At 44.0% G+C, this 60,658-nt stretch overlaps 1 protein-coding gene across 1 annotated transcript; it reads right to left on the bottom strand.

Moving 5' to 3' along the window:
* Window positions 1-3,369: 3,369 nt before the first annotated feature.
* On the bottom strand, window positions 3,370-54,838 carry hcn1 (hyperpolarization activated cyclic nucleotide-gated potassium channel 1). The gene is made up of 8 exons (XM_076158444.1): window positions 54,483-54,838; window positions 46,984-47,407; window positions 29,993-30,154; window positions 22,660-22,878; window positions 17,310-17,456; window positions 14,335-14,575; window positions 9,938-10,102; window positions 3,370-4,466 (listed from the first exon to the last, which is right to left on the bottom strand). Exons 1-8 carry the CDS (start codon window positions 54,836-54,838, stop codon window positions 3,370-3,372), a joined length of 2,811 nt encoding a protein of 936 aa, XP_076014559.1.
* Between the last annotated feature and the right edge of the window lie 5,820 nt (window positions 54,839-60,658).

Raw genomic sequence — 60,658 nt, 5'->3', positions numbered from 1 at the left:
TCTCCTTCTGGACATTATTCTCCAGTTCTTTTTGCGTCTCCTCCTTTTTCTCAAATCAACAACACAACAAACAAACAAAAAAATATACAAATATATGTGCTGGTTTGTTGAGAGTCTCTTTTTCGGCTAATATGTGTCTTGTACGTCACCATAATGCCCATTCCAAAACGTTAGTTGTGATGGGAACAGTGGGGAAACGAAAAAAAGCACATAGTTGGGAAACTCTCCCTTCAAAGGCAAGTATCAGACAGCACAAACCAACAGTGCTGCTATCCATCTTGACTGTGTACTAGTTCCTATACACTATGGCATACTCACGATTAAGCGCTCGCTGTTGTAAATAGAACATCTTCCCCCTCATTTAGAATCTCATACAGGATCAGGGCGGCACACACTATCTCCATTTTTTTTCTCTTTTTTTCCTCATTCAACACTTTAAACTTGCTGTAAAGAATCACCTCTTTAGTTAATAAGAAAGTGCAATTCAAAACAAAAATAATAATAAAAACAAAATAGAAGAAAATGATTTAGAATGTTTTGCTTTGGCCAGTTTCATTCAACACAACATTGATATTCAACCCAAAACGTCAGTGGCTAGCTACAGAGAAAGGTAAAAAGGTGCTCCAAATCCATACAATGTCTCATTGAGCGTGATATTACTGCAAGTCTAAAGATTGCACTTTTTTAAACTGTACACAACCTCTTTAAATATTCTATATAGCTTGACTGAGAATGATAGAAAACAAAAAACAAAACGCTTCTCCGAGTTCACATTGAAAGCAAAGATACCGATCGGATCAATAAACGCAGACATTTGGCCGTCATCATTGCTTACTCCTTCCTCTCTAGAAACAACAGAGACGTCGAACACGTACAGAGTAAAGTAATGATGAATGCACGGTTTGTTCCGCACAGAGCTCGCAACAACTCGTGACAAAGAAAGGATGGAACATGGCTATAGTTTAGGCACAAATACTTAAGAACGTCCATGAGAAAAAGTCAATGCTTCTGTTCACACACAGATAACGTCGAGGCAGACGGACAATGAACAAAAAACATAATCGCACAGTACATTTAACATCAACATTTTTGAAATAGTATCTTTTTAAGTATTTGTGACAGTGCATGCTTTCATGACATTGGTGGGTTTCGACTGTATTGATACAACTATTGACACAATCTGTAGCTTTTTGAAAACGGTGTCTCTGCTGGGCTTAGTCGCTCTGACCTGATGGGATACATTGACTTTGAATACAAACCACCGACCGCGACTGCCAGTGTAGAATACTGTGTCGCACCTCCGTTCAACAAAGTGTACATGCCTCAATATGCATGGCTCAAAAGGCTCGAACCGGGCGATTCGGGGTTCTTTGTGCAGGACGTCCTATTAGTTTGACCCCCCTGACCTCTGACTGGCTGTCATTGGTCCAAATATCTCGTTGTGTCACAACTGAGATTTCAACTTTTGCTTCGATTGATTCGTCTCTCTCTCTCTCTCTGGTGTTGGTGCAACACTTCTGATCCAAATTTGTCACATAAATGGAGTAAACTCTTGATTTATCAGACAATTGTAACATCGCTCCTGTTGACTCCTCTTCTAGCCATATAAAATTACTTCTTCAGTAGGAAATAGTCCAAATAAATGTAGCCAGACTGTTTGGCTCATAGTTTTGAGTGTTGTTATTGTAAATCTTTCCTGACAGGGTTCTGGGTTGGACTGCGTTCGCCTGCCTCATCATCAGTTTAGAGCACCTAAGCCCACATTATGGATTTACATGAGACAGAAAACCTTAATGCAAAACAGCAAATTATCTCACCTACCAACACCCCTTGGTGAAGATGTTCCCTGCACGCTTGAACATTAAACATAAAGCTATTACAAAACCTCATGCCAGGCTCCTCAACTATACAGTATTTGTGTTTACACAGCGCACAGTACAGCAGTACTACAGAGGCGGATGGGCAAGCTGTGGATAAATAAACAATTAATCAGACAGACCAACACATTTACTTTGAAGCCGACTGTGAAATGCGTATTTCAGCCGATGTTAATACTTGACGTGAAATCCAAATCTACACTAGGACTACAAATGGTACACACAGAATTATACTTGAATGTTCTCCCACCAGGCATTTCTCAGTATGGAGTAGTGCTAAGCTGTTGCATTAAGGTTTGTCCATCTCTTATGAAACATAAGCAGTTTGTCACTTTAACGTTTTCACATATAGATGATACCCAGGTTCCTGATAGAAGTAAGACGTCGTTATGATAGAGAATGCACCACACAGTATCTGTAAATACTAGATCTACAAAACTATTTACAGCACACATATAGGTAATCTTTATGTCACAGTCTATTGCATAATGGTGATAATCTTTAGTTTATAAATATTATAAATATACACAGAAATTTTTAAGCGACATTACGTAATTTCTCAGCCATCTGAAATTAGTAATAGAAAACAATAGCATCCATCCGTATCTTTCTCCACAATCCATTTTCCTCTAAAAGAAACAAAACAAAGCAGCATTTCTATTATCAGTTCCCTTTGGACCCATAACACTGTAGTGGATTGTATCTGAGCCTTGGTGGGGATATATCGGCTCTGGAGGATTTATGTCTGCCGTCGAGAGGAACATTAACACTTAGTTACTGTATTTGTGTTGATTTCGGAAATGAGGGTTCAGGAAATTGCTGTGAGATTGGTTGGAGGATTGTGTGCTTTTGTGTGTGTTCAGAGTTCCTTGCATCTCTTACAGTTATTGACTCCACAGTGCTGCCTAAAGCTGCTTACAGGAGGAGAAGATTGTTTTCCTCTTCATCAATGGTTTGAAAAGAAAATAGTCAGAATCCACAATGCATTCCAGTTACAAAAAAACAGAAAAGGACAAGGAAAAAAACAACAAAAAACAAATAAAAAAAAACACTTCATACATAGTATATAATTATTTATATTTCTCATAAAGGAAGACTCATGTTTATACTACAGCTGTTAAATTGCCATTGCCAAATATTCTAATGTGATTCACACTCGCACACACACTCTCACATCCATATGCACAGACAAACATGCACACACATTATATAAATATACCTATATGTATATACATATAGATATATATATATATATGAAATGTGTCTGTATAATCTGTATAATATACATTCTTAAGTTTAGGGAGACAGTGTGTCTAAAATATAATACAAGGGCTTGTATTTACAGGATTTCTATGAGGTTACTTTTTTGAAGAAAAGTGGAGAGAAACAAAAATACTGAAGTTCCTCATTTTTATATCTTTTGTTGTATCTCCATTTTTGAAAATGAGTTGAAACATATTGAAGTTTTAAAAATGAAAGCGAAAATATGGGATCATAAATTTGATGCAAAGCGCATTTTGTCTTGCTCAGTCTCTGTACTGCTCAGGACAGAATCTCTCCTAGATCCAGGGGATTCCCTGTGCTGGGTTGAAGATGATGATGATGCTGCCACTGCAGCTGCCGCCGCCGCCGCTGCGGCTGAACGCACTGGGGGCAAGGCTCCTGATGACATCTGGCGGAATAAATTGACCCGCTGGGGCACTGTGCTGCGGATGCCAATTTGCAGATTCATTCCCTGGATTGCTGCCGCTGGTGCAACTGGTGGCACGATGGAGGCCAGAGAGTCTCCTGAGGCTGGGTGCACTCGGGGCCCCAGGGATGTGTCGTGTGGCAGGGACGGCTGGGACGCAGACAAGTGTCGCAAATCTCTACTCAAGATGCCTGACTGGAGAGCCTGTGAGCTCTTGTGGAGATCTCCTCTCTGGGGTGAGGGGACCTGCTGCTGAGGTGACTGCTGCTGCTGCTGCTGCTGCTGTTGTTGCTGCTGCTGCTGCTGCTGCTGCGTTGCAGCGGCTGTGACAGCAGACACAGAAGGTTGAGCAATAGGCTGTTGAATGAGCGAGAGCTGCGAGGCCGTGCGTGATCCGTACTGGAAGCTCCGGCTGGCCAGAGGGGTCTGCACGGGCGGGCTGCACATAGCAGCAGTGAAGGAGCAGGGCGACATCAGTGCCCCTTGCTGCTGGAGGGGGGTCTGAGGGTTGGAACTTAAGTTGCTATGGGAAAGACTTGGGGCAGGGTAGATCCCCTGTGCAGCGGCAGCGGCGGCGGCGGCAGCAGCAGCTGGCAGGATGCGGGCAGCAGAGGCATTGGCAATAGCTGAAGCACTGTAGGTCAAAGGTACAGAGGACTGCTGGAGCTGGTTGTTGCCAAAGGCGCTGGAGAAAGGCGGCTGAGCTGGTGAGTTAATGATGGAGTTTCCAGACATCGGAGTTGAGTTCATCCCGGTGACTGACTGCTTGCGGTCCACCATCATCACCATCTCTCTGTCCTGGCGAATAATTTGCTTCAATATCTCGTTCTCCTGAGTGTTGAAAACGCCGGCGTTCAGATCCTTCTGGAACTTCTGCAGCAGCAGCGAGTTCTTCTTCCCTGTTGGGGTGCAGTCAGGAGAGGTGAACACATACAGCAGTGGCAAAGGTTGGTTGCACTAAACAACATTAAAAGAGCAGGAAACAGGACAGTAATACAACATAAAGATGCAGGTTGTGTACATTTTTGCTTCTGCATAAGTTAAGTTTGATCCCTGGACCCATCTGACTTTCAAAGGTCGGGACAAATGAGTTCTGAGATGACGTTGACAGTCGTACTTCGTTTCTCCATGCTACAAAAAATTAATCCAATTTTGCAAATCTTACAAGCTGCATCTTCAATGTCCACTAAAGTCTGTGATACTGAAAATGCTGTGAAGGACGTTAAAATGGCAGTGACTATGGGAAGGCTTGAGAGGACTGAAGGACACATAAGGAGAGACAAATTACTGAAAGTGTAATGTGATAGCGTAGACTGTGAGGGTGCTGATGTCGACAAAGAAAACCAGTAGAATACTGATGAGTTGTACCCAGTAAAAAAAACAAACAAAAACAAAACAAAAACACTAGACATCTCTTTTGGAACAGAGGACAAAGACGTTGTGCTAAGAGCCTAATTGAAAGTCACATTCTATTTCAATCACAATGACAACTGGACTAAAACACAGGACAAAAACATGGTTCATTTCTTAAAGTAAAAACAAATACACGTCAACGAAACAGACAATCTAATAGAACACTCTACCTTTAGTGATGCATGGCTGGTGGTGAACAATATTAGATATTGAATCAATTTCGGGAACAGCTGTAGCTGATTTGGAGATATATGTTGATTTGCCCAAACAGTGAGTAGCAACCTCCATTTGTTAATAAGAGCAGTAAATGCTTGACGTGAAGGGTATTTGGAGGTCAGGGGCGTATGATAATCAGGCAGATGGTTTCTTTAGACATTAGACGCTTTTACAGCTTTGGGAGCCAAACTGTGGTAATATATTAAGTGGTACGAAGGCCATGAGAGCTACCCGAAATGATGCTAGACTCATTGTCACACTGAATTACATGTTAAACATCTACTGTATGCGGCCTCTTTACTTTGAATGACCATTGTAGTTACTATTGACCTCTCCTTGTGGACTGACAGCTGTAAAGTGGGGCGTTTTTGCGGCTAAAGATGACAGAGTGCGGTTTCAGTTTGTCGAAGGCTCCAGACGGGGTCAATCAATCACTTCAGGATCGCCCTTGAAGAGCGAAATCTCGCCTAGTTTACCGTTAACACACGCTGGACTGCTTTCTCCTCTCAAGGCTGCCAAGGAGTCACGCGGTCGGCCATAAAAACAGAACTTTGCCGTGGCTGAAAATGGATTGGACGTGATGTTATTGTAGCATAAAAAGGGGGAACTAGAGTAAATGTCTGTGGCGAAAATTAATGTTGTGCAGTAGATCAAATTGAAGGCCGAACGCTTAAATTACAAAATGTAGAACACACACTGCCAATAAGAACAAAAATACAACAAACGCTCGCTGTTTGGTGATGCAACGCTCAGCATCTGTTGCTACAGGGCGGGGTAGAGCTAAAACTAGGGCTAGACTCCCACTGTGGGACTACCGTTAACTTACAAAGCTGCAGCCATGGCATTTTTAAAGATGACAGGGTTAAGTTCTGTAGATGGGAAGACAACAGATCGTTATTAGTTGACTAAAGCGAAACTAGGAAAGTGCGTATATTTGCTGCGTTTGAACACACCGCAAAGCTTGGAAAACTAATTTCTAAAACTGTAACAAACAATGATTGACAATGACAGGCAAGCGCCTGTGCTTATGTATCACACACTACTGTCTCCTCATTCCTTTCCTCTTTAATTTGACTGTTTGTGACAGCTTGTCCACTTTAATGTTCAATTCAGGTCGGGCTAAAGATGAACACACAAAGAATACATCCCACTATAAGGGTTATATATATGATCGTATGTTATTTAAAGGCTATTTCATCTACTATTATATATTTCATCCGTCGTTTTCTTTTACAAAGCCACTTCATCTTAACTGTAACAAGGGGGGATTATGTCAAAAGAAAAATGTAACCGTTCAGAACTGCTGTGCCAAATATGCTGCGTGTTGTGCAGCTATAAATATAAAATCATACTTTTACTTACAATAACTTACATTTATGACTACAAAATCAAACTTGGCCACACATACATTAAGAGACAATAAGAATATCTGCTAAATTTTCATCCCTTCATCTGTAAACATTACACGTGAGTATAAAAGTACTGATACTGATACTTGGACATAAAAACATGTGAACATCAGTAATGTCTTCTTAAGATATGGGTTCAATTTTGCAACAACGTGTAAATATTTGTAACAGATTGTTGTGGGGCAGTAAAAGAAGTGATCTGATATTTCCAAATTAAACAAAAAAGAATAAAAATTCTGAAAACAAACCAATAAAACAGTCAAACAAACAACGCAGACACATATACAAACATATTAATGTTAAAGGGTACATAAATGAAGAAGGTAAAGGTAAGACAGCAAAAGAAATACAACAAGTACAACACAAAGACCGGATACAATTGTGGCTCCTGTAACACAGGCCCACGCTTTGCAGAGAAGAAATTTATATTCCATCTTTGATTAGAGATGAATTATTCATTAATAATCTGTAAGAGACAACTGACAGACTGCTAAAGTTTAGTCAACAGGTCGAATAAGTCCATCCAGCTTGGAGATTATTTGATACAACACAACTAAAGAGCCCATCTCAGAGGAAAGAGCAGGTGTACTGAGGTGTGAAAATTAATTAAATTCATTGAAACAATTATTAAAGCAACTTCAAGATTGCCTCTGTTCTGGTTCTTGCAGAATTACAAAATACTATATCATATATCAAAATACAATTCATATTACAGTCATAAAACAAGTCGGTACCAAATTTGTCTATTGGTGAAAATATGAAAAAAATAAATAAATGAAATGGGATTTCTGCATGTAACAGAATTGTAAGTGGCATTGCATTAGTAAAGTCTTGGGGACTTACTAATCAGCAGATATGATTTCATTTGTGAATGCACGTTGAACAAAGATTACAAATTAAATGAGAAGATTTCAAACAAAATCACACCAATAGAGTGGAGTATGTTTTTAATAATTCACTTCTGTTTCTATGAGAATACAAATAAAAATGGCATGTAACACTCAACAGGATAACTCTCCTTTGTTTGTCTTAACTGACTTTTTATTTATCCATAAAAAGATCTGCAATGCTAGAGTGGCGAACTTGAGTTATATGTAACTGATGCAGGAATTAAGTAGTTAATGTAACCTTGAACAAGAGCTCAATCTCTTGGAGGATGAATTTGAGACCGGATCCATTTAGCAAAGCCTCTAGGTCAGTTTGTCCCTGTTCGAATATTGGAATTGGAATAAAGTGTTTACCTGATGCCTACTCGTCGGCCAGGGCACTCTTGAAAACGAGATGTGCTCGTCTCAAGACGGACTCCTGGTCAAATAATTTTTAGATAGATAAAAGATCATGTCAAATGTGCAACATGTTATTGATGTCAAAGCATGGTTACTCTTTTTTTTTCCTTTTAGAGCAAGACAAGCATGTAACCAAATGCAGATCATATATATATATAGAAACATTACAACCAGCACGGATCATGACAAAGTATTTTCCCTTGTATGAGACAAAACCCCCTTTATGAAAAATCGGAAAGAATGGATCAAATCCACATCACGCTGAGAGTGGGCAGCTTTCATGTTGGCACTAATTGACACTGCTGGTAAAAAGCCAATATAGCCACATGCTCTCTCAAAAAGGTCAAATATAGATTATGACAGTTTAGGTCAAACTACACATGATCTAAGGGCACTGAGTGAAACTGATATATACACTTAACTATGGGGCCAATGACGCTTATGGCTTTTAATATTCTGCTTTTCTATTTGCTCAACAGTGAGACGCACAGATGTTTTGATGGATTCTGATTGACTTAAAGTGGTCTTGTCCCAAAGATGTTGTTTATTGATTGTTGCTGTTGCTAACTTGCCAATGCTATTTCAATGTCAATTCGGTACTAGGGCTGCAAAGAAACTCAACACTAACACGCCTGTGTAAGGCCAAACAATACACACAAACACACCACAAAGAAAAACAGCAACAAATAGGCAAATAGATGCAGACTGAAGGACTAGCAAGTGATCGGACACAACTTTAGACAGACTATAATTATGCAAATTTAAATCAGATTCCTTTTGAATGGTCATGGGGATCACTGTTCAGCATGTAAATACAATTGTTCTTTGGCTGTAGAGTTCAATGTGCAAAGTCAGGGACACTAACCCTGCAACTACAAAAAACACATGCAGGTGTGTGAGAAACACACTGCAGTGACGTTTGTTTTATGTGTGTGTTCATCGTATCGCTACTGACATGGCACAAACAATAATTGACACTTTTTTTATTAGCATAGTTTTGGATATCGAACTGGGATCACTGCAGATTGATAATTCATCCACTGCAGTTAGGGACCGTCATGAAAGTACAGCCCTTGATGCAGATGACCTTAATGTTTTTCCATAAAAAAAAAAATCTTTTTAGGTTTAAATACTTTGTTGGCATGGACACTTTTACTGTGACAAGGGCCAACTCACCAACATACCACAAGAAATGCAATATGTTGTCACAATTTGATTATTATTTCTACAAATCGTGCAGCCCTAGAGTTAAAGTAGTATGAGGTGGCGCAACATTAGGGAATCCATGAAACAAAGCATGACGTCTAATCTATCATGGATTGACAACACCCAATTATGGCCCTGAGTGCACATGCCTGAAATATGTGTGTCTTTAAACTAGTGTAGCTTATCATATGTGTTTGCTATGAAGAGTCATTGGAAGGTGAAATATTGCAGACATGACAGAGAAGGAAACAGGAAACAATGAGGAAGAAGCTGTAAGTATCTACACAGGCTCCTGGCTAGCGACAGACTGGGCTGGATGTGGTAGGAGTTGGGACATTAGTGCCTCTCTGGTGTTGCCCTGCTCAGTTTCTTTTAATGGGTTTGTCTCTGGTTGATTTTGATATGGGGTGCTGCTCATACCCAGGAGTGCAGATGAGTGGAAAGAAGGGCAGACACACATGCATGTGGGGTTAGCTTCCATCCACTCGCTTGGATCCAGTCGGGGGGTCAATACCAAGCCAACGAGTGGGCGACCCGACTCCCTCCCGGACAGCGACATGCACTGCCTTCCAGTTAATCCAACCGCAAAACACTACTTTGGTTCTTTAGAAGGATTAATGTATGTAACAAAGAGTTTTCTTTAAGATTACAAAGAAAGAGGAGGAAGTAAACAAAGGACAGCATACGGGTCATGCAGCACAAGATGGCAGACACAGTGCTCTTATGAGGACAGGAGGCAAACAGACACTGAGAGAGACAAGACAACAAGGCACAATGACAGGCAAGAGATTCGATCATTCAGACAGGACAGGTGAGTCACACGCGTAGACAGGGACTTACCGATGCGGTCCAATCGGTCAATGGCGACAGTTTCAAAAGCTCTGCGCATCATGGGGTACTCTTCCAGCACCTCATTGAAATGGTCGACAGAGAGGGAGAAGAGTCGACAGTAGGTGTCCGCGCGGACGCTGGCTGTTCGTCTGCCTTTGGTCAACAGACAGATCTCTGCGTGACAGGAAGGAGAAGAAGGAGACGAGAGAGTGAGAGGGGAAAATGTCTGAAAAATGAAGAAATGGAAACATGGTGTCCAGATGATGATCACACACGCAGAGAGGAGATTAACATAAAGATGAACCTTGAGCAGAAAGGTACAGCAGAGGAAGCTAATGTGAATGTAAATAAAATGACAGGCCCATCAGCCGTGATGTCACTCGCATTACCCCGAGACGATCCATCAACCCGCAGAGACCTAATGCTCTCACAATATGATACTGTGGTCAGATTTACAAGAAACCCCGCCGACCATCACCACATGATTTCCCAAATGCATTGCAAAGGGAAAGAGGGATATTCCTTCATAACAAACTGTATTAAGTTGCTAAGTGTCAAACATTGCGGTGGATTTATTAAACGTGCAATTCCCAAGAGTCGGATTAGAAAAGCGGTTGCTGATTTGTACAGACAGAATAAAGAAATGTTGCAATGGGGAATAGATAATAAAAATTTACATTAAACAGTAAAATCAAGAAGAATCATCTACAGATGCAGGCATTTATCCATTCCTCCTGTAATCATTCATCCTTAGGCCCTTTGCATTCCACCTCAGTGGTCAGCCAACCCCTTAAAACTCCACCCGACTCCAACACGCTCCACTTCCATCCACTTTGACAGCCTGTCACAGTCGACCGCGCAACTTATATGTTTGTCAAATGTGAACCTGTGGTGGTGTGATCTTCCTTAGCTCCTCCGTGATCTGTCATGAAAATAGAGCCTCGGGCCAGCAGGATGTGCGAGCTGCAGTCTCAAGCTGTGGGTGTGAACAAGGTGTTATTGCTGTTATAATGTGAGCTTTCCCTCTACACGGTGGGTGTGTGTTAACAAAGAGGAAGAGAGGGAGGAGTTGTGGCTTGTACATTCGCCTTGAGCACCGAAACTGTGTCTGATCTGTTATGTTGTTACATTAAAACCTTGAGTGCTCTTGTTCTGCTTTGAGCATCAAAGGCTTCTAATTACTATTTTGTCATTACGCTTCATTTTTGGATACAAATGAGTGCATTTTCTATGTTAGGATGACTCATAGTGGGTTATTGTATTTATACCATTGCCCAGGCAACCATGACAACTGTCCAGGCGATCAGGTGTGTATGTGTATGTGTGTGTGTGTGTGTGTGTGTGTTTGCACCTCACATGACGACGTCTGACACATGTCCATCGATTTGTCAAAAAGCATCCCTTCTGAACCCGGGGGGGGATCCTGGCTAATTTGTCATCACGTCATGTGTCACATACAGACACCCCCCCCGGCCCCCCTAAAGAAGGGTTGAGTCCCATATGACTAAAACGCACAATCCCAACAGGGATTTAAATTTGCTGCCTGTCATTGTCCTGTACAGCATTACACTCTCTGAGTCCCTCGTCCTCAGAGTGACTCCGGTGTCGAGCGGTGGTGTACCAATATGTAATCCCACTCACCCAGGTCCGCTGTGATTACCGTGCTGCTTATTTAGCATGCAGGTGTGGCACTGAACCATGGTTGGAGGTGCTTTTTGACCCACTGTCCTCACAGAAGTCCCACTCATTAGTATGCTAATCGTTTCCCGTGGCTGGATTGGGTTTTTGTTCCTCTCCCTTCTCTCTGCTTCCTTCCTTAGTTTGTCTCAGTCACACTCTCTGCGCTCTCTATCTCTTTTGGCCTGGTTGTAAAAGCGGTGTGAATCATCATCAAGAAAGAGAAGAGTAAGGTGTTTGGCACAGCCAGCTGCTCCCAACTCAGGGCTCATCTACTACTGCCACACAAACGGGCAAAAATACCAGCTGGGCAGAAGGGACAGAGCAGGTGGCTGTGAAGCAGCAGATCAAAGCAAAGGCAGCGCTGCACCACTCAGAAAGACACCTTTCCCTTAATTAGACTACTTCTATTAATTAACCAAAAGCCAATCACAGTTTCGATTCGACCACAACCTCTTTCAAAGTAATTGGGAAAATCGAAGTGTATTGTTGTTTTAGCGCCACCATCAGGAGCACTGGCAGTTCATTTGTTGTATAGGTAGTGAGTGCACACGTCCACCAACTTTGGCTACAGTAGGCTGATTCAATCACGAGATACAGCACTTTTTGAGAAGAATGAGCCACGCCCACTCAAGATTGGCAGCCAGTTATATCAAAGCTTTTAGAAACATCAAAAAACATTAAAGGTTAGTCTGGCTTGGTCCAGACGTCTCACATGTATAATTTTGTAATGATTGACCCAAAACAATAGGAGGTCAAACTGTTTTGGAACAATTTCAAAATAGCAAATAAACTGACTGCAGAAAGACCTGAGGATTCCAGGGAGCAGGTTAAATGGATTCTTCCCTGGATCAGGTCCAACCTGCCCACTGAGTTTCATTGAAATCCCTCCACAATGTTTTGTGATATCCTGCCATCAAACACAACAGAGCTCAGATGATTAGGTGAGAACATTTACTCCATGTTCTCCCTGAATATGTTCTCTCTCATTACAGAGCTAGTGGCTCTCAATCTGGGTCCTTGATTTCCGCAGTGCTGGATATCTTCTAGGATTTGGAGCCAGAGTCTGATTTAGTGACGATTCACCTTCACTGATAAACTGCCCCTGAGATTTCATCAGTATTCCCCCGAATCATTTGGGCCTAAAATGCAGGTCAGTCGCTTATGTGCAGAATAAGAGAACATCAGACAGGAAGAAGAAATAAAAAATGGACCATATTTTATGACATAAGCATGAAAATATTTCAGAGGGAGATTGGAAAGCATAATCCGAAAATCCCCAACTAGTGCATCCATGAACTGTTTGAGTGTCAAGTCTCTGCACGCTCATGTGTATTATGACTTTAGTCCCCAGAGGTCAATTTCTATGGTCGCAATCTGTCCAAACTGCTGTTATCCTTTCACTGTTGCCTTGATAGTCTATTTCCATTTCATCTCCTACTTTATCCACAAAAAAAGCCTGAATAAGCCAAAAAAGCTTGATTTGATTTGTTTGTGACATGCTGCATGTTGCCTGTCACTGATTGTCTCCTCTAGTCTGCATTGTGCAACAAATCAAGAGCTGGGTAAAGTGCCGAGGCTAATTTTCCTTTTGAAACGCTTTGATTTATACACTTGAAATAGTTGCCATGGAGATCCATTTTTTCCAACTCTTTCCTTTTAAGGTTTTAGGCTTTGGTGTGACATCTTCACTATGATTCTTTACTTATTATTCACAAAATCCCACAAATTCAGTGACACCCCAACACTCTGAACATGAATTATATCTGTGTGTGTGTGTGTGTGTGTGTGTGTGTGTGTGTGTGTGTGTGTGTGTGTGCGCGTGCGTGTGTGTTTTGTGAAGAAAATGGAACACGGACAGAACGAGCCGCAGAAAAATAACGAGAGAGCCGCTCATTAAATTACACAGAAAGGAACATCTAGCTGCTGTGGTTAGTGCCAAGCATATGCAGAAGGAACACGCACACACAGGGAGAGAGAAGAGATTGTGTGTGTAGTGTATGTATGTGTAGTGTGCGTGCGTGTGTGTGTGTGTTGGGGTGGGTGAGCAACTTCTGTGTGTCCTGAGGGATGCCTGATCCACACTTTGGCCTGCTCTGGCAACCAGATGAGCAGTTATGTAACTGTGGAAGCTGACTAATGTCCAAAGCTGGTTAATGAGAATCTACATCTACAATAACTTCAAATAGCATCAACGGCATAATCTGAAGGTAGACTGGGGTATACTGTATGTGTGCATCAATGTGTGAGTGTGTGTATGTGTGTGTGTGAGAGGCGTTCCTGTATGACAGACAGGGTTGCTAAGGGGTGAGCTTGTTAAATTATGTTTCACACCCTGCCATTTGAAAACACCTATATGAAGGTGTGGAAGGAAACTGTGTGATACATCAGTGTATGCGAACATTTAAATAAGGAAACAATGACAGAAATTTGGCTGATAAACGTGTCAAAAAGGAGTGGACCATTCGTATATAAATACCACAAGTGTGAATGATTTCAGCAGTGATTTTGCGAATATGTGAAGACAGCTTGAAGGAAGGAAACATGCACGTGCAAATCCAGCCTTGATGTTTACCAGCATAAATTTTGACCATCTGCTGAGTCACATAACTGCAGATATGATTATCCAGGTGGAAAAAGAGACTGAGACCAATTTCAGAAGATAAACAATGTGAAATAGTTTACAAATCAGATTAATAAAGATACTTTGTGCTTTTGTTTTGCCTCACCTCCAAAGTAAGATCCATCGGTAAGTTTCATCTCTTTGCTGAACTTGGTAATGACGCTGGCCACACCGTGCTGAATGAAGTACATCTTCTTCCCCACTGTGCCCTCTCGGATAATGTAGTCGTTTGGCTGAAAGACTTCAAACTTCAACTTGCTCAGCATGCCGGTCACGAAGTTGGGGTCGGCGTTGGCAAACAAAGGCATGGTGGCCACGAGTTTGCGGCAGTTGAAGTTGACGATTTCCTGGAGGGAAAGGAGAAAGGATAGGATCGGTTAAACAAATGGGAGAATGTGAGGAATCGTTGCCGTTAGTGAAGCCAAACGTTGCCAGCCAAATGTTTTGTTTCGATGACAATCACAAATTGTCTTGCTCTGAAGGTAAGCACAGTTTTTATCTGGGAAAATGAATGAATTGGAGGTCTTTCGCTGATTTATCCCTAATATCGACTGCATCACTCCTGACAGGAGGACATTTTTGGTTCCTGCTGGCTTTGCCTTTCTGAGCGATGGCGACAGGTCATCACTCTGCTCTCATCTTGTCCTGTCAGACCATGCAGGCGATTGGGAGTTTGTTTTTCTGTTTACCCACACGACTCTGTCAGTGCAGCCAGGGCGCTTGGCATCTGTACTGATGTGTTGACCCCCTCCCACCCCCTCCCAGCCCCCCGCCCACTCCTCCCGTCCTCCAGTGACAACAAGACATTAACAGAGATATAACCGATCTCTCCATGCTTGGATGATGCAAAGTTCAGAATAAGATGCTGGTGTCAGCTTACGCCACAGGGCTCTGACCTCGACCATGCACCAGAACTAATGAATGAGTTGGTAAACAGTTTCCATGTCGGGCCAGGATTTCTCGTGAGGAGACAATCTTTGGTTTTTACCTATTTAAAGATGTGTCACACGGTGCAGAAAACAGGATGGATGGAATGGAGTTATGGATTTCATTTTGAGGATGAGGATCTGTAATTCTATATATCATATCATCCTGTACCACAATTCATAAATAGATGTCACACCTTACATAGAGCATCCCCCTATATATGCAGCAGCATGTAGATCAACACATACATTAACAGTAAAATCCCTGATTATATAAATTCACACTCATATGCCACAGAAGAAGATGAATTTATCCACAGAGATTTTCTGTGTGAGCCATCTGACCTAACCCCCAGCCCAAAGGTGCTTCATCCCGTCAGGCTGTCTGTTGTGCTGAACAAAGGAATGACTCAGGTCTGCTCCAAAGCTGCATTAATTGCTTCGTGATGGCTGGAGGGCAGAGCACAGGGCAGTGGAGGCTTCACAGAATCGGACCAGAGAACTTGACCAGAGAGGCCAAAGTCAGCCAAGCCTGTGGCAAACTCTGTGGTACTATGAGTCAAATCAAATCTATCTACTCTACAAAGTGAAAAATTGCCAGGATGACAAATAATCACTTGGCTGAACTCATGTCTACAATAATTTGTGACTATAATATAAACCAGACATTTATTTTAGTTTAATTAAAAAGTGAGTTGGCGTAATTTAGAGAGGTGACATTGGCACTGGAAAGTTGTGCAACAAATAAATGTGTTAACGCATGCTACTATGCCACTAATTGTCGCCATAATTCTCCGGCACACTGCGCATATTCTCCACGCTTATGCGACTTAAGTCTGTTATGAATAATGGATATAACGTTATGTCCCCCCCCCCCCGTGTGTGTGAGGTCTATTTACGCACTGTCTCTGTGGATTAACTGTTAAAAAAAGACCCAAAGGTTGTGAGGTGGATTATACTAAAACTCAAAACCCATCTCATTTAAAATGACCGAGCCAGAGTCTGTGTGTGTGAGGTGAACCGGAAACTCTAAATTGCTTGTAGGAGTGAATGCGAGTGTGAATGAGGTGGTCTGAGTGTGTGCGTGTGTGTGTGTTAACCCTAGACTATAAACCTGTGCACTCAAGCCTCCCACATGGATGGCTGGCAGGATGGTGGACTTCCAGCAGTTGGAGGCTACAAACACACAGCACCTGTGGCCCTTTGCCTACACTGACATAAGCTTTGGACAAAATTCTGAGACAAATCTGGGTGAAGCTGGGATGCGAGCGCGTTTAAGCAGCTTGTTTTGCTTTGGCACGACTCGCTTTGCTGTCCTCGTCCATCTCACGGGGCCTTGGCGGTCTCACTGTCTCTGAGCAGACTTTCACTTTTCATCTGTGCAGCACTCTGAGCCTATACGATATATGGCGCCTTTAAATCCCACCACAAACTCCCCTGCACCTTTGATGGTGTGCAATAACTCTCCACGCCTCAGTGTGCAAAGCTGCAAGGTGATTTAATGAGGCTACACCAGCAAAAGTCATCATTCCTGCCTTATTCTTCGTCTCTCCCATTGACCTGCACATAATTACCCTCATATTCTATGCATTCAGGCAGGAATGGAAAGTACTTAAAACTAGTCATTGACTGGAAATCAACATCATTCTTCTTTGACAATCCTGGTGTTTTATGGCTGTGCAACACAAATGTCTTTGTGTTTTTAAAAATAGTAAACCAAGGCATCTGCTCAACAAATGAGTTTGTTCATCAAATCTGGAAGTGAGATGTGAGTGTAATTCTCTCTGAGTCAGGAGTATAATGAATATCCCCTAACCAAGAGAATCCATTTTTGCTTTAAATCTCCTTGACATTTTAAGATCCGCTCACAGGCATTGTTAAAATTTCACTGTCAAGCATCGTGCCTTTGAAGAAGCAAATTGGAAATTCTTCCAGGACAAAAATCCTTTATGTTCCAAAGGTAAAAGCACTGTGTGACACCGACCTGTCAAGAACTTTCAGGCTTGCAAGAGTGAATTTTTGTCTAAAATAGGATATCGACCAATTAAAGAATCTTAGCAAACGCTGGAAAGTGAGGCGAGCCCTGCAGGAGCGTCTGAAAGAAGAACTAAAGCATTAACTCAGCAGAGGTTCAAGGAGAAGTGAGTCAACTTACCTCTTTAAGCGGATCGTTGAGTTCACTCAGGATATTGTCCTCGTCAAAGATTTTGCCTTGGTACCGATGCTCATAGTAGTCATGGATTTTCTGACGCATGTCTGCTGGAAGCTTGTGGAAGGACATGTACTGCTCCACTTGTTTGTACTGGCAGGACAGAGAAGAAGGACGAATATCAGATGTGAACAGAGTCGATGCATTAATACAATTATGCAAAACATCAATTCATCTCATGCAAACATCAATGCCATGATGAGAGGAGAGGCCTTGAGCTAGAGGGGCTCGTTAAGAGAGCAAACCTCTGCCAAGACAGACAGTTACAACTCTGAATGATGAACTTTAAGAGGTTATTGATATTTGGTTCCAAAGTTATTGACAGAGCTTCATTATTGTTGTTATAGCGCCACCATCAGGTCCACTGATGTTCGATGACTGATGCACATGTTTGGGTACGGTAGACTGATTCATGTTTGCAGGAAGAGCCACGCCCATACAAATTCAAGCCAGTGAGAAATATGAAAACAAACAAAGATAAACATTTTGTCCAAACATTTTGATCCTCATGACAAATGCAGTAACAATTGGCCCCCAAATTGTAGGAGGAGATAAAAAAATAGTTTTGGTTAAAGTATCCAAATTGACAGAAATAGTGTAAGGTGTAAAGGGGGCGTGGCCTATGTGGATGGACGCAAACAGACCAAAGGAATCCAGGAATTTTGACCTCCTGGGTGGAGATAATAGACAACAAACCTCACAGACTTGGCCTTCATGGAGTTTTTATACAGTGTGTGTCTCCATATTGAGGACAAACTGTGCACTCATATAGTCACAGTGCCATGTCCTGGTTCTGTGTGTGTATGCATTGGGGGGAGGACGGAAGGAAGAAAGAGAGAGAGAGAGAGAGCGAGAGGCAGGTGGTGAGGGGAAAGTAGGAACAAGTACAGACCGGGGGCGATGTCAGACCAAGGTAGCAGTCGTGATGATCTCACCCTGCAGGAAGCTAACGGGCAACAGAGCCACGATGTGATGGGAGGAGGGAAGGTCTCAGTGAAACCCTACAGTGATGAGGACAAAACCGCCCGTGTTCCAGATGGCTCCGTTTGCATGAGTAATCAACTGGTAATTATTTTCCTGATTTCTCTTGAACATTCTGTGCAGATTTTTTCCCCTGCACTTGATCTGAACATATTGCTAATTAGAATGCATAACCTCACAAAATGAACAGCAAACTACAAATAAAATCAGCAAAAACTGTTGCGCTGACTGACTTGTTGTCAAACCGGTCTGGTTAACTCAACATATAGAACCAATCAGCAGGAAATTTAACAAAGGGAAGCAACAACGGTGAACTGCTGACGTGAAAACATTTGTAAGCTCATCAACACCTATTTACTGTTGTGTTTGCCGTGTGCTGTGTTCACATCCCTCTGTAATAATGGCCGCTCACAGCGTGGCACGTCATGGGTACGCCCGCTGCTTTCAGGTAAACATGATGTTCTACAGTGATATGATAATTTGTTTGTATTTTTGGAAGATTTTCAAAAAAGCATAATATGTTTCAATTGGATCAACTCCCAAATGGGTTGATGGGAACTAGAGGCAAATACTACCAGGGTAATATGAGGGCCATCACTGTAATCGCTTTTAGTCAGCATCATTGGGAAGAAGGGAGGGAAGAGAGAGAGAGAGAGAGAGAGAGAGAGAGAGAGAGAGAGAGACAGAGACAGAGACAGAGAGAGAGACAGAGAGAGAGAGAGAGAGAGAGAGAGAAAGAATCAGGAAGCCAGATTGTCTGTGATTCTGCATTATATTATTACTGCACAGACGTCACCGGACAGAGAACTCTTACTTTCCATTTGTGCAATATGCCAGCAACAAGGACATGAGTCGTGTCCCATTTGGAGTAATTAACTGAATTTTATATGTGTTGAAATTAGGTTCTAGTTCATCTCAGGGCTAATATTGACAAGGAGGGAGAGAGAGAGAGAGAGACAGAGAGAGAAAGAGAGAGAAGATGTGTTAGCTCATCCATTTTAATCAGTCACTGTTTACTCGCAAACCCAAACACAACCTGATAATGAACAGAATCTTCAGAGCTGAGGATAAACTCCCCCGTGTTGGCGTCGGTCATCAAGGTAGAGCAGGCTGAGTTCCAAAAGGTTATTAAAGCCCAGTGGCACGTTACAAGGCCACCAGACCAAATGTGTCAGTGGCAGAGAAGACATTTGTGTGGCGATATGTGTGCGTGTGTGTCATTGATTCCTCTTCCAGCTGTGGGGTGGTGATAAGGGGCAAGGGTTTTGTTTGCTGTGGTGGGAACTGATTTATTCTGTGCACACAGCAGGAATCTGCAGTGGGGTTTGTCTGTCTGGAGGCCATTTTAGCTGGGGGGGTGGGGGGGGGGGGGCAAGGTGGGACCTGGATTGAAGGCACAGGGTGGCACAGACTCCGGACACCTGGCAGCGCTCCACGTTACACCTTACATCGTCTCATATCTATTGGGTGTGCAGGGAGCAAGAGGGAGTACCCACATTTCTAGTTCCCATTTCACACTATAGTCACTTTCCCCCCCTAAAAAGTGGATCATGTCTGCAGCTCTGCACTCCTCGCTTCACCCCTGATTGCATTTTCTGCCAGGAAATTCTGACATCCAGGAGCACAGCGGTTCTCAATCCCTGCACCCGGGGTGACTGGCGGCACGGCACATTTCCAATCTGCTCTCCCCTCTGCTCTGCCCGCACCTGTTTACCTAAATTGGGTGAGCTCACTTGATTGAGCGTCGCCCCCCCCCAGCAGACGGTATGTTTGTGTTGGATTTCCTGTGTTTCCACATTTCCATTTAATGGAGAGCACGAAACACGATGCAGGTGATTTGCTGAGGAAATAGCTTAGTGGAAGGAGTGTGTGCTTTGCATTTACAAGCTCCTGAAATTCAGCCATTATGTTTTCTAAAAAATATATCCAATTCATCCTGGAAATCCTGGATAAGTCGTGGATTGGATGTGATGGAAGGTTTTCCGGATTTAACTGCGGGAAGTGTATAAACCCTGATATCGTCCCCGGCATCTACACTGACTTCTGCAACAACGAAGCAGAATTGTGATTAAGCCAAACTGGCTGTGTAAGTAGCTTTTAACCTGCTCACTCAAATTAAGGTATGTTCGGTAAAAAACTTCCGCAGTCGGAAAGGCGAGCTTGGAATTACTTTGTCAAGGTCTAAATTTCGCTCGCAGTGCACAAATGGATTTTTAATGGAGCACAAAAGGAAGTCGACATCTATCTGCGTCAGCCAAGACGGGGGGAACAAATGAAGGCTTTTTATCGTTTTTGTCTTTTTTAAATGCACCATCGTCTGGGAAAAACGCTGGGCTCTATGTTGGCTGAAAAGTTAATCACATTTAATCGCCGCCCCTGATTCGCATCACACTTACAAGCTGTCTCAGAACCGAAGCGACCCTGTGTTTTTCACTGACAGCCCTATGAGTAGAATTTATGTAACTGATTTGGGGAACAGTCACGGCACTATTTCATGGCTGACAAGGAGTTACATAAGGATTTATCTGGACTCTGTTCTTGTAATATACTGGCTGTATCTAGAGGGGAGAACCTTTTCTTGGCTGACACCTGAATGGCACACAGCTGTTTACATCCTGGCAGATCTTCATCACCACGGCATCGTCGCAGCAGGCATACAGTCACACGGGACAGTACATCCTTCACGCCCTCGTTAACTTCTATCCATACCCGCTGTTTGTCCTCCTTGCTCTTCCGTCCCTCTCCTCCCTTTCCTCCCACATTAGCCAGTAGCTCCGCCCTCATCCTCTCGCTTCTGTCTCCTCTCGAATCCATCTTCTGTCCTTTGCTAACTTTGTACCTCACGCCCACATCCGTCCCCTCGTCCCCCATCCATCCCCCCCCCCCGGCTCTCCGTGCATGTTCCCCTGTGGCAGTGATAGATGAAACATCTAGGAGGCTGAGCACCCTGAACTCGTCCCCGCCGCTCCCCCGCCCCGCTCCACTGATATGCACAGCCATGCAGCTAATGCAGTCGTGGCTGGATCCGGCTACACACTGGGGGGCTCCGATTGACGCGAACGTGGCATTCAAGTTGTCAGATCGACGCCCAGAGGGATTTTGAAAGGATAAACCGGGGATGTTGATGAAGCAGATTTTGCAGTGCAGCAGATGTACATCACATACTGTCACTGATTCAAGCAGAGTGTCACATCAGATCTGTTTACTATCTGTGTGTGTGTGTTTAGGATCAAACATCCTATTATCCGGCCATTATCATCACATCTGTCTTCTCAATCTTGTAAATCAATCTTTCTTCAAATTTTTACATAGATTCTTTATGAGTGGTTGTGCACTTATTATGCAAAGGGCCACAAGAATTAGTGATTGCATTTTTTACTGCGATGTGAAACGGCTCTGCAGCACTGCGCCAAATACACAAGGGCTGGTTTCTCTACTTTGCAGTGACCATGGGGGAGACGGACAAGGTCAGGCCATCGCATTAGATTGAGGCGATAACAGCTAATGCTCCTATATGCACTGTGTGAAGGAATACACTGGCATATCTGAGCGTAACCGAGAGTCGTCAAAGCAAAGGTGACTCCACTGATAATAATTCTGACTCATACCTCCCACGGGATAATTGCTGAGTACCCGTGTGTGTGTGTGTGTGTGTGTGTGCGTGTGTGTGTGTGTGTGAGAGAGAGGGACACATAGAGGCATAAAGAGGGACCGACAGGAAGAGAGAGGGAGAGAGAGAGAGAGAGAGAGGGACTACAACTACACACAAAGGGGGGCGAGCGAGAGGAAAGAAGACAGAGACAGCAGGAGAGACACGGAGAGGGAGACGCACACATACAGAGACAGAGAGAGAGAGAGAGAGAGAGAGAGAGAAAGAGAGAGAGAGAGAGAGAGAGAAAGAGAGAGAGAAGGAGAGAGAAAGAGAGAGTGAGGTTAATGGTTTAATTGTGACTCCATGATTTTAGTGCAGTGATATTCTGCGATATAAGGACTGGAAAACTTTGGGAGTTAAACTCAGCTTCTTGCGTGTGAATGCATCTGTCCTTGTGTTGTGGGGATTGCTTATAGGCCCCTCAGCGGGAGCACAGATGGTGGCTCGGGTGAAAGGATAATCACTCTCCACACTAAAAAAGATGGAATACCGACTCAAAATGAAGGAGGAGAATTGACCTGCTCATGCTGAGGGCCTTAAGCAATCTATGAGTGGGGGAAAATCCTGGATCAACCGACTCCACAGGTCTAATTTAGATCCAATAAGCAGGTATAATTAGAATTACTTACCTTAAAAGTGAAATAAAATGATTCAGATTCTTACCTTCTCTTGGTACTGTCTGCGGGACGAGTCCAGTGATTGGATCAGAGCGGTGGCGTGGCCCACGAACATGGCGTAGCACGTGGCACCCACGATCATGCTCAGCATGGTGATCCACAGGTCAGACATGCTGACGGGCGCCCGGGCGCCATAGCCGATGCACAGCATGTGGCTCATGGCTTTGAAGAGGGCGTACGAGTACTGCTTACCCCAGGAAACGTTCTGCGAGGAGGGATGAGGGAGGAGACGTAGAGTGGAGAGAGGGGAGGGGGGGATGGAGGAGTTACTGCGAAGCAAAGCAGGAGGAGGAGGAGGAGGAGGAGGAGGAGAAGAAGCTTCTCCGGCAGGCAAAATGGAAATGCAGGCTTTCCTTTGATGGATCACTGAACCTTTGCCCAACATTCTGCCTCAGAGCCTCCCGACTCACTGAACCCTCCACTCTCTCTCTCTCTCTCTCTCTCTCTCCTTTGTTTCCTCCTGAACGTCTTCAGCATTTTGTTCCCACCTCTCTGCTCTCCCCCTGCCTGGTCCTGCCCGTTCTATTCATTTACCCTTCAATCAAGCATGGGAGGAAACGATAGGATTCCGGCGTCATCCGAGCATCCGTGGCATGTTGCGTAACCGGAGAGCACATTATGATGCAACATATTCCGTGTTGTGTTTGAGTCCGTCTGTCTTTAAGTCACGCCGGCAGAATACAATTACAGATTCTTGCCTCTTACACAGCTGCAGAATCTAATAACATGGCCGGCTTCACCTCACCTTTGGCTGCGTTCGGACGTGAGGTGACTAACCAGTTGGCCCTTTGTCAACGCTCATTGTGAGATTGGCTTTACGCTCCAGCTCCGGCATTCAAATACTCTTTAATCCAGCACATGTGGCAATGGGAGCATGTGCCTGTTGGCCCCACCTGGGACTTGTAGCATCTCTATCTGCAGTGAATAACCCAACAGACCCCGGCGGCCCACATCAGCCACTTCCAATTTAGAGACGAGTGGGACAGCTCTCTCCTCCTCAGATGGCGTCCTCCTCTTTGACCAAAACAAATATCTGCCTCACTTCTAAACAGAAACGTTGTTGTTCACTGTGTTTCCTAGTTTCCATGTATTTAAACTCCCACATCCGTCCCCTCGTGTCCACATGCTGGCGTCTCCTTTGCGTCACACCGCACTCTGTTCTGCTCGACTCCACATGGTTCATCATCTGGGACTTGGTAAATGAGCAATATCCCAGCTAATCATCCTCACTGGCTGACGCACCTACTGAAATGAATCCTCATCTCTATGCTGATTAGTTGTTTTTTTTCCACTGATGAGAAAATTAGAGGTAATAACACTTCCCAGCTTTAATGGTAAATAACAGAACCCAGTATGCTTGCTTTAGCTGCTTTAAAATTAGATTTTGCTCAAATCGCGATAGGGAGCTAAATATTCAAGTGCCTTGGAGATAGCTACGCCTCTTTCCACAACGTTCACTGCAGTGGAAGTAATTGAAAATACTGTACCAGGATAGGAAGAAGTGGTATTGAGTGCTGTGGCACGCAACGCAAACCCACACACTGAATAATCTGCTGTATTTACACACACAGAAAGCAAACGCACCCGACCGTGTAACTGCGTCAAATGTCAACGCACAAGGTCACGGGCTTTAGGTGTCTGTGCACATGTGTGTGTTTGCCATGTGCGGCTGAGATGGTGGCCCGCTGTTTATTGGGCAACACTGCAGAATGTTTGTGCTCACAGCCTGTGTAATGTATGTACATATGATGATCATAGATATGCTGTGTGTTTCACCATGGAAAAAAGGGAAAAAAGCTGGAGTGAATCCAAATGGAAGCAGTTGGTTAAATAAATGAGGCTCTATAGTAACAGCATCATATAGGCGAGGCTACATACATCACAGTGCATCTCTCATGTACTGAGAGTGAGCACCCTCTAATATCCGACACTATTGCCTCTAGATTCTTTCCACTGGATGAAAACTGTACATAAAACATTAAAACTAAACCCTCATGAAAGGATTTAGGATTTCAGAACGCTCCATCGATGCAACTCTGCCGACTCAACTCAGATATTTGGCCCTTTGTGCTTGCGTTTGCACTTTTCCGTGCTAACGTTAGCACCAGAACTGCACCGTGATACACAAATCTGCATTAACAAAACGGGTAGCTGCAGATTTTTACAAATAACTGGTGCGATCCCTCAAAACAAAGTGGAATTGCTGACGAAAATGGACTCAAGACCACATTTTTACTACCACCACATTTTAACAACAGCACCAAACAGTAATGTCAATCTCAACAATCTATTCCCTCGTACCATATCAGCCAAAAACACTCTTCATGGTGTTTCTCTGTAGCCACTTAAGAAAAGGTTAATAACATTACATATTCACATTCAATGACATTTTGTATTGTGCAAAATAAAATCACCCGACTGAGGTAAATTTGGTGCAATCAAAGTATTTGTGGCAGGCAACAGTATTTGTGATTCATCACCATCCTCGCAATCTATTTACTGTGTTTCCTTCGCACGCTTGGCGGATGAAACCCTTCTATAACTCTGAGGCTAACAGGAAGTAATGCACAGCTGCAAAAGACAGAATTCGAATTTCCGTGGCTGCTCCTATTTCCCTGCAGCGTGTTGCAGTGAAAGCACACGTTCCTTTTCACTATATGTGCTTTAACAACTGGACAAACTGATGAAATACAAGCACAGACGAGAAACACCTGTATGAAGTTGAGTTTCATTATCTGTTACACAAACTGCAATCTGTTCACACGCTTTGAACACAGAAGGCACGGCAGTCTTTGAACACATCCGTGAGGAAGTGAAGGGATCTGGAGGCTTTACTTTGAGTGTCTGCTGCCTACCTGGATGGAGCTTCTGGCTTTGATTGTGTTGAAATTTGGCAACACTGGCAGTAGCTGTCGTATTAGTGATCCTATCTCACCACCACAACATGTTTCCTTTTGTATCACATGCATTCTTATCTGAACGTTATACGCTAGTCTGTTTTCATCATTCCAACCCTTTGATTATCGCATTATCGCACAGGATCAACCGCTCTGATAATGGATCCTTCTTTAATTTGGCCTGCGTGAGGTTTTTACACAGGCTGGCACCAGTTGAGATCAAAAATTATTTAACACATGCAAAAACTTCTTATCTATCCTGGAAGTTCTACTTTATTAGACATAACAAATACTTTCCCAGAGGCCCTACAGTCCGGTACGAAGCCGAACCCATTTGTTAAAGTAAACCAATGCCACAAATGTAAAATGAGACCAATTGATCTTTGCCACACCAATTTGGCAATGATGTGACAAAAAGACAAGTACAAGTACGAGTGTCCTATACTGTAACGTTAAAGAACGTGAAAATTCCCATATCTGCTCTTCAATCCAAACTGATCAACTGCTCCTCGAGTCCCGCCAATCAAAGAAATGTCAGTGAATCGATCGTCGATCTGTGCTTTGTTTTGAAAACATAATCACCTCGGTGGAGTGTTAGTTTTCTATTTCACACACACACGGACAGGATCTCTGCCATCGCACACAGACAACAAGATTGTGTCTCATCATGAAGCAAACAGTCTATTTCACCAACAAAACACATTTTTCTTTTTCTTCTGGCGTAAATTGTTTTCAAATCTGTTGCCGAATGTCAGGTCCTTTTGTTGACCATTCCGAGAAACTCTACGGTCAGAATAAACTCCACTCGACAACAGGCAATCAAAACAGCAGATTATCGCAAGCAACCCAAAGTAAATGTCACAAGAGAATCATGAAAAACAGGCGAGGAGACAGTGTGGCGTGTTGCTGGGGTGAAAGCAGCGGCTGCTCTTAGTGAGAGCGGTGCCATGTGAGAGAGCAAAAGAGGTTTGATTAATTTATAAACTCTATACTGAGCTGGGGCTATTGGACGTGACTCATTCAGGGCTTTGGGAAGAAATAGATAGGGAAGTAGTCAGAGGTCCAAGGACAAAAGATTCCAGGAGGGGTGACTGATGCTGTACCGTGCGCTATGCCCCTGTGTGTGTGTGTGTGTGTGTGTGTGTGTGTGTGTGCGCGTGCTCTATGCTCTATCCATTCCCTGACACATTAATCCTCAGCAGGCTATTCCTCAACTCATCAAAATCCGTATGAGCCCAGGCAAAAACCCAAATGGGCCCCGACACGGAAACGCATGCGTTCCCTAATTCTACATACATTATCCTTTTGCATGTAAACAAAGCGGCGGCCCATCAGCCTCTCACCCCAGCCGACACAGTGACAGCAGCATTATCTTGCCTGGTGATTAAGTAAATGCAGCTTCCAAAGAGTAAGAAGCTGCTCTCAGGCCATTAGTCAAAAAGATAACACTCCCACAGGCCGCACTGCACCACTCAGCAGTATCTTCAGTCCTCGTTGGCCCCACACTTCCCCTCACAGCTGGAGAAACAAAGAAGGGAGCCGGCGTAGCCGCCGAGAGGAAAGTACGACGCAAGCTGAATCTTCCCGGGATTAAAGGCCTCACTTAAGCCCGAGCACCCGAACTGAAAAGGGAATGCTAATGTTTACCTGACAGTCACACCAATGAATGGTATACAGGCATGCAGGCAAAACTCTTCAGATCTGACTTTGTTGAACGCTAATGTGATATGTCGGCGTTTAAAAAAAATTGATTGAGCGAAGAGCCGAAGAGAAAGAGAGACGCCACTGGAGCTCATTCTGCCGCGTCACAATCAGAAAACGGTGAAGTGACGGCTTCCTGTGACTGGACCTGACACCAACGGTTCCACTTGATCTCTGTCTGAGTCTGATTGCAGTCAAAATGCTGCACTTCACACTTGAATGCAACACAATAATGGACGAAAGCTTCATGAATATATGGAAATCCAATCCAGATTTTCTGGAACCATTCAAGTGCTGCACTTAAACAGACTACTTTCTGCTCCAACTGACCAGAACCGAGAGGAATATTTTTTTAAAACACTCTTTACCCTCAGCAGAAACTTAAAATGTTGCTTAAAATGACTGTGTACTGTGTGATGTCTTAATTTTGTCTTCGCTTGATTATAAATCTTTTTAAATCTGAGAACATTGAGACCTGATTGACAACTGAGGTAGTGCTCCCCCCTGTGGTGACTGGTGGTATTTTGGGGGGCTCAGAGGTTTTCCCCAAATCAGACTGAACCAGTAGGAGGCGCTACAGAGACATTATAGATTTCACAGAGGAGTCAATTTAGGTGAGCATCGGGACATAATGAGGATTTCATCAAATTCTTAAAAAAAAAATGACTTGTAAAGAAAGTTGTATCTGTGCCACAGTGTAGAAGAAAATGTAATCATTACACAAGTTTTTACTCTCCAACATCAATTATATTTTAGAACAATTCAGCTTGAAATACTTGAGGACATTTGGTGTCTTGCACATATTTACCACATTTGAGAATAATTTGTGATTTTAGCAGTAATTATTTTACTTGAAAGTGTAGTATTGTTCCCTTAGACTTGGGTACAGACAAGGTGAGTGTCCATATATAGATTTGCCATCCTGCAGGCAAGCCGCTGCAGTCACAACATGTCACTAGAAACTAGATATCCGTAAGGAGCCGTGAACTGTCTTCGTAATGTTGTTTCGACATGATGAACACAAAGTATGTGACACCTGAATTTGTATTCAACAATCACAAAAGGTGCATAACACGGGTCCTAGCTGCCGTATAAGCTTTCAGCACACACTGGAACTTTCTGTGTGAAGCCTTTTTGCCGTCTCATGCATTCTACGCCGATCCTCTTACATCGCAAACGATCCTCCCGCACCAGGTGGGGGGGTGCAGCAAATTAGCCTTTGCATGACTCACAATTGGTATTGATTTGCATAACAGATGAGGGGAATGTGATCTGTGCACGAGGAGCAGCAGCACACAGCACAAATACGAGGCATTGTTCATAATTAGGCAGAAGGATCACAATTAAATACATATACAGTGCAAATCAGCACAGGAAAGATTTGTGATCTGTGTTGCTGTGGATATTAATGGAGGTGGCAGCTTAGTTTCTGAACACAACCGTCAGCAAGTATGAGTTATGATGCTTCTTTGGCAATGGTATCACTGCAATATCATTTATGTGCGATCGTAGATGCATAATGTCTCTTTGGATGAATAACACAGCTAGTTGGGATTGATCTCACTTGGGGGAACAAGGCCCACTCTGTCTCTGAGTAAAGATGAGAGTGGGAAGCTGAGCGGTGATGCTGAGATGAGCTGACACTTGCACCTCCAGTATGATGCCTCTGAGCAGTCAGTGTGCATGTGTAGTGGAGAGATGAGAGATGAGAAGGCAGACATCCTGGGGCGAGCATTTACAATCAGCATTCCCCCACAAGGCCTCTACACACTTCTGAACGATCGCATCCCTCTGAGAGGATCGAGCACAGTCCATTTGACCCCAACTCGGAGGGAGAGGAGGATAAAAATAGAAAAAAACAGAGATGAGAGAGGGGAAGGTTTTGACAGAGAGGGGGGCTGCACCGTGCGTGCAAGAGCTCAGACTAAGCAATCACCATGCCTCACCATGTTCAGTATGAAGGCCGACTTATCCCCGCAGTCTAAATGTACACGGATGTAACACGAAAAGGCTCAGGAAAATGGTGACAAACAAATACAAAACAACAAAATGGCCAACAAGGAAAGAGATAAACTCCACCTAACAGTTCTCAGGAATCTGGAATCTGTGTGTTATTGTCCACCTAATGTTATAGAAACTGATTGCTCTGTTTGAGAACACTGCAGTCTGCACAATGTATGCAAAGCACCAAACACACACCAGCAAAGTGCCGCTGAGAGACTGTATGCACTCACACATTGACTTCTGCCTGGGTGTGAAATGACATCATCACCTCACCGTCAAACCAGAGAATCACTCACCAGAGCTTGTGTTTGCTAATGAATCAGTGTCAACTCAGCTACATATTCGTGGTTGTTTGAGGATTAACTTTGTCATGTCAATCAAACTATGTTATTTGTGAGTTTTGACTGTTTTGTAATTTGCATTTCACACCCAATGGCCTCTCCACTGGGCATGACCCACTTCAAGGATGAATACTTACTGCCTTTGTTGATGCTTATGAGGAAGATCCCAATAAATCAAGTAAGGTGAGGCAAAATGATAGCTTGGTATTTAATCAGCCTCCTATTGAATTCAGACTCAAGTCACTACAATGGACACACTAACAAGTCTAACCCAGAGAAAATAAACATTGCTGTGTTCAATGATGTCGCTGATTACATCTTTACATGTGCCAAACGTCAAAATAACAAACAAAATAGAAGAGCAGGTAATACTTACAACCATACCATTTAGGGACACCCAGCAGTCAGGGGGGAAGTCTTGCAGGAGAGGCACCAGATACTGGAGGCAGCCATCCCAGTGACACAGAAGCAGCATCATCCCTATCAAATTAAATATTCTTACCACAGCACTAGCCAGGTCATAGGTCATATGGAAAATCTGCCAAGGAGAAAGACAGATAGAGAGGGAGGGAGAGAGAGAGAGAGAGAGGGTTATAGCTGTGTGAGCATGTACACAATCTGAAGAGGAGCACACAGTACCAAGTTAATACAAATGCACAGTAGTAAAGGTTTATATGTTTCATAATATGCTTGAAACAATATCAATATGAAGATGATGTTACAGAGACATTAAAGGATTACAAGAAAAAGAAATAAAATATGCAGAAATGGTTCCATTTGAAGTGGAGGAGGTGGAGCGCTTGTTTGTCCACCAGAGAGCTGTGAGAGTGTTGCTGCCAGCTTGTCTGTCTGCATTTCCACACTCACAGATGTTGAGCTGTTCCAAAATCCAACATGGCTTCGGTCCAAAACAAACTGACCAGCAGAGGAAAAAGACGCACATATTGTGTAGGCAATGCCTAATGGTCGCTTTGCCCCCCTTCCCTTCCCTTCCCTTCCCTTCTCAGCCTCGGAGTGAGAGGTGTTCCAGGAAATCCGGAATGATTGAGCACGGAACCTTTAGAGCAGCCAGCCAGTAAGTGTGTTTTAAATGCCAGGAGCGAGCGTTACCGCTGGTGGGGCTTTTTAATCGGAGCAGGAAGTTTTCCATGAGAAAAGCCATCAGAGGGGCAAGTAAGCGTAACTGCAATGAGAAGCCGTTTCATTTCCATTGGATCTGAGCAGGAGCTGAGTTTGCTGTGAATCACTGTCTTGCCTGGTTGGCTTAGATGCTAATTCCCATTAGTATGAGGAAACCTATTAATTCTTTCCAGGTTGGGTTTTCCATAATCTTCCATAAGCTGAAGAGGGAAAAAGATTAAATACGGAAAAAGATGGTCTGTGATTATCCGCGTAATAAACCTTTTCCATCTGCTGAATTTGTTGAAATGAAAGATCGAGGGTTTTTCAGGTAATTATTTTCTATTTTTAAAGGTGATGGCATCCTCTCCCCTATTAATTCTATTTATATGTGAGTTCAGTGAGAATTGGCCCTTATGGTATGGAATATCACACAGTCACAACCAATTGGGTATTTAATGGACTGAAAATGTGAAAATGTGAAGATGAAAAATAGCGACCTTTAGGTTCCAGGATCTTTCCCCATTTAGCTGCAAGTAAAAAGAAGCTTTATGTCTGAGAATTAGAGAGCAAAGCAAATAAATCAGATGGCATGAAAACTGCTTTGAGCATAGTTTAAAACGATTCCTTTCCATATACAGAACACACGCACATTACTCTGTACACGCTTAAGTTTCATGTGTGCATCCAAGTACCTCACTGTCTCTCCGTGTGAAGCGGTCCAGTGGGAAAGTGAAGTAAGATTTAATAAGACTTTGGGAAGAGTAAATGCATGTGACAGTTGAAGAGAAAAGGGATGAAAGTGTCAGTGTGGATGTACACTACATTAAAGTATAATCCACACAAATATGTGACTTGAAAAGAAATGAGTTGAGCAGCTCTTTTTTTGTTGTATTCTCCATTTTCCAGCCACGTTTGGCTCTGTGTCTAAATTTAGTCTCTGTTCTATCGCACACATGGAGCAATGAAATGTTTAAAGCTGATCTCTGTGCTCTCGTGCAGGGGAATCAATCCAGAGAAGAGAGAGGGAGAGAGAGAGAGAGAGAGAGAGAGGCACGGCTAGGATTTACTGTGAAGTGCTGTGCTGATATGCATTCCACCATAATTCTAACGAGTTTTTCCAGCTTACAGAAAACCTGCCTAATGATCTCCAGGCTGAGCTCCAGGTGTTTGCGAAGCTCTTTGAATCCACAGCGCTCCACCCCGGACCTATTGTGGTGGTCCTGTAACCTCTGTGCACAAAGGACAGTGGCCACACGTACAACAGAGGAGAGAACAAGCGGCTGGGCTGATGCTCAGATCCCTCTATGGTTCAGCTCGTCCACAGGGAGATACAGTGCACTGCCCTCACAGGCTAAAATTAGCCTCCAGCGTACAGGACGGCTGCCTCCATGTGCCCAGTATCGCTCCTGCCGCCTACATCTTTATTCTTAATTTAGCAGAAGGCTCGCACTCCAAACCTTCTCGGTTCACGTTTGCAACAAAAAGTTGGAAGTAATATGAAAAATACCGGCGACGCAAAGAAAGACAGGGAGGGAGGAACTACAACAAAGGACGAGGTAATGAGTTCCTGAAGGCCTGAAGGTCCCTCCTTCCACCAATACACAACCAGCTACAAACGCACTGAGAGGCGCTACGTCCGTCCGTCATACTGCTGTAATTTAATAAATATCACCAAAAATAGTCAAATCTAAATGTCTACAAGCAATCTATGCCTGTATTTTATGTCATTTCCATTATAAAGCTATGGCGCCTGTACATTAGCATTAGGCTGAGGCTTTGGGACTGAGATGACCTTGACCTTTGACCTTTACATCAAAAGTTGTTGACTGGACTTCAGATGTGTGAAGTTTGCGCATTATAACGTCACCGGTTGACCTTGCCGGGGACCCTGTGACCTTTAGCTCACTTATTGATCCATGCAGACATTAAATCCATAACTGGGATGGGGTTTGTTATCAGAGTAAAAGTTCAGGGCAGATCAGTCGTCAGGTCACAGGGAAATGCAGCATAATCTTCTTCATAATGTTAAGATATTTAGATTTATGACTTACTTACTAACAAAATACAGTAGCTATTTAAATACAACTTACAGGTTTTAGAGGTGAAAATGTCATCAGTCAGCAACCTCTAGTGTCTGCGATCATGATTTAAAGTATAAAGCATGAAAGAGTGCATGGACAGTATACGTGTGTGTGTGCTACACAATGATGTGGTAGAAAAATGGATTATACTAAAAGCCGAGTATTGGCCTATTTTCCTCGTCAGTGTTTTCCTCGACGTGGGAGCAAAATCAACCCTGATCTAAAAATAATCATGTCACGGATTTAAGACTTTATTTACTGTGTCGAGTAAAAGAGACGTCATTAGATTACATTACTGGGAAAAGTAAACGCAGAGGCGATTCCTCCTGGGACTTCTGACCACGACAGGGAAGCAAACCAGAAAATCGAGCAGCTGTGAAAGTCGCACCATCTAAATGCTTACGGAGCAATTTAATGAGCTAATCTGCTTATCACAACCTCGCCCAATTTAACACTCCTCATCTGCCATTTAAGTAAGTGATTGGGTGCCATTTCAAGAGGATTTGGGATTTTCTGAGTTGGGTCACTGCACGATGAAGCCAAACACAGTAACACTAACAGGCTCTCGCTGTGTGCCGCCATGGCCAACCAGCTCCGTTTTGCGGTCCAATTTCTCCATTAGAGCCGCATGAGTCACTGGAATTTACATAATCACCCCAACTATATTTAGTCGATTTGTTAACTTATTGATTTAAAGCTGTGACGGCGGGCAGCATTGGTCACTACAAGTTAAAAAACATCATTAGTGTGTGTGTGTGTGTGTGTGTGTGTGTCTGTGTGTGTGTGTGTGTGTGTGTGTGTGGGTGAGTGTGTTTGGGGTTGCTTAGGGGCTGGTTACAATCACAGCCAGTCACATTATCTCCTCTCATCCCCTTCAACGACAGCGCTCTCCCACCCCACAGTTCACTAATGGAGTGCAGTGTTTGCACGCAGGATCCAGGATGTGCAGACTTACAGCAGCTGAAATATGAATATGTGGCAGTAAAAATATGCTGCCATGGTCTTTAAATTGAAACCCTGGATTACGATGTAACTTGGGACTAGGGCAAACTGGAATACCAATGAGCTAGCCTGTAATCATATTTTATAAGGTTTAAAGGGTTAATAAAACACTACAGCACTCACGATTCTGCTCTGCTCTACCACATCAGTTGGTGTTTGCAACCACAGGTTTGCCACTATGCAAAACACAGAGAGTGCATAAGTGTGTGGGCAGGCCTGCAGATCGGTAATACTGAATGGGAAGAGGATAGACTTACTGTAAAATATCTCTCAGTGATGAAGGGGCCCCATAAAAGATATCGAACTAGAGTCCATCATAACTACGCCCTGAACCTTTAATCAGACTACAGAAACACAGCACCAGGAAGTCATTATGGACATCACACAACACTGCCACTGTTATGAAACACAATGACGCAGGTGATCCTGTGTCTAATGAAAGGTTTAATATCTACATATCCAGCCTCTAAGCTCTCATAAACAGCATGACAGGGGCCAGTAAGTGGAGCCACAGAGCCAAAAGCTCCACCGATAGTCTAAATAGGCATTGGCACAATCTACTATAGGCTTAGAACCGAAAGGGCTGGGCTTAAATATGACCAAGGGGCGGATAGGTCAGCGTAATCCTCTAATGCTGTAAAGACGAGCATGCCAAGATGTGATGTGATAGAGGCACAAGGTCACTTCATGGCTTTGACGGGCCAGCACGACACTCATTTAACATCCACTCAACAGGGGCGGGTCAGAGTGAAACAAGATTTATATGTAACATAAACACCCCCTAAAGATACTAAATGACATTGTTGTGCAGTAGACAGAAGCAATACTGCAAAAGAATCAACACATACCAGTAAATGTGATGTTTGTAATGTCAGAGTTCAATGTATGAGGCGTGTATGCAGAGACAAAGACTGAACTCGTCTTCAAGCTGTGGGCATTTACAAAACGTATGCATCTCTAAACTGGACGGGGCAGTGAGTGACCTCTGTCCGAGGTTAGCCAGGATTAGTGAGGGACTAATTTGAGGGGATTAAGTCCACCACTGGCTGTAATGTTCAACCATGACAAAACTGCTTGCAAGAAAATCTGTATATGTCCTGCTTAACATCTTATTGCGATGTATTTCCATTTGAGTCACTTTTACTTCTTTGTTTCCTCAGCAGACAACTGGGGCTGGAGTTGGATTTGAGAATTGTCATAGTAATTCACTAGCAATTTCCATAATAGAAAGACTAACCAATCCCTGCATGCATTAGTTGTTTTGACAGATGGAATAGGGAATACGTTTCCATGGTTGTTCCCTCCTTCCAAGAAAAGGCAGCTTGGTGGAAGTAATTAGAAATCACATGACTGCAGTGCATTGTGTTGCAATTATGTTGATATTGGTATAGTTCAGCAATAAATACATATAAATAGAGCTGACATTATTTATGAGCTTCGGGCAAAACACTGTTTATTCCACGAAGAGGCCAATCAGTCTGTAAATCAGTCTGTTACAGGGGGGAAAGAGGGGAGAGGAGGTAACATAACGGGAGGAGAGAAGAGGAAAATGTAAATGTTTCTATAAGAGACTGAGCTGGAAAGGAGGAGGGGTGAGGAAGAATTCATCAGATGTGTCCTACGTGAAATCAATTCCCTGTAAAAAGCCTTGCCTAGCATAAACGGCCCTGGTGAGGACGTTTTCGGTAATCAGGCCGCCCAGTGATTTGTAGCCGGAGACTTAATTAAAAGCCAGGTGGAGATCGATGGGACCTTTTTAAAACGAGGGAGAAAACAAGGAGTCATCCATTTATATGACAAAGAACTTCTACCTAGTGTTCACTGCAGAGCGTCAGAATAGACACCAACCTGTGTTTCAGTTGTTGTTTTTCCTCCTGATTCAGATTTAGCCGTTGACAAAACAAGACTTCTTTTTGGAAAGCGCTGACTCATCCTGCACACTTTAGTTGCTACTACTACGTCCACTACCAAATTGACTATTTTTGTTAAGCACATGTGAATCAGAGGCCAGAGTCACCATATAAAATAGAACCACAACAACAGATCAGAATAGATTTCTCATCAAAGCCATCATTTGGGTTGAAAATCAAGCACAATAATGAGGAACTGAGGAAGAGTACCAAAGCATTTCTGATCTGGAAAACATACAATGGCATGTTAATCTTCAACATGTGAACCCAAAGATGCGTGAGGCAAAGCTTGGTATGTTTCCGATCATGTTCACGCCACAAATGAGCCGCCTCGGGGGAGGGGAAGGGGGGGTTGTTGTTTGTGAATGTTTCCGAGTGAGTCACAACAAGAGACTATCAAACCAATACATGTGGACTCAGTGATGTGGCCCTTTTCCTTCTTTTCATGTCTCAACAAATTCATTTACAAGTATAATAAATTCCTCGTCAATCTCTAAACCGCTGATAGGAAGTAGGGTTCTTTGCCCTCGTCTCTTCCATCCATCCTCCCGTGATTCCACCATCCTGCTGCTCCTCAAGTATGTTTTCATTGTCTGTGTGTCGGTCAGCAGGATTGTCTTGCTCTTCCTCACAGTGCCAGGAGCCCACAGCTCTCTTGCCCGCTGTCTCACTCGCTCTGCGTCTATTTTGGTCGCGTAAGCGCGATAACCTCGACGCTTCGGCTCTGCCTTAATCTGTGCTCCAACATACAGAGCAGCGTCGGCAGAAGAAATGTCCAAGGGGGGCAAGTGGCTCCACAGAAGACCCAGAGCGACACATTTATGCTGTCTGCACGGATTTACTTTGTGGATTGTATGAAACTGTTGGTTATGGTCATAGTGTTCAAACACAGGCCATGTGTATGAATTAAAGAGTTTGACAGTATAAGATGTCTTCATGCCGGAAAAGTCAAGAGCTATTTCAAACTGCATGTAGAAGCTATTATGGAAAATGTGTTAATTTATGTAGATAATTAATGCAGAATTCTTTCATGGCTTCTTCATTTCAGGTCTATTCTATATGAGGCAGGGCTCAGTGCATTTTGGAGTTTAACGAATGCATCTGAGCAAAAAGTAAATGTATTTATGGATGAGGAGGAGGAGGCTGAATGGGATGTTCTATTGATTTGTGCATGTAACCCGAGCAATCAGAGAACAAAACAACAACATCAGAGCTGCTCCAAGAAAACTTGTACACGTGGCTGGCGTCTTCAAAGTGCTATGCATAGTTCAGGCACCGGCGCTTCGCATTGCCAGCACAGTTAATAAGAAATGTCATCAAAAATACAGGAGTTGTTTAAAACGCTTATTTTTTCGCTCAAAATCAACAGCTCTGTTTTCCCATGTGGCCATTTTGGTTCAGAGTGTCTGGTTACGTAGGCGTGAACCTCAGCTCCAACGTTTGGCAACATCACCCCGAGGAGTTAAATGAGCGTCTCCGGCATGTGAGGGAGGGCAGGGATGAGGAGGAGGAGGAGGAGGGAAGAGACGAAGAGCGGGGAGATAAGAAACGATACTCGGGGCCCTGCAGCCTGCCACCATGAGTCATAGACACACCTCAACTCCGATAAAGAAAAACAGTCAGACAAGCGTGTTAACAATTTCAGTCAGAGGCTTTGTCGGCTTCAAACAGCATGAAATAACTTTGTTTCAAGTTTGATGCAGTAAGGATGGATATGATGCAGTACGAATGCTGGATTAGAGGGAAGTGTGGAAGCGCTTCAGCCCGGGTTTGTGTGCTAAGAAGGCAGTCGGGACAGATTAGAGGCCCATGTGAGAGCGGGGGGGGGGACAAATCATCCAAATTTCCCACCATAATCCTCCGTTTTCCGACTTAAACTTCATTACTTTCGACTCCTAAATGTGGAAACAGCAACTTTGCATGAAGAATCAATACAGGAGGAGGAAATGATGGCATGATTACGTCGTCTCACCATGTTAAATGAGCCACTGTCAATAGCTACGTAACATTTATAATACTTAAACACGCTGCCAGTGCTTTAATGGACACACAAGCGGCAGCCTCGACGGATTGGGTGGAGGGTGAAACGGGCGCAAATCCATCCAGCACAACAGAAAGTCTTGGGGAAGAGGAGAGAGGAGGAAGGCTTTATGCTTCGCTAGGTGCTAATTAATTAATTTGTGAAAGGCATCATAACAAGGAAGTCTGCTATGAGTGACGCTGCTCCCCTTGGTGCCATATGAAACATAAGACCCTGTGTAAGTAAGTGTGTGTGTGTGTGTGTGTGTAAGTGATCGCTGTTCTAAAGCAACCAGGAATCACCGGGGCATCTGTTTCTCTCTGTGTGACCCCTTCACCCCTTCACCTCATTCCATACGCCCACTCATACACACACACACACTTACTCACACACTTACTCACACACGGAGCACCAGCAAGAGACGGGCGAACGAAAATAACCGAGATTAGCCTAATCTCTGCACTTATCAGGTTAGTCCCCTCCCTCTTCTTTATCTGTGGTCCTGTCTGCTTACTGTACTGTGCACCAGCATGCAGAGAGGAGAGTTACTTCACAGGGGAGATCCCACTTACACACTCTTACACACATACCAGAAACACAGAAATAGAACGTACAAGTTATCGATTTTGAGATGTCTATACCCCGGATCAAATAATGACAAGAGTTTGGAAATGCAACATAAATCTGGTAATAAAAATGGTCATTTGTTAAGGAAAGACCTTGTTGCAATTTATATTAAAGGAGACATGTTATGATTTTGTTGTTTATTCACTCATTTTAGACAGAAATTGTCCCAATTTGAGGTTCTGGCCTTTTGAAATATTTCTAGTAGAACAAACTCAAAGGCTCTGACAGGCCTGAAAGCTTTGTCTTGATTAACCCTTTACCTCGCTGACATCTTTACGAGGCTAAGAAGTCAATCAGAATCAGAACAGCCCTAAAAAAACCTCCAAATAGCATGTTTTCACTCAGTGTGGACACCAGTGCTGCAGCAAAGAAAGCTAGAAATGGATCCATGTTGTTTTTTTCAGACACATTAAAGCACTGCCAAGATTTTCAAATAAGATCCGATAATCTGTATAATGTGTCTAATTTTAATTTAAGAGGAAATTATTTCACCCGTTTTATTTACATTTTATCAAGAGTCAGTCTGTATCTGTATTCTGTCTCACTGTCGGTCCGTCTCTTTTTGTTTGTCTCTGTTTTCTCTGACGCAGGTCTGTTCACATCTTACACCAGTGGACGAACCGAGACAGACAGGCTGCCAGTGAGACGGCGAGAGAGGCGAATGCAGAGGTGTGTTCCCCCTGACTCTGTGTGTGTGACGGCTCAGGTTACCGTCGACAATATGATGAATGACACTACATGTAAACACGCTGTGAGTAGGTGAGCGGATGACTTACAGGAATCAAAGCTTTTAGTTATGATCAAACAGCTGTTCGTCTCACTTTCTTTATCAATCATGCCTTCTTGCTTCCCTCTTTCCCTTCCTCCATTTTGTCTGTCTTTGTCCCCCTCCGTCCTCCCTCCTGTCTTTCCTTCGGCCCTAGTCATTTTCTTTGCCTCTGTATCTTTGCTCCTATCCCATCAGCTAAAATCAAACACGCTTCCACCGCTGTTCACCACAGGGGGAACAAGCTGTGATTTAACACTATACTCATATACTTAACAATTTTTCGGTACCTCACTGACATATAGTGGCTACCTACGGCTCTGTAATTGGAGCGTATAATCACACTCTGTCTTAACCACTTCAACATCATAAATCCGAACACTTAACTCTGAACCTGATCCAGATGGTCAGGCAATTTCCATTATCTACTGCAGGTAGAAAGGCCAACAAGCAGCAGAAGTGAGTAGCTTGGCAAAGGACAAAAGGGTTAAATTGTCCTACTCAAAGTGTAGGTACAGAGCGACACAGTTTGAGCCAAAGTACAGGTAGAAATTGATATTCAAATCAGTATCAATGACACATATGCACTCACTGAACCAGAAACCACAAGAAATACTGGGAAATGACGCAGAATAAGGCCTTTAGTGGAGTGCGTCAACATATCCTGGCCGTTGAAATGAATAAATAAACCATCCCTCCTCCTTCAAACAGGTCAAATCTGTGAGAGACTGTCACACTGTCAGACATGCGACAGAGGTCTTAAGCCCCGCCGCCAGGAAACTCTGCATAGGATGTTTGGCTCGGAGCCCTTCAGCACTTCAACGGCACACCGGATGCGTCGGAAAACCTTTCAACCAAACGGGATGAAGCTCAAGGAAAACTTGACGGCGCTGGAGCGGCATTATTAAAAATGCAGGAGTGACGGATATGATGCGGTGAATTTAACATTTTGTAGCCAGGAGCTTCATACATATGGAGCAGGAGGAGGTGGGAAAGTGCAAAACACACCACAGCAGTACTTGGTCTGATTTTCTGACTACTCAACTCAGCACCCCGGTATTAAATAATCAACATGTTGCATAATTTCCCTTGTATTATGTTGATTTTGTGCTGGCGGCCCGTTTATGCCGCTTTGATTGATTGGTGAAATCAATGGGAGTCATTTAAACAATCCACCGCGGGACACCACGGGATAATCTAATGTAGCAAACTGAAAACATAAAAGCCCGACCGCACATGGAGGGGGGAGGGAGGGGGGGCGGGGGAGCAAGAGCCAGACGGAGCACCTGGTCCAGCAGACATGTGGAGCAGGTGGAGGATGATTGATGTTGAGCCCGGGCGACCCAGACTTCACTCACAACATACCTGGATACGCAGGGAAACCGGTGTGTCACCAGTGGCCTTTTGTTGATCTGTTTCTATGAACCGGGTCGGTGCCGCCCTGTTTTGTTGCTATCAAACACAGCCTCTTTCCCATTTTCACACCAAACTGGCCTTGGCAACAGACTTATATCATCTCCCATTATTGGCACAAGAGAAGAAATGGTGCGGATTACTATTCGCCCTCCAAACAAGACTCTGGAAACACACCTGCTGTTACTCCAGGTTACACACTAGAACACGTCTTAAAAAGAGTTGAGAATGAAAATTGGAATTTTTTCTGTGCGTGTGCTTTGCAAAATCGCCCCCCACTGACTTCCTCTCTTTCACGAAAAATCAAACCTCAGCAGCTGTGCAGCTCTGGCTACATGCGTGTGTTCCTCTCATCCAGCTCTGATATGAAATACGGTTCGGCTCTCACCTGCTGCAAAAAATTGAAACATGCTCAGTCTCAAATATTTATGAGGCCACCGTGTCCCACTCTCCCTCTGCAGCTTCATCACACACAGCTCGGAATGAAGAATGAGTTAGATCTTTATCCACAATGAGTGGATGTCTGTGTGTGTGTGTTTTTGTAGGCAATGTCACAGTGTATAAGATTTAAAAGGGATGAGCATGAGGGCTGATGTGTCGATAACAATTATAATATATTTTCTGCTGCATTTTAAAGTTGGAAGATGAGTTTTTAATACTTCAAAGCCGCAACTGAGTGAAGACAGGAAGCCTTTTTTAAGGATATAAAGCCTGAATAAATAATACATGTCTGTTTTGCTTCTATGCTGGGATGACGCACGGACCCACAATCACACACACTCTCACACACACACACACACATCACATAAACCATTTGTAAACACTCATCAGCCGACGGCTCCACAGCAGCTTTCACGGAGCAAAATCCCGCAGCTGGTCGCATTTCTGCTGTGTGAGTGTGTGTGTGAGTGTGTGTGTGAGAGAGTGTGTGTCCTGCAACTAAATGACATTTGAGAGAACATGAAAACCAGGCCAGAGTCGTTTTAATTATACTCCTATAAATGTCATTTGCGGTTCTCTTGTTTGTAGACTTGATTTGCCTTTTTATGGGCTTGGTGACAACATGGCGCTGGCTGTGTAAATTGCATCGGGGTGCAGCTCTGCTTACACAGGCGGCCTGATCCCCGCGTCCTCCATTGCAAACAGGTAGAAAGGCAATTCATCAGCAAAACATGAAATCTATCACAGGAACACACACGCACGCACACACACACACGCGCACACAGAAGAAACTACTGATGCTGCTGTGTGTTCAACAAACAAGCGGACGTGTGACACAGGCTGCCGTCTCTGCTCATTTTCCTCCCTTTCCTCCTTCGCCACACATGAATCAGCACTGCACGACTCAGGACTCAGCACCCATTATATGTGTGTGTGTGCGTGTGTGTGGGAGTGCACCTATCTGTGTGTGTGTGTGTGTGTGTGTGTGTGTGTGTGTGTGTGTGTGTGTGTGTGTGGAGGGGGAGGGGGGGGTTTATAAATCCAAGCCTGTTAATCCCCTTTGGCAGCAAATCATCTCTTGCCGAGGTGGCAAATTACACAGCGACTTCATCACGGCCCGTTTTTTTCCCCGCCCTCGCCACGCCGCCACCGTTACTCGCCGTCTGTTAAATATTTTTGACAGTGTCGTATTTGTATTTTCTCTCGCCGGCCTCGAAGCTTCATTGGAATGGAACGTCTCCAGTGCACTGAGGAATAAAAACAAAATGAGTTACTGCCGCCTGCGATCTGGTTACTAATCCAAACGCCTTCCAGGACATAAAGGTGTGCAGACGTACTGTCACACTATAGTACGGCTTGTTTCAGACAAGACTAAATGTCGACTGGTGCAATGTAGTTAAAGTCTTCTCTTGTACCCTCGCACGGCAAACTGGACACCCAGGTCAGCTGGCTCACATTTTCCCCTTTCAGATCACTTTACCCACTGAGCTGTGAATCGACCGCACACTGATCCCTAATGACACCGAGTAACGGGTAAAGCGGTTACTGGCATCAACTCCATCAGATACTCCTCAAGACATACACAGCTCTTTCCTCAGCCAGGTAACTTTTTCTTTAATAGTGCCTAATGAGCCATTTTCAGAAACCTTTTAAGTGATTTAACGAGCCTTTTTAACGTGATAGTTGACTCTTGGTTAAAGCGGTTGCAGTTCCCCTCGCAGGCACCGGTTGCAGCCTCGCGGCACAGTTGTACGATTGTGGAAGCGAACCTGAGGCGCGAGAGCTGGAGTAGGTGGCAGCAGGACCTCATGTTCCAATGAAAAATAATATAGTTTGTTTTTTTCCTTACACCAGAGATGAGATGAAACAAATGAGATGATTTAGGAGGATAACTAAGGTAAGGAGGCCGCTTCATTATCAGAGAGTGAGAGCGGTGATGTTGCCACCTGTTGTGCTGCTGTAATGGTTTGTTTGTGGGAGGGCATTGTTGCGAAACTCACTGTCAGGACACACAGCATGGTATCATCATGTCCTAGCGTAAGGAAGGATACATCAAAATATAAGACATGTTGCAAATACGTATTTTGGCCCGAAACGCAGAGAAAAGACGAGAAATTCCTGCCTGTACCTCGATTGTTGTTACTGATTTGTTGCTTGAGCTCCTATATTGACTTAGATTGGATGAACAGCTTTGGCCTGACAGTCTTTTCTGCATACTAGGTTGGTAATGAACCTTGCTGTAATGTGATTCACAGTGCAGAAATGGTACCATATAATGAAATATGACAATATTACTGGGAAGAAATAAGGTTCTTTGTCTAGAGCCAATATGGCAGCAGCTTCCATTCTGCAGCTGAGACGTCCCTCGCTGTGCTATATGTGGTCTGAATGCTTAATACAGCCCAGACAGTGAATTGCATTAGTATTGGAAAATAAAAAGGTGCAAATATTGATAAGAGTTTTCCAGTCTGCAGCTCGTTACCGTGGTCACATGAAGCATAACAGGAGATAAAATAAACCTCAAATATACACAGAAGCATATTTAGTGGACTGATAATCAGTTTTCTGCACAATATTTTTGCCAGAGCATCTGAAAGGGTAGAGCCAGCCCAGGGGGAGGGAGGGGGAGAGGGGGAGGGGGGGCTGGTTTACTGCCACAAGCCCAACCTGAGCCCCTGTGGCCGGGCTGGGATTTGGCAGAGGGCCTTGTGGCTGTGATGATGGCAGATGAGGCTCGGGGACTCGTGGGGATTCTCTGCAGCGGTTTAAACATATGACATCCTGCTCTTTACCTCTGTGTTTTCATTATACACATGACAAGACAAATCCAAACTCAGCTCTGGAGGAGGTGTAATTATCTGATAAGAGAGCGCATGTGCACAGGTAGCGCCAAGAATGGGAGGAAAACAGCCTGCCGTAGCTGTAAGGTCATTGGGATAATTAGCTGTTTATGCGAGAGGGCATGGAATAATAACAAGAAACTGAAATAATGAGAACAGAGGCCGAAGGTTTCAAACTTGCCGGCGAAACTGAGGATGAGGAGGCCAAAAAACATCCCCGAGCTGTTACGTTACACCCATGAATTTGAAATGTTCCTCCTCTTGAATATGATTACTGTGCCACTGTGGGCCGCTACAGGTGAGCAGGGGAGGGAGGGGGGGAGCAAAGCTACTGGGGATTCTTTCCACTGTCGAGTAAGAAAATGAACCACATCGGCAAACTGCTGCTCCCCAACCACTCGGGCCAACGACTGAATGAATGGACCACGGAAAAGGTTGCGACACAAACGGTTTGGTGAGGAAATGAAGCAGCTGCTGATGGCTCCGGCGAGTTTTAGGTGACTACACACAGACGCAGATGACGACCGATACAGTTATCAATTTGCAATTCAAACACGTCGATAAAAAGCTCTATAAATTTTCAACACAAGCTTACAAGTGTCAATAAAAAGGGACAATAATGTGTCTGGAAATATAATAGAAGGGTGTGTAGCAGCAACACTCTGAACTTGAATACCTCAAGGACAATAGCATAGTGGAGGATATATGTTTTCATTTCCCGGTGTGCACACTCGCTTCCATTTATACGGATAACAGTTCCCCCATCCAGGGCTCCTAACTGCTTGGCACAGCATCCATATTGTGCTTATGTTGCAATTTACCTAAACACTCTGCATCGCAAAAGCTGTAATGTGTGAATAAACAAATAAATACATCACAAACACACACACACACACACACTACAACTGGGTACAAAGTTGCTCTGCTTATCTACACAACTGAACCAAATATTAGGGAATTGCATTAAGGCGGTGACCTTAAACTGTAAATAATAATATTAAAGGATTACGCTAAAGCTACGGCATCAAACTAGCACTGCTGAGGCGCATCGTCCTCTTTATTTCTTATTTTATGATAAAAAACAGTCTTTGTTAGAGGTGCTTTAGACAAACACTGACATTCTGTGTTTTTATGCAAATGAGTATCGCAGAGGGAGATGTCGGTGACTAAGTGTTAAAATAAAAAATAAAAACTGCTCTTCACACAGCATGTAGGAACATATGTAGCTTCCTGTTATGTCACAAAGAGGGAGGCAGTGTAGAGAAAATCAATTTCTCCTAAAGGTGAGTGACAGTTTTCCTCTCACTTTGTCAGAACTGGAGATGCATTAAGGACGCCTCCCGTAGAGGGTAATGACTCCTTAGTCCGGTCTGGCCTCTGCAATCTGTGCTGCGTCGTCCTTATCTCCCAGATGGAGGGACGGCATGGTGACAAAGAGAAGGCGGTGGGGGACAGATGAAGGAGTGACGGGCGTGCGGGCCTGCGAGATGACTTACTGTGGAAAATGACTGATTCAATTACCAACTGAGTGCAACTGAGTGTGCAGGATCCGCTAGGAGAGTTTGAGATGCCGGAAACGCAAGTGGGGAGAGGAAGGAATGACTGAGTGCCATGCTGTAAACGCCGTTGTAGCAACCGTGACTTATGACGGATCCTCCACCTCTCTTCCAGTCGCCCTGCTCGCGGCCACGACGCCTGTTTATGCATCCGTATAACCTGGTGGACGCCATTTCCTCTTCCCACCGCGTGCAGCTGTGCAAACGAGACAGCGAAATAATATAGTATACCCCGTCTCGTGTGAAATTTATAATCAACTGCCCACGGCCGTGATCCATCTGGGGAAATAGCAGGTCAGGCGGCTCGGGTGATTGCCAAACAGCTTGAAAATACACAGACAGAGGGATAACTTGTTAATTGGTGCATCAACGTTAACGTGAAGCAGTTGTCAGGTTTGTCAGCGCCACGGTTGATTTCTATAGCGGGTTGTTAATGGATGTCGTCTATACTGTGTGTTTACCGACACAAAACGTTTATGTTACTATTTTATGGCTTTACACACAACACAGTATTTATTCTGAACAACCGCAGTGTGTGTGTGTGTGCTGTGTGTGTGCTGTGTGTGTGCGGCCCGGCTCAGGCGCCAAACCCTGACAACAACAAGGCAATTTGCTTCAAGCGGTGTAACAAACAGCATGAGAATCAGCGGCCATCGCAATAGGGGAGAGGAGCAAGCCGAGGGACGGACTCGGGAGCGGCGGCGAGGATGTTCCGGAGGAGGAGAGAGGGATGGAAAACGGAGTGATAACCACACATGTGTGTGTAGGCTTAATCACCGCATTGTTACTTATTTGCGGCCCTGTGTTTTCCCACCTCCTGCTCGTCTACAAGCATTTAATCATGGTAAAGAAATCAGCTGAGATGTTGTTTCTTTTGCAGCAAGCATCAGCAATCAAACGCACACAGCAGGCACGCAGCAGTTTGCTCCTGGTCTGTGCCTCGGGATTATCACTTCACACAAAGCCCGAGGGGCCGTTATTCCCAAAGTGTTATAAGGTGGTTTGACTGGGTAAACTGGAAAAGCTGGAAAAGGAAGGACCTGGTTAGTCTGATGATGATAAAATCAAAACCTAAGATAACATTCATGTGGAAATTGATTTTGGCTCCATTGTCTGGGTTGCACTGTTACCCTCTGCTTGACAAAAATCGATAATTACTTTTGGCTTTGAATCCCTGTATGCCTAACACAGCGCCAACACAGGTGTTTATTTTGAAACCCGGATAGCGAGTACTTTTGATTTCTATGTTTGATTTAATTTCACACATCAGCGAGTCCAGAATGGCACTATCTCCTGCCACCCATAGATAAGCCCTGTGATCATTGGTGATTGACAGGCCTATTAGTTTCATACATGCGCAATTACATCAGCGCATTAACCTTTCAAGGTTGGAACCCTGCTGCTGGGAAAGTCACTGGATGGAGCCACGAGCCACAACCCAGCAAAAGACTCACAAACCCATACACAGGGTGACTATATTCTCTACTTGCTCTGTAAATCAATCTGTGCTTTTCTGTTTTCTCAGTTTCCCCTCTAATGACGCACACACACGCACACACACACACACACACACACTGAGATATACACACCTCCTCCCACTGATGTATGTATCTGATGAGTCGGGAAAGTCTTAAGAGACGCAGCAGACTGAGGATCTTGGTGAAGCGGACGATACGCAGGGCGCGGGCAGTTTTATAAACCTCCGAGTCAAAGCCTTTCTCCACTATTAAAAAGATATAATCCACTGGAATGGAGGAGAGGAAGTCCACCACGAACCAGCTCTTTAGGTAATTCATCTTGATGACCTTGGGGTCGAGGATGATCTCGGAGCTCTCCTCATTGACGATACCCGTCCTGAAGTTCATGACCAGGTCCACCAGGAAGATGGTGTCCGAGGCCACGTTGAAGACCAGCCAGGTGGTGGTGGTCTGCTCTGAGAAGAAGGTTATTCCCACAGGAATGATGATTAGATTCCCCATCATCATGATGAGCATTATCAAGTCCCAGTAGAACCTGCAAAACAACACACACAAATCAATTTCCAACTAGAGGCCACTAGAGTAGTCCTCCAATTAGGTTCCTCGATGATGAAATTTAACAGGTTATTGACTGGACCCCCCCGCACAGACAAGCTAACAAACTTTGATTGAATTGTTGTTATAGTGGCGTATGTTTCTTTGCATGATGATCATCGTCATGTCCACCAAGTTTAGTTGCAATAAACTAATCAATTTGTGAGATACAGACCTTTTTGAAGAATGAGCCACGCCCACTCAAAGCTGGCAGCCGATTATAGCAAAACAGTAAGAAATGTCACAAAGCAAAAGATAAAAATTTTGTTTGGCCTTGCCCAGACAGACACATTCTGAGACAATCGGCCCAAACAAGTTGAAAGCTAAAAGCAGATGGAGATGGTGCAAAATGTAGTTAATAGACTAAAAATATCATTCTGATCCTACGGATTTGCCACATTTCTGGGGTTTAAACATTTATATATATATATATCTGTGTGTCGTCTATCACAAGCCTCAGCAGATCCTGCAAACACAGGTGTCATCTCAGCAGGTCGTATATCGGCTGCGCGGGTGTGAATGTCCACAGATGTTGCTCCGTGCTGTCTGGAGGTTGGGGCCAGATCAGATCTATTGGGTGGAATAACATGTCTGGCTCATCCGTAGTTCCTTCTCACCCTTACCGTTACACTAACCTCAACCCAACCCCGACTTACACACAGTGTCACTTCACCCAGGTGCAACCCCGCCTGTGCTCCAGGTAGCCAGGAGGGTTTCTGCTCTGATCCTAGACCCCCCAACCGTGCATGGATCACTTTTAGAAATTAGTCTAAATTCGTATTTCTTAAAACATAAGTAGGTCCGATATTAGCCATCTTCCCAAATGTTCCCCCCTTCAGAACCCTTCTTGACATTTCTCTCAGTCTAGACTGAAAACAAATCCTTGCATTTGCCATCAGAGCCCTCACACACTTGGATAAGACTGGCAGAGAAACCAAGGCAATGAAAAAACAGTGTCTCGTTTCAAAGGCACACTTTGGTGGACTTGCTTTCAACTAATTGTTTTTGCCCTCTGGGTGGCAGTTTGGTCTTTACCGTCAGTGCTGCTCATCAGTACCGAAACCCTCTGGTGCACAGTGAGGAATGTGATCAAATCTGGCACGGGTACACACGCTACCCAGAGGCTGAATACCAAGCATTCCGGTGTCCCCTGATCATTCATCTAGGACCAGCATCAGGTCTGTGCTTTTGGTGTATGACAAATACCTTGAAAACAAAGATTTATATGGAATTTACTACTCTGGAGTCTCAAACTGTCATCTCGCCTCACATTTGAAGTCACAATATCAACAGCTAACCTCCCAAACATTCACTAATTGTCTTGATATTGAACCCTAACTTTGAATCTTCGTGTCTTGGGTGACCTCCTGAACCTTTATCGCCTAACAACCACTCTCAATGTCCACTTCTGCACAAAAGGTCATACATTTAGCTTTGCTCCAGCGGTGAGGAGACTGTGGCACACACACCACAAGAACATACTGGAAGGTCTGTACTCTACATTCCGACTGCTTGGTGCTACTGAGGAGATAGTGGCAGTGTGATGCTATGGAAAATTACATCTCCTCCATTAATTCTGCTACCGCTGAGGAGATGATTGGATGGTGGATATATAGAATAATGTACTGTCTTGCTAAGAGGTATACAGTATGTTTGCATCAGGACCTTCACTTTCATACAGTTAGATGTTAGATGCTCTGATTTAACCCCAATTAAAACAGTCTGTGGCTTCTCGGCCTAAAGTCAGATCAAGCAGATCCAAGCTGTATAATAAAATCATCTGTGTGTGAGGAGGTCTAGCTCCTGTGTGTAATTGTACCTGCGAGAGTCCCCGCGCTCGTTACATGAGCGATAATCCTGGATGTGCTTCGTCCAACTGTAAAACATCATCATCATAAGCAGTGGAGGATTAATGTATCTAGATCCATCACTTGGTAGGCAGAATGGGAGCGTATCTATCTATTATCCACCCGACATTAACTTCCCTCACAGTGCACACACCCAAACCTTTGTCTGTGGCAGCTGGTAATTGGGAATCCCTGTCAGGAGTGCACTGCAGAATAGACCGGCACACAGGAAACACACCAAAGGAGTTAGCAGAGTTTCAGATTTCTTTCCACTGAACTGACTTCTTAAACAATTCAAAACACCTTAAAACAGCTCAAATGTTAAATATAAGTGATGACAGCTTGTGTCACATTTGGGATTTGGTGTGTGTCTATCTAGCTGTGTTCATGTCCCTGACCTCTGCTGTGAGATGAAAGGCAGGAGAGGAGTGACTCATCATCACGTCACTCTTTTCAAGACGTGTCCCAGGGCTGCTTACCTCATAAATGTAAACAGATGCTTTCAGAAATCCTATCTCATGCTAAAACCTCACCACTGACGCCACCTCTGCTGCCTGACTGCCGGCTTCTCCCCTCCATTGCTCTCTGTCCACTGCAGTCGTCAAAGATGGAAATGGACTGGCCGGCTGCCTGGCAGGCTGCCTGTCTGCCTGGCAGACTAGCCAGCCAGTAATGGATCTGTTTGAATAAATTAAGCTCGGGCCTTGGCTTTATAAATATCCATAGATCATATATCAGATAATTGTCTTCAGTTCTACTAAACAGCGGTCATCTAGGTGGTTCAGAATAGCCACCCCAGGTATTTTTACAACACCAGGTATTGAACCAAGGAGTGGACTCTTCATATGTACAGCATTGATTCAGCATCCTGAGTGGCACATCAAAGCACAGAGCATAATGCACTTTGTATAATACCATGCCAGTCCTCTTGGTTCTTAATGGGATAGCAACATACTGTGGAATCTGATGCATGACTTGACATAGTTTTGGTTGTGAGTCCCTAAGAGAATAGGGGGGCACTGTAAATAAGTAAATGTCTTTTTGTGGGAAAAAATATCACAAACCTTTGAGCATGTCACGAAACATGGCAACCTGGAGCAGTGCAGTGACCTGCTTCAGAGTCTGAGAATGCAGTGAGTCATAGCTCAGATCCGCCTCTTTAAGTGCCTCCAGTCCCAAAATCAGCAGGGCACCGGCTTCCATGATACAATGTATTAAGCTGCATCCATCCCCAGTAAGTTCAGCTTCAGCAAGGCATCACGTTCAGGTTCAGGTTCCAAAAGCTGCATGATACATCTTATGCCCTCCCTGGTCCTTTACATATAGAGTTTGTTTGTTCTCTCTGTACCTATGTGCATGTGATTCACAGATGTGTTCCATTCATGCCTCTACCATCGCCCTTCATCCAGGCACTAGGCACTGTTGACATGGAGCCGGTCCCCAGGCACTGCAGTGTGGCTGCCCACTGCTCCTGTTATTTAGGACAGGTTAAATGCAGAAAGCAAATGTCCCTACAGGGCTTAATGTAGTGCAACTTAAACACACAAGTGCTCTATAGTAGGTCTGTATCTATCACTGTCATTTCCCAGACCCAGATTTCCCAGCCAGCTCTTGGATTCTTTGCCAGCACCCAAAGCAGATACATTTGTCAGATGTTTGAGTACTGTATGACCCAGAAACAATGTCTGTGTAGCTGCAAAATAAGCAAAAATAATTCATATCCTTCCTGTCAAACCAAACAACCAACATCTGTCAAGTGTTAACACCTCCCTTCTCCAACAGTCACCTATTTATGACCAGGCTGGTTAGCTTATACAGAGCCTCTCTCTCTGCTCTCCAATGCCGCCAGCTCCTATACAATCAGAGGAAATACCACCTTAGAGTCTGGCTGCACCTCAAGTCCGCTTGTTTCATCCCTTTAGATTCCCCCTACAACAAGTGTTTATCATAATCAATGCCAGACCACTGCTGCAAAGCATCTGAGGGAACCTCCAAGGAAGCTTACTCAACAAGAGCCAATCAAATCTGTAATGTAACAGTTCTATTCTGCAAAGGTCACATACTAACTTAAGCACAATGGGAAGAAAGTCCAAATTGCCTCCTCATAGATACACTTCAGTCAAATACAACATATGGATAATCTCTTTCCTTTATCCCAGTTACTGCCCGGCGATCAGCCTCATTGTTATTCCTGTTCATTGTGCCGCACATCGCAGCATCCCACACCGCCGCTCCCTGTGCACCCCTCTCTTAAAGGGCAACGCGTCTTTTTTTGCGAGCTGGCCAAACACAACTTCTGCAAATACCCCTCACCGGCTTTAATCCATCCTCAAACATCCTCTTTTCCGTCTCCCCCTTCATCTGTTTACCTTCTACCCTGGGTTCGATGCGGGGGAATACTGATCCTGCGTGATGTTTTCAACCCACAAAGGAATGTGTCATTTCATACATATTTATACTAAATAACAAAACAATGTCTCTTATTATTAAAATGTCCTGCACAGGGAATTGTAGTAATCGATATGCCTAATGAGGAAGGAACATTGTATTTGAACTCTGATCACGTTATTCTGTAACAGCCAAGGCACTCCCATGTTATTCTTTAAAACGGACTATGAAAGAAAACCCCACTGAGAGTCTTTTATACTAAGACAAAAGCCTCTTCTCAGCACACCCAGAGGTGTATGAGGCCATGCATGAGGCCTCTCTGAAAATCTATGAATAATGAATATTACTAACCTGCCATTAATCTTTAAGCAGCCACTGTGTACAAAGAATAAGTTGGATATCGAGTTTCAAACGCTTCCACGAAGCAACATAAAGCCCGTCTGAATAATGGTGTCATTCACGGACGGTGGTTACGTAAGGCTTTTTCATTAAAAGATAGGATGCTTTTCTTCTTCTTAAGGGTCAAAGATGGACGTCCCGCGACATAAATACAAGTAATGGACACAATGTTATAATTACATCACCATAAACATTCCACGTGATAGGATCTCTCGCCGGACCAAAACGTTGTGCCCTTCAGAGCACAACGATTTAACTTTCAAGCTGCGATGCAAGGGAGACCTGCCAAGCGAATATCGTTGTTGAAATCCATCACTCGTGTATTAACATTGTTTCGCGAGCTTGAAGGCACAAGGGTATAACCTCCCAGTACAACGTTCTAGCCAGGAGGCAGCGTCCGCGTCGGAGCAGCGGGGGTGTTTGCAATACGCTTGCCAAAGAACAAGGGCTTCCTCTCAAAATCCACCTTTCAGAAAATGTCACGAAGCAAGAACCTTAGACAGCTGTTACCGGGCAAAGTCGGAGAAATATGATAACATATAATAATGTGCCCCATAATGTGAAGATGTATATTAACAACCACTCTATATCAACATGTATTACACTGAAAACATTATTACATTATTACTCATTCACCATCTTCTCCCTGTTCACCCTGTCACAACATAGCCCAGCAAATTAGAGCACACACACACATGCTTAACAAGATTGCTAATGAATGAATACATTAATTTAATAACTGTTGCCCCAGTCGTGACCTTTGGCCATCTTTTACTATCTTCTCATATAAATGCCTAATGCCATTGTACATGTGTGTGGGTGCATTGGTGGACTTGTATGTGCAGAGAAACCAGCAGGGCTCATACAAACAAAAGGCCCTGTGGGGATTTACACAGTTTAAGAGAAGGAGCTGTCTGGATTGCATTGTTGCCGTGACACCATCATTCATCAACACATGCGAGGTGAAGCAGGGCGATCACGGAGGCTGCTGGTGGATGCAGGTTTAAAGCTTTGTCATATTCAGACACCAGATCGTCCCGAGCAGCTGAGCGGAGGGAAGCAGAATGCAGCACACACCGGGGCCTGCTAACACTTTCAGGACCACGGACAGCGTCTTGAGAGGGGAACAACGTGCCCCGGCATGTTCCCATCCAGCGCCAGCGGAAAATTGGGGTGATTGCCACCATCACGCTGTGCCAAGGGACGCTGGTGCACAGACACAGCCAGATGAGAGGCTTAATTGGAGGAGTGATGAACTGTAAACATGCAGCTTGTGGAGAACAACTGCTGCCTGTATCTTCTTTAGTTCGCCTTTGAACATCAAGTGTTTCAAAAGCTGAAATATAGACGCGTAAAGGCGAATAAGCTGCTCAGGCTACGTTATTTTAGATTCATTTACAAAGTTCTGTTATTACATCTGTCACCGGGTAGAGTTTCCGTAAAAGCTCTGCAGGTTTAGCTTGCAGGATCGCATCCTATAAGCTTTTTGGGACAATGCCCAATAGGCAGGCCGAGTAAATAAATAAGTAGGCTAATAATTATGTCATTACGGCATTAAGTGGACGCAACTGTAGCATGATCCTCCTTTCACAAACACATTCCATCACATTTGCTCAGCAGCACAGCGGCTTTGCATTACTCATACATTAGTCATATCACAGCTCCGTATAGATCCAGCGAGGAGCAAATTAGCTCTCATATTGATCATATATTGGCAGCATGCGCTGTGCGTTTGATCGTTTTGATTCGTGATTTTTACCGCATTCTGTGTGTGTAGGTACCCCCCACCCCACCCCCTCCTCATATCTATACGCCGCCTACAAACTGAACTGTTTACAAAGCGTGATGCTGCAATGCCATTGTCACGTTGTGTTCAGGTACTGACCCCCCCTTACAGAAACTGGAATCTGTCGCAATGAAGACCCGGGACACACATGACACACACACACACACACACACACACGCTGTCCAACTGTCACGGCGAAACATGCTGTGTGCGTGTGTGTGCGTGAAACCATGACATTCACCATCCTATTTCCAAGGGCATTTGGCTGATGCACCTTTGACGCGCTCGTGTGTGTGCGTGTGTGTGTATAAAATCATACAAATACCGCAATGGAAAGTCGCACCCGTGATAAAGCCCGTTTTAGTAGTGACAGGTAGACTATCATACATGCGATTTTGAAAGGGGGGGCGGGTGTGTGTAATGTGTGTGTGTGGATGTGTGCGTGTGTGTGTGTGTGTGTGTGTGTGTGTGGAAGTGTTATGCGCTGGCTTGCAGACCTTAAGGTGACACGGGGGGGGGTTTAAGGAGAGGGGAGGGGGGGTGAGAGGGGTTTGGGTGTGGGGGGGGGGTGCAGGTGTCTTTCTTCCGTCCCTTACCTAAAATCGCTATACGGATGAATGATCCAGTATCCGGCCGTTTGCACCCGCTCCTGCTCTTTCTCCACGGCTTTCTGACTGCCGAACATGCGCAAGGAGAACTTATTGACTCCCGGCTGCATCATGGCCCCAAATTGCCTCTGCATAAACCCGTGTTGCCTGGACGCCCCGTCCAGATCGTCAAAGCCGACCATGGCTTCCTCCCGGTCCCCCTTGCAGCCCACCGAGTTGCCGTGGTCTTTCGTGTTCTGGCTGCCCGCGTTGTTCTTCTGTATCGAGTCTTGCCTCTGAAAAACATTATTCCCGTCCGCCTTCTCCTCTTTGGCGCTGGAGAACGAATTGGATTTGTCTTCCATGTTGTTGTTATTTTTAAATTATTCCCCCCCGTTAATTACAAAAAAAAAAAAACGTTCCGTGCTCCTAGTCCCGAGGTTTTGGGCTGGAACTCGAACAGGACCCCCCGCCGTGAGCTCTCCCGGTTCTCTCTCTTTTTTGGTGTCCTTCAAAACTGTTCGGCTTCCTCCGCCTTCAACGCTGGTGCTGCAAACTGAGACTAGGCTGCCCGACAGCCCCGGTGGATCAGGTTTCTTCGGTTACCGCCATCTACCGACCGCCCCGGTTCGGTGCCGCGCAACGAAGCCTCTCTCTGCCTGCTCTCACTCCGCACGGCACTGCGGTTTAACTGGCACATGCTCCTGCACCTTATTTACATAATGTGGCTCATGATAGCCCCCTCCACCTACTCTCTCATCCTCCTCCTCCTCCTCCTCTTCATCATCACTTTCCCACATGACAGGAAGAAGACAATATCACACACAGGATGGGGGAGACGTCCTGATCTAACGTGACGGCACATGTAGTTAATGAAGATCTATTTTGCTCCAAATCGGTAGACATGTTGTGTGTTGTTCGTGTGTTTCTGGCGACAGGTTCGTTCCCCACTGAGGCGCGATCACAGGAAGGCAACACGGTGAAACAGATTGTAAGTGCTGGTGTGATCAGCCGGTTTACGCCATTGGATCTTATGAAGGAAGGAGTTGAACATGTTGTGGATGTTGCACCTTTCAAGGTGTTGTGGTCCCGTGTTTGGAGATGTAATGCCTGGGGAGCATTGGTGGATGAATGATGTGGTTCAATTAATTACTTAAAGTTTGGATGACAGGATCATACAAAGATAATAAAAAAAAGTGTCTTTGATTGTGTGAATGGTTATGCTGTATTAAGATCACATAGATAAAATAATACAAACGTTGGAAATACAATCATCATCCCACAGATACAGATTTAAAGTTGCACATTAGATTCTCTCTGATACTTTTCCCCATTTGCTTTTAATGCAGAATTTAAATCTGCAATGTAATTAACTATAATCATTGGACAAATGAAGAAAAAAAAACTTCCCACCGAAAATGGAGTGAGCAAAAATATGCTTAAGTAAAGAAAACCTTTGTGAAGGGAGGTGATGAAGATTTGACGGAGGAAAAAAAATAGTTGGTACATCTGAGACTAGGATGGTGGAAGGAATGTTGAGAGAAGCAGAAAGCTGCTCATCTATAGGGATCCCCAGATTAGTTTGGTTCTGTCGCCACAACGGCATCACTGCAGGACTCGCAGTGACACACAAACCCATCTGCTGATGGGAAATCAACCGTACATACTGCACAGAAATCATTGCCAAGCTCCCTGCAGATTCCAAGGAATCCTTCAAAACAAGGATCCTCATGCTGCACTGCCTTCATGCCAGACTCATATACAGTAAATGTGCCACGTTTCATAAAATAATGTATACGTAAGCATTTCTTGTCTATTTACTTACCTTGCGTTTGTGTGTGTTTATTTATTTCCACTTCACCCTCAAGAATGACCAACCTGGAGGTGATATGGCAAGTCGCTGACTAATCAGTGCACCTTGCTACACGTCTTCATTACTAAACTGAAGGTGTCAGTGAGAAACTTGCTGTCAAACACAATTAAGAAGCAAAAAAGAATGAAGTTAACACATTGCATGAAGGAAATAAAAACGGATGATGTAGAACAATTTGGAGCCGGGTGAGGCTTCACTGTCTGTACACCAGTGAGGGAAACCAAGCAGCCCTCCAATAGATCAGGATTAGCAACGCAATCACTCAGTGAGGACGGATTCAAACTGGATTCTTTCTTGTTGCCGCTGTGAATCAATAACACTACAGAGGAATGCGATACATTATCATCGGTGCTTGGGTACCGTAGATGTGCTGCAAATACCTGGTGTGCAATACAAAGCTCTGCACAAAGCCTCAATCAATTTACTATTATTTACCCCTATCCTAAGATTCCTTTAATGGAGACAGCAAGAATTAAAAACAGAAAAACCAATGAATTCAAACAAATGAATAGTAGATTTGAACGAAACGAGTCGGTCTGTGCCTCAGTCTGCAATGTGGCACCACAGCTGTGCGCACATCAGTACAGAGCATATTAGCTCTGATATTTAGCATCTTTGCTCATGGATTATTATGTAATGATCCAAATGTTATCATGATTGAAACAGACATCCTTTTAATTTTGCGTGTGTGCGTGTGAGTGTGTGTTTTCTCTCTCCTGTTGGGTCGGATTAGTTAGCATGCCAACTGTTTCCCCCCTGCTTGTGTAACTTTTGCTTTACAGTTAATCGTGCGCCAAGGGCAAAACAAATGTTGCATAAGATTTATGGCTTAAAATAATACTGTTATTGACCAACGCACAAATCCCAGATCGTGCAATTGTGTGACAGGGAATAGATACGACAAGATAAAACAAGAGAGGCGATCATTACAGCACATACCTCCACCAAGGCCAAACAAGCTCAGACTTAGAGGAAGAAAGGCCCATTGTTTTAGATTCATTGTTTTTTTGCAGAAGAACCACTTTTTAGAATATAACGGGATCAAATCACACTTATTGATAATTTATCCTGGGATTTCTTTCCTTCTTTCAGATTGAGATTGGTATATTGTTATTGATTATTATATGATATTGAAAATTGCCCTATTTCACATTATTATGGGATCATGATTAAAATTAAAAAAAATACCATTAAATTGAATTAAATGATTTACTAAATATGCCCCTGGACCTGGACCATCTCCCCTTCCAGGCCATTAGTTGAGGTGATGAGCTAGTCCAGCATGTGCAGAGGAGGTGGATGAGTGATAGTAATGATGTTCACTTAATGAAAAGGTGAAGGGTGTGATGTTGTGCAATAACATTTAAAATTACTCTGCTGAAAAACTGTGGTTTTCTGCTCATTAAAGACAATTTGCTGACCTAAGTGGGATCCAATACTCACTTACATCCTAAAACTAACTTTATAAAATCCAACTTCTTGCAAGCTAATATGGGTTTCTGATTTATTTTTTCGGAATGGTCTCAATGGCCTCCTGAAATTGCATTGCGTCTCTAAGATTACACTCAGTCATCTCGGCTTACAGTCAGTGCCTCATCTCGACATGAAACATTACATGCCCTCGCACTGCCAGCCATCGCTCGTGCCACAAATAGCACCGGCCTGCTCCAGGATGGAAGTGTTGTGTTACAATGCCCCCACTGGCCCCTTTTCTTTTCCCCTTTCTGCAAGTCATTCAATGTATAGCTATGTATGTTCAGCCTTCAGACAGACTGGGGAGGGAAACCGACTACCAAAGTCAAGTGAGTTTTTTTTTTTTTACAAATTTTCCCATCCTATGTTAAGTTCAATACATCTTCTGTTCACTGTGATGGAAGTATTTGTGGAGTAACCCGCTGCAGTAAAAATATTTTCTCAGTTGTAATCATCTTGAGTAGCGTCACCTAATTATCTGCGAGACCAAGCTCAATAGCCGACACAAATTAAAAGGACAAATCTTCCACGTCTCGCACCAGACAGGACTACTAATTCATTTGCCCTCTTTGGACTCGCGTCTCATGACTGAATGCTTTAATTAAAGCTTGATTGGAGCTGGGAAGATGGGCGCCTTGTAATAGGATTGCAAGCTTCGGTCTGTTTCCAGCCGAGACTATCAGGATATCACGGACCTCAGGGATGACGATAAACACATTGGCCGGCATCCAGCGGAGGTCAAGGTTCGCTTAATCAGCAACCTGATTGGTTTAAACGGATGAAACCATGAGGACGCTCAAACTAATTAATTAAGGAATTATCAGACAAGACCTGTTCATCATTACCAACAAACTGATCAGCTTAAACTAACTTCATATTGATTAAAATGAGGTCATTCACACGTCTTGACATGCATCTTAAATGTCTAATGTAAACACAACCCTAGTTATTATAAAGAACATGTATGTAGTTTTTTGGGGGGTCAGTTTTGGGTCAATTGTCACACAATTTTACAAGTACAACCTCTGGACAAAGCTGGACACAAGTTGCATATCTGTTTTTTAATTTTCCTTACAGTTTTTCAACAATTGGCAGTCAATAAATTGGAGTGGGCGTCGCTCATTCTTCAAAAAAGCCTCAGTCTGCTGTAGCCAAACTCGACGGTTTGTCTGCTGCACTTTATCTTTGATCAACTCCACAAAACGCTGCAGTCCACATGCTGCCCGTGTGGAAGCTTTCATGCAGGTGCACTAAACCTCAATGTGTAATAGAGGTCAGTTCATGTCACACACTGGCAGATAGTTTTTCCACGGGGAACACAAATGCTTACACAGTGGATCAGGTGTTGATGGACCATTGACAGTCTTTCACTGCCTAATTCCAGATTCGTGAGCCTACAGTGTCCACTCGCTAAACGTAGTAATCCAGAGGGATTGGCAAGTATTTTTAGTAATGGATTTACTGCCGCCCTGCCGCTGATCCCTTGATGGGGGCTGTCTTTCAGAACAGCCACGGAGGAACCACCCAAGCTTTGCAGACCCAAGTGTTTTTGACTTTATTTGTATGTGTGTATGTACAGTATGTGTGTTTGTGTGCTTCCTTCCTCTGTTGCTTGAGCTCTATTTTATCGGTGACTTATTTCCATAAAGCCAAACAATCATCTGTTGACAAGGTCTTCACAGTGAATGCATCGAAAGCCTCGTAGTGCTTTTAATGTTCAGCCGTTAATTCTTCCTGTCAGTGACCAGCAGGCTGCACAAGGGTCTGAAAATGAAAAAGGGGGCACCTCTCTTCTGCTTGCGGGCTTATAGAGGTAAAGAGGTCCCACAAAGTGACACCAGAAGTCTCCCTTCTGGTGTGACATTATACCAAAAATAAACGTGGAAATGTGCCGCTAATGCACAGTTACATCCTGGCTAAATAAAGGTCTGAACAAAAAGGGCACTTGGAGCAAAGAGGACAGGGCCGTCACCAAAGCCCTGGAGTACAAACAACAACTGCATCATGGCTGCTTGCATCTGAGGAGGAATTAAAAGTTTAATTACAGGTCCAAAAAAGTCAAATTTGAGGGCTTTTGGGTGGAATTTGAAGTATTCTCGCTTCCAGCAGCAACCAGCCATAGACAGATAAGTGTGTGTGAGTGAGAGACGGTGAGGAGGGAATTATGGTAGATGAATGCAGAAAATTTCATGGTTAAGAGGATACGCCGTGTTCCCACTCCAAGGCTGGGGAATTGAAACGACGTGTACTGATGGAGGCAGAGAGGCCGCATACACGTAACCTCTGACATCACCGCATCTCTCATCCATCTCATGTCTCATTGCCCTTTTGTTTTGGAGAAATCTCATCTCGACTTTTTTTTTTTTTTTTTTTTTTTTTTAAACGGCCACTCTCACACTTCCACCCCTTTTTGCCTCTGCACCGATCTGTCAAGGGGCCTCCTGGTGTTTCTGGTCCGCATCCACCGCAGCACGGGAAGGTTACATCTCCCAAAAGAAGGAGTTACCTCTAGCCTCATACTGCGTCCTCACCTTGCAAGAGCAAACACTCCTCCTGCTTGAATATTCACCTCGCGTCTAAAGAAAAGGGTAAATGAGGCGAGTAGTGAGAAATACATTAGCGCCGTCGTAAATGCGGTCGGGTAATGCATGAGTGTGGAAAGCATGGGCGCAAAAATGTCTGGCCAAGGCAAGCATGTGGAACAAAGGTCACGGCGAGGATGCCCCTTAATCTCAGGACTTTCCTTCCCGCTTAGACAATCTATCAGTGGTTACTACCAGGCTGCGTACGACGCTGACAAGATTAATCAATCCAAGTGAAGGGTTTAGCTGTAAGGTCT

This window comes from Genypterus blacodes, unplaced genomic scaffold (assembly GCF_046128005.1).
Source record: "Genypterus blacodes isolate CSIRO-AG114 ecotype Tasmania unplaced genomic scaffold, CSIRO-AGI_Gbla_v1 ptg000077l_1, whole genome shotgun sequence".
NCBI classification, from domain to species: Eukaryota; Metazoa; Chordata; class Actinopteri; order Ophidiiformes; family Ophidiidae; genus Genypterus; species Genypterus blacodes.
The sequence above is the reverse complement of the archived record's forward strand: the minus strand, read 5'-3'. Positions and strand labels throughout refer to the sequence as shown.

Coding starts and splice junctions, on each gene's coding strand:
- hcn1 (XM_076158444.1), bottom strand. CDS start 54,838: ATGGAAGACAAATCCAATTCGTTCTCCAGCGCCAAAGAGGAGAAGGCG. Junction 22,879..29,992: donor TGTCCCTAAATGGTATGGTT/GTAAGTATTACC, acceptor CCCTCCTCGCAG/AACGTTTCCTGGGGTAAGCA. Junction 4,467..9,937: donor TGACCGATTGGACCGCATCG/GTAAGTCCCTGT, acceptor GCACCCCAACAG/GGAAGAAGAACTCGCTGCTG.